This window comes from Centroberyx gerrardi, chromosome 3, assembly GCF_048128805.1.
Source record: "Centroberyx gerrardi isolate f3 chromosome 3, fCenGer3.hap1.cur.20231027, whole genome shotgun sequence".
NCBI lineage: Eukaryota > Metazoa > Chordata > Actinopteri > Beryciformes > Berycidae > Centroberyx > Centroberyx gerrardi.
In genome coordinates this window covers 30,319,752-30,390,580 of record NC_135999.1, presented here as the reverse complement: position 1 = coordinate 30,390,580, position 70,829 = coordinate 30,319,752, and the positions used below count along the sequence as shown (strand labels likewise).

The 70,829-nt window shown below is 42.4% G+C and overlaps 5 protein-coding genes across 5 annotated transcripts in view; 3 read left to right on the top strand and 2 right to left on the bottom strand.

Moving 5' to 3' along the window:
* The window catches only part of aplf (aprataxin and PNKP like factor), an 18,579-nt gene extending 18,132 nt beyond the window's left edge, over window positions 1-447 (bottom strand). The window contains exon 1 of the mRNA XM_071917070.2: window positions 336-447. Within this exon, the coding sequence (XP_071773171.2) occupies window positions 336-437 (102 nt within the window). The 5' untranslated portion in view covers window positions 438-447. The remainder of the gene's footprint in view (window positions 1-335) is intronic.
* Window positions 448-2,244: 1,797 nt separating this feature from the next.
* On the top strand, window positions 2,245-6,007 carry fbxo48 (F-box protein 48). The gene is made up of 3 exons (XM_071917078.2): window positions 2,245-2,295; window positions 3,830-4,171; window positions 5,586-6,007. The coding sequence occupies exons 2-3, from the start codon at window positions 3,869-3,871 to the stop codon at window positions 5,745-5,747; spliced, it is 465 nt and encodes a 154-aa protein (XP_071773179.2). The 5' UTR covers window positions 2,245-2,295; window positions 3,830-3,868; the 3' UTR covers window positions 5,748-6,007.
* A 4,835-nt stretch (window positions 6,008-10,842) lies between these two features.
* On the top strand, window positions 10,843-14,198 carry cnrip1a (cannabinoid receptor interacting protein 1a). The gene is made up of 3 exons (XM_071917080.1): window positions 10,843-11,021; window positions 12,732-12,876; window positions 14,034-14,198. The coding sequence occupies exons 1-3, from the start codon at window positions 10,843-10,845 to the stop codon at window positions 14,196-14,198; spliced, it is 489 nt and encodes a 162-aa protein (XP_071773181.1).
* A 3,983-nt stretch (window positions 14,199-18,181) lies between these two features.
* ppp3r1b (protein phosphatase 3 (formerly 2B), regulatory s1ubunit B, alpha isoform, b) lies at window positions 18,182-34,169 on the top strand. The gene is made up of 6 exons (XM_071917073.2): window positions 18,182-18,301; window positions 23,229-23,268; window positions 29,815-29,991; window positions 31,535-31,594; window positions 32,426-32,610; window positions 33,390-34,169. Exons 1-6 carry the CDS (start codon window positions 18,299-18,301, stop codon window positions 33,435-33,437), a joined length of 513 nt encoding a protein of 170 aa, XP_071773174.1. The 5' UTR covers window positions 18,182-18,298; the 3' UTR covers window positions 33,438-34,169.
* Window positions 34,170-47,531: 13,362 nt separating this feature from the next.
* Window positions 47,532-54,108, bottom strand: etaa1a (ETAA1 activator of ATR kinase a). The gene is made up of 7 exons (XM_071917046.2): window positions 53,997-54,108; window positions 52,187-52,318; window positions 51,656-51,720; window positions 50,920-51,032; window positions 49,525-50,357; window positions 48,697-49,332; window positions 47,532-47,713 (listed from the first exon to the last, which is right to left on the bottom strand). The coding sequence occupies exons 1-7, from the start codon at window positions 54,106-54,108 to the stop codon at window positions 47,532-47,534; spliced, it is 2,073 nt and encodes a 690-aa protein (XP_071773147.2).
* Between the last annotated feature and the right edge of the window lie 16,721 nt (window positions 54,109-70,829).

Sequence of the window (70,829 nt, the reverse complement as noted above, 5' to 3'; positions counted from 1 at the left end):
ACTCTGTCCTCTCTCCTTTTAGAACCACAGCTAACAACGTTCTCTTTTCTAAAGAGGAACTAAGGAACTTTTACTCTGAGGACATTTTAAATCAGACACTTTTTTACGCCGGTACTTTTACTTCTACTGAAGTAAAATATCAGCAAAGTAACAGTACTTATACTTGAGTAGGACATTCTAGTACTCTTTCTAACCTGACTATGCATGTGACTATCACATTTATTTTGGGGAGTGGGACATTTTAAAGAGACTCTGGCTCTGGTCTCTGCAGTTCCAGGTGACTGACATGTGGGCCGAGAACCTCAGCTTTATTCACCACAGCCATGTAAACTCACCCGCAGTAACGGCCCCCTGCCCAGCACCGTCTCCCCCTCCGGCAGGTGGATGGGACCCCCGCCGTCCACCGGGACCAGCTCAAACCCCCGGGACCCTGACATCCGGTCAGCAAGCTGGTCTGGAGTCAGGTCAGCAAGCTGGTCTGGAGTCAGGTCAGCAGGCTGGTCTGGAGTCAGCTCAGTGCAGCAGGCTGGTCTGGAGTCAGGTCAGCTCGGTGCAGCAGGCTGGTCTGGAGTCAGGTCAGCAGGCTGGTCTGGAGTCAGGTCAGGTCAGCAGGCTGGTCTGGAGTCAGGTCAGCTCGGTGCAGCAGGCTGGTCTGGAGTCAGGTCAGCTCGGTGCAGCAGGCTGGTCTGGAGTCAGGTCAGCTCGGTGCAGCAGGCTGCTTCAGGCTCTGTTTACAAAATAAAAGGTCACCTCAGGGGATTTTGAAAGCAAGAGAGGCTCAGTGGCAGAGTTAGCTCATGTTAAGTCTAAAATAAGTTTTCTGTTTCATTCAGCGGCGTTAGCTAAGGATGTTAGTTGCCAAGTTGAAACCAGCCAGCTCTTGAGAGAAACAGAAAGAACGCCAACACATAACTAGCTTGTCCTGCAAGTTCACATACATGATATCTTGTTCGCAGCAGTCAAGCTGTAGTTCTGCCTACCTGCTGCGGCGGAAAACCACACAGTTATTTGTTCTTCAGGACTAGAAGTCGACTAATGACAGAAAGTAAATCAGTAAACAACTTTAGCTGTCACTGTTCACCCCATGGAAGTGATAGAGTACTATAGCCTCGGCTCTCAGCTCGCATTCAAAACTTCCGGGATGCTGAGAGCATGCGCAGTAGATGTGCTACCGAAGCATGGCTAGTTGAATTTATGGCAACAAACCTCCTTGATGGCAACAAATTACTGACTATAATTTAAACACCCCGATAGACTGTTTTCTATATCTAATAGTTGAATGAAAGCAGCACATAAATGTGCACTGGATGTGCGGCATCTATACGCATAAGTCAGGTCACGATTGGACGAACTCCATTCAATAATCTCGCAGTTTAATGTGGTTGACGATAAATGTACATAATTCAAAATAAACCACTCAAGATCTTTAATAATCATTGGGAGCCAAGGTTACTTTTAAATTCGGCATATATAATCCACAAAACAATACTTTATTTCAATAGAATTTCAACGTTTTGAATACAGCACGTGTGTAACGTTATTTCTCCACCACGGTGTATTTTGGTGGGAGAAGACTTGGAGAATATCAGGCTAACTAGTTCTAAAAGCTTACATTTTATTGAAATTAAATGCTGCTTGGTGGATTATATGTATGCCGAATTGAGGAGGAGCTCCTATAACGATTCTGAATAGGCCTTGGGTCATATTTTATGGGGTATATGTACTTCATAAACAAGGCCACATTAAATTTACAGATTATTGAACGGAGTTTGGCAACACTCGCTCTCTACCCAAGAGAGCGGGATGTGTCGCGGCATGCCAGAGAGGCTGGTACAGAAGTCATACAAAAATCTTTACAAAAACTAAACATAAATCGATTGTTTTCCCAGATTCTCATTTTCAAATACAGCAAAGAGTTCTTGTAATACGGAACTAACGTTAGCATATGGTATTTTGCATGTTAGCTATATTTTGCAAATATAACCTTAACTAGAATCTCATACTATATAGTTTTCGCTCTCTTTTCACTTACTGATATGATAGCAGCAACAAAAACAACAACAAAAACGGTATACAAAACGAATAAATATAATGGAAGTATTTTAGCAGTTTACGAGTATCCAGAGGCTGTGTATTGATTGATTATGATAAGAGGGCGGTCTGTGTGTGTGAATGTTTTACGCATGCGCACCTCACTGAAAGCTGGGCTACGTCATGTCTGTATGTAAACAACCATTTGAACGAAGACATTTAAACGGTCAGCTGTCAGGAAGAAGCGAAGCAATCACAGTGAAGGTAGGTGGCGATCACGACGACGAATCCTGGTTTTATTCTGAAACGAACCAGTAGATCTTCCCTCTGAACATCAGCCAGAGAGAATATCTGGCATTAAAACCTAAAAACAGCTGAAGGTTTAGACTAGTCGCTGTTAGCTGTGCTGCTGCTAGCTAAACCAGACACGGTCTCGCCGACTCGTGTTAGCTGAACGTGACTCCGAGCTGCAGAATGAAATGTGCTTTTGTTCACACACACACACACACACACACACACACACACGCAGAAGAAATGAAAGCTTTTGGTTTATTCTTAACCCCCCACATGGAAAAACAAAAACAAAGAAAAACACGCAAAACAAAGAATCTGAATCCAAATTGACTGCTGTGGTTGTTTTGTGGATAATATAACGGCTTAGACATAGTTTAGGTAAATGTAACGTTGTCACGTTAGTACACATCATTTTGCTATGTTGTAGGCAGGGTTGTAGTGATGGTAAATCCACCTAAACTCAGTTTACCTAGTTTTTTATATGTAGAGTTGACCATCTTTAAGCATGACATAAATCTTTAGGACATAAATTCATTGTATACATAGCAAGAATTATAAAACTGATGAGAATAAGGTATTTAAAGGGGAAAGAGCGTACATGAATGCTTTCTGTGAAAATCTGACTTTTGTTTATATCGGTGGAAGTCATATTCTAACCAACCTTCTTATTTATCACAACATCACTGATTGCAGGGTAAGAGTTGTTTGTTTAGGTTTTGTATTGTACTTTGTACTTCCATTTTCACTTTCATTTAGGCAGCTAAATGACATACATTCAGCTGATGCTCTTGTCTGCAGTGAGGATAGCAGAAGAATAAGCTTCAATTGCTATAGATCACCAAAATTACAAAGCACCCAAAAATAAGGATTGTAAAAGTCAGGGCCTTATTACTTTCTTGTGACTGTAGAACAATCATATGACAGTAAAGTGCTTGTAAAATAACTAGAATAAGAACTAAGAAGAGAATATTATTTTTTTAATAGCATAAGCTGCTATTTCCTGTGGTGAGATGGTAGCTTATGTTTCTGTTGTTTAATATGCCACAGTTAACAGAACTATTACAGTCTACAGCAGTGGTTCTCAACTTGGGGTCCGGGGACCACCAGGGGTCCTTGAGGGGGTCCCCAGAAAATTGATAAATTGTTAAACTTCACCATTATTTCATAACAAGAAGTTAACACAATTAGAGAATGTAGAAGAATGACTGTTTTGATCATAGTTTCTCTGTTATCTCTCTGCCTACAATACAGATAGTCATGGAATTCTGGATCAAAATCATATCTGACAATAAAAATATTCTCAGATTTGGGTCTGAGAGACAAAATCTCAATGGGGGACTGTCTAAATGGGTGTCCATGGCTCTAATGTGGACTAAATTAGGGGTCCTTGATATGAAAAAGGTTGAGAATCTCTGGTCTACAGTCTGTGTGCCATATAGTCTCATATCAGATTATTTTGTATTTCGTCTAATGACTCTAATATAGATTTGCTCTCTCCTCCCAGGCAGCTGGTTCAGTCTCCTCACTGTTGGACTGAGTTATTATGCAGCATGAGTCCCAGCGGCCTGCGGCTGACGTGTTTCTCACCTGTGGAAGAACTTCCTCCCTGACGCCCACCGGCGAGACTCGCCTTCACAACTTTGCCGAAACGCTGCCGACAGAGATGAGCCTGAGGATCTTCGGCGAGCTGGACGCAGAGAGCCTGTGCAGCGCGGCGCGGACCTGCCGGCTGTGGCGCCACCTCATCCAGGAGAGCGAGCAGCTGTGGAGGAAGCTGTGCCTGCTGGTGAGAGCCGTCTGCCAGAGAGAGATCGACAGGGACAGGAGAGACGGCCTGTCCTGGAAGGTGAGGGACGCTTTACAGGAGAACACCAGTGACATACAGTTACAGCTCATTTACCTCTGTCTTTCTAGTTTACATTTCCCCACAGCACTGATGAAAGTCTGAAATTACTGAAATGTTTGCTTTGCTTTTAACCTCACAGTGTGTACTGGTGCACTTTTTCACTGTAATATGGAATAAATCTACCAAGCATAGATCTCAGAGCTATGATTGTTTTTGAGGCTCCTGGTCCTGCTTTTGTGTGCAGGTAATACTGACTGACTGGTTTTTCTTCCCTACGCACCAAATATAAACTTTTGGCTTTTGCTGGCAAGCTAAAGCCTCAGTCAGTGGTGGGGACATTCAGCTTAGCCAAGTACTCCTTGAAGAAGGTCTTTTGAGATCTAAGTGTGCGGATGTTCCATCTCTTTTTCTGGGGCCATTCAGCTTAAAAGCTTTATCATAACCTGCTTATCAGGCTGTTTTCATATTCAAACCAGACTTGGCAAACAGGCGGCCTACTGAAACACCATGCTCAGGCAGAGAAATCGAAGGACAAACAAAAACAGGAAGAGTGCATTGTTCTTCCAGCGCAAAACAAAAAGAAACATTTCACAGTGCGTTCACACTGTGAGCGACTTGGTCGACAGACTGTGGGCGGGGCCAGAGGCTCTGACTGCATCTATGTAGTGATCTACAACTACAAAGTTCTGAACAGGCAAATCAGGTATTTTTGCTGCTCAAAAATTTCATATGAATTACACTGGTATGGAAACAAGGAAGCATGCAAATCAGATTGTCTGTTGACGGGCGAGTTTCCCCGGTTGCTCTGCTCTGTAGGAAATGAATGGACTTCTGGTGACAGTTAGAGTTTTTGGCAACAGCAGATGGTGAAGGAGTGAAAGGAAAAATCACTTCCAAGTGCTTCACGTAGCATCTTTAGCAAAGAAAGGTAGTGAAGACAAGTATCGGAATTTGAAGCATCGGAACCAGTATCAGTACTGAATCATTTCCAGCGATACCCAGCTTTAATCTTGACTGAGAAGGGTTTAGGCCAGTGGTTCTCAACGTGGGATCTGGGGACCACCAGGGGTCCTTCAGGGGGTTCCAGGGGGTCCCCAGCAAACTGATGGATTGTTAAACTTCAGCATTATTTAATTCACAAGAAGTTAACACAATTAGAGAATGTAGAAGAATGACTGTTTTGATCATAGTTTCTCTGTTATCTCTCTGCCTACAATACAGAGAGTCATGGAGTTCTGGACAAAATCATATCTGACAATAAAAATATTCTCAGATTTGGGTCTGAGAGACAAAATCTCATCAAATGGGGCTCTGTGGCTCTAATGTGGACTACATTAGGGTCCTTGATATGGAAAAGGTTGAGAATCATTGGTTTAGGCTTGGCTCTGCTTTGTGTCTCGTCCCTCCGCTGCAGGTCACGCTGGTGAGGAACTACCAGAGGAGCTTCCTGAAGAGAGACTGGCTGGGAGGAAGATACAGCGCAGTGAGATCAGCAGAGGAGCTGAGCGGCAGGAAGATGCTGCCGCTGGACGCCGAGACCTGGGGAGAGATCCTGCAGGCCGAGCTGGACAGATAACAGCCGCTCTCTGGGTTTTATTCACACTTGAAGAATACATGTCTGATTTTTAATGCTAATATATTTTATACTTTTATTATGATAAATGATTGCAAGAAAGAAACATTTGTACATAGCTGCATTTTTTAAAAACTTTTTTAAAATGATGTAATGGAGAAACAGAAATGAATGGAATGAAATAGAATCATTAGAATTAATGGACAAAATCTGTGATGTAACTGGAGCCGTTTCATTTAATGATGTAAATACACCTGGTTTGAGGAGACATTTTGGTTTTACTGTGTTTATCATTAAGTGTACTGGACAACTCTCAACTTCAACTCCGCAAAGTGAACATTTGAGTTTAGGTTTTAATACACAGGATGAGACCAGACTGCACAGGTTTTCCAGTTCTAACGTCCACCAGCGGCCATGTTGGGAGGCCGGCCGCTGTTCCAATAAGGCAGAGAAGAAATAATTTTCTACACTTCCAAAAACCAGTTATTTTAACTCACTATAACTCAACAAGAAATCTGACTCAACTTTAGAGGAAGAAATGTCTGAGTGATTGCTAGCAGACAAACATCTGCTGCTTTCATTAGCAAAAGAAGCATCAGTGATTTGTTTACACAGCTGTTGTTTACCTAGCGTTACCTAGCCTAGCTAGCTGCATAGCAAGATGGCTAACTAAGTCAGCTAGCATGACGTTAGCATGACGTTAGCATGATGCTGCAGCCGGCGTTTTTTTCGTCAGAGCGGAGCGCTTTCAAAAGTTGAGAAATGTTCAACTTTTCAGAAAAGCACCGGGTGACGTGAAGTGTTTTTTTCCCAGCCGACCAATCACGATGACAGAGACGCTGGCCGTTTCCCATAGCAACAACAAATATGCAGAAAGTGAAAGTGCCGGTGGAGAAATTGTAATAAGTGAATTTCCGTTACCGCAACAGGGATCATAAGGCAGTATGGATTATACTGGACATGTATTGGAAATATCTGGTAAGCCTTTGCTTGTTCCACAGCACTGTGTTGTCTGACAGAAGAGCTAACCAGCTGGTTACTGAGCTGCAGCTGCTCAGCTAACGTCAGGTGACGTTATCATCATCCGCTTTTTATTTCTTCTCACAAAAAGCGCTCCAGGCAGCGCTTTTTCCACACAAAAAAACGCTATATGTGAACACGGCTGCGTTCACACAGCGTTTTTATGTGTGGAAACACTAGAACTAACAATAGGCTACTACTGGTGTGAGACAGAGGAGGCTAATCGTGTCCAACATGACACAGTGGTTTACAGTCATTAGACCAAGGCAGCAACATTAGTCAATAATATACTGATGTTTAAAATGAGACACATTGCACCTTTTAATCTTGTATTTTGTCTTACATCCAGACTCAAGGGGGGCTTTTACGTTACCTTGAAGCTTGCCCCGCCCCCTTTGTGACGTCACATCCATGAAGTTATGTGATTGTGATTTTGATAATGTGCTTTCACTGCTAGGGCTTAGTAATAATAATGTTGACTCACTCATGTTAGATCAAGAAATCTGCACAATAAAGCTCAGGTGTCTCACAGTAGCTGAGGTCCCAAACTGCCTGAGTTCACCCAGTTTAAAAACAAAATGATGAAATGATGATATGGCACCTTTAATGTTCTGAAGGCCAGATCTCAGGTCTGTCAGCGGATCCGGGCCTGTGTATGAGCCTCGCATCACATCATGTACTGCAAATCATAGACCTTTACAGTGTTTGGTCCTGAGATTAATAAAACTTCTGAACCTTGCTGAAAGTATTTTGGCATCAGATGGATGATTCAGCGACGCATCAGGATTATCTTCGCTCCAGTAATTAACAGGAAGGGGCAGGAAGGTTCAGCTATTTTGGGGGTTTCTCCCGTTTAGAGCTGCGGACGTCACAGCATCAAGCACGACAGAGTTAACCACAACAAGCCCGGAAATTAGGTGCTTTGGGCTTCAAAATAAAAGGTTGGCTCGACACTTGGTCCTGGAGGCCCCACACTAAAGCCTTTTCTTTGGGAAAGTTCAGTTTCATAAGCTACCAGCTACTTCACGTTGGAAGAAGATGAAGCAGCAGAGCTACTCTCAAAACAAATGCAATAATGTCAAAATAAACAGGATGAAAAAATACAGTTCCCGGCTTATTTTCTCTTACAGCCAAATATAAGTGCTAGGTGCAACTATTCCTCAAAATGATAAAAAGTAAACTACCATAAGGCTCAGTCCTTCCCGCAGTGACCCGGGTTCGAATCCAGCCCGCAGTCCTTTGCTGCATGTCCTCCCCTCTCTCTCTCCCATACCTTCCTGTCTCTCTCTAACTATCTCCCTGTCAAATAAAGCATGAAAATGCCAAAAAAATAAAAATCTTAAAAGTAAGCTACTAAAATTCTTAACCCTCCTGCTATCTTCAAATTTACTAACATCTTTTATCCTTGGGGTCAATTTGACCCTAGCAATTTAAACCTCCAGAAAATGATTATAATTAAAATTGTTACCCAAGTTTATGTGTCAGGTACTTTATGTTTCTTTGTTGACTACCTAAATAGCCCTTTAAATAAAACAAAGGGCTATTCCTGGGGTCAATTTGACCCCAGGAAAAACAAACATTTACAAGGATTTTATTTGTAAAACAGAACATCGTCATCATCAGAACATCAGTAAGGAACACATAACAGTTCTTTATTTACAAAAAACACCTATAAAAAGAACATTTGAGCATTGTGTCAGGGATTGTTCTATGCTACTGTAAGTGCTATGTATGTGAATATGTATGTGTGAGATAGTAAAAAACAAAGTTACGTAGTCACCAAAATGAGTTTGACAGAATACAAACAGACAGAATATGAACAGCATATTATTTTTCCTACAGGCCACCAGAAGGTACAGTCCAGCCTTTTGTCTGCACTACTGTGCACATGATGTGCAGAGAGTGTGTGCGTGCTCCTTGCAGATGTATTTCTTGCATTTCACACAGGTGTTGCTGGTCTTGGAGTCATTTCTGTTGGGACAGACCTGGCACCTGCCACGTTTCCTGCCTACAGTTTGAACCACTGGAGGAGTTGGGGTGTGTCTTCGTTTGGATGTCCTTCACAACAGTTGCAGCAGCTGTTGATGCTCTTGGAAGGCACCGTCTCCTCTTGATATGAGGTTTCACCAGCGCGTAACCCAGCTGCTCCAGGAAAATCCTCCTTCGACTCAGTTTTCCGCTGTTCCAGTCCTTGTTTATTTCGTTCCATATTACAAAGGCATTGTAGGCGCTCACATCAATGATGTTGAAGAAAATGACAAGGGGCCAACGGGCAGTCATGTGTTGGCAGCTGTATGTGGCTGTGACCTTGTCCAGGTTATCAACCCCTCCCTTTGTCTCGTTGTAGTCCAAGACCATTTGTGGTTTTCTGTCTTCTCTGGTGCTCAGGACAGCATCTGTGTGCATGGTGCTCATCAGCAGGACATTTTTCCATTTCTTGGGGCAATAGGAGACGACAGTGGCTCTGTCAGTGAAGGCAAACATTGAAGATGTTACCTTCCTGTTCCGGAAGCTCCGGCTTGTTTTTTCTCACTGTCCCCAACATGGTAACCTTCCTTTTCAGCAGTTCCTCACCCAGGGCATACGATGTGAAAAAATTATCACATGTAATGTTATGACCATTCAGTCCTTCAGCCATGTCTAGTACCACCCTCATGCCCTGAAGGCCACCCTAACCCTTTTTTCAGGTGCTTCCCCAGGGGATTTATTTTGATACCGTATTTGGCCGGTTTGCTTGGTATGTATTGTCTGAAGGGACAGCGCCCACGAAATGCAACCAGACATTCATCCACAGTCATGTGGGGGCCTGGATTGTAAAGAAAGCGTAATCGCTGAACCCACTTGTCCCATACATCCCGTATTGCTGCGAGTTTGCCACGCTCTCGTCGGCCCTGCCTTGTTTCTCTGTCATCAAAGCGTATGACACGGGAGAAAACATGGAATGTCTTTAGAGACATGCTGGAAATATTGCCCTTCCAGTGTCAGCATTCCAAAGGCTTGCTGTTGCTTTGCCTTTTGTCTTGTACACTCCTGCCAAAATGAGCAACCCAATGTAGGCTTGCAAGTGGGTCACATCCAAGTCTTTCCAGCTGTCCCCATTCACGTGCCTCCCCTCTAAGTTTGTCATCTCAAGTATATCCTTTTCGAATGATGGTGTTACGAAGAGCTCAAATGCTGATTTTATGTCTTGGACATGGCTGACAGCATATCTGGTGTGGCCTGGAACCATTTTGATGACATTAGCAGCACTAAGTCGACCCTGTCGAACAGGTATGGTTATGTTAGGTTAGGGCCCTAAAGCAGAGGGAAGTTTTTTGAAGATTATAAAATTGCATGTTATAGTGACCTCAATATCATCCAAAACAACCAAAACAAATGTGTGTAAAATGTTGATATTTCTTATATGTTTTATACAGCTAAAACAGCCTGGGGTCAAATTGACCCCAAAGAACACCGACGCGTGCAAAATGTGTACAGGACATTGAAAACATATCATCATGTTAATTTTATGTTTACCCAGTTGTCCCCATTAAATTAGGAAAAGTCATTAAATATGAAGCAAAAAAAATGATGTCAATAATTTATTTAGAGACGTTAAACATTGAATGGGGTCAAATTGACCCCAAAGAAGACTATCCCAATTTGAATTTAGTTGAACTACAACCAAGCTACTGCAAAATGTAGTTAAACTAGCCTACTAGTTTAATTACATGTAAGTTAGTGAATCTATTCCCCAACACTGCTTTTTGGAACGATTGTGCCACTGCTTTGGGTTAAAATTGACTTTCACAGTAGTATTAGACATGTCTCCAAGTTGACTTTAAAGTTTACAACAATTGTATTTAAATTTACTACAGATTCCTCGCTAAATATATTCTTCATTTCCACTATGGTAGGCTACTCTATATTACCAAAATAAACACGTGCGCCAGCAAGGCTTTTATTTTGAAAGCGACAACCGGAAGTCATACTGTTTCCTTCTGGCTAGCTTGACCCTGGTCCTCTCCTCAGCATCACCGCATCATCCGCTCTCTCCTCGGTTTAAAACGGGACCAAAACCGGACAAAAACCCGGAATAATGGACGACGTGCCGCCGATCATCAACATCTCCATCTCCCTGAAGATCCAGCCGAACGACGGCCCGGTGTTCTTCAAGGTGGACGGCACCCGGTTCGGCCAGAGCCGGACGATAAAGCTGCTCACTGGCTCCAAATACAAGATCGAGGTGGTGGTGAAGCCTGGCGTCGCCGAGGCCACGTAAGGAGAAATGCAATTAAAAATCATTAATTCTCATATTTGGATCATTATAGTGTTAACGTTAGATGTTAAAGTTCCTCTGCAGCAGAAGGGGTGAACATGTTGTAGTGTGTTGGGTCAAAGATATTCTCTCATTTGTTAGAATTAATTCCTCGCAATATAAACGAAGGCTAATATGTCTATAGGGATATTATCAATGAAATCCCCTTCCATAATAGGACATTTGGACGTAAATAAATTGAAAATAAATCGGTAAAGCTGGTGCATGTTGTCTCGTGGCCTTCCTCCTGCAGGCCTGCACCCGATATCTGCTTTAATAAATAATGCCTGGATACTGGACAATGTATTTTTCATTACAGCTGGTGACAGGAGGCGTCGTTTGCCTGACAATGCACAGTAATGTAGGCTGTGTAGGTGAAATTAATTAAAGTGTAGTCAGTGTGCTTGTTGAGCTCAGGTGGGTGTGGGTGGGTCCAGGATCCACAGCTTCATAACCTGGTTAAATAAAAAAGAACAAAACAAATCAATAAAACGGAATGTGTTATGGAGTGCTTTGGTTGTCAAAGTGGGGTCTGGAGACTCCCAGGGGTCCCTGGAGAGGATACAGGCGGTCCCCAGCAAAATGAGGAATAGTCTCACTATCAGAGAAAGTGTAAGAATGAGGTTGAATGAGGTCAGGGTGAATTGTAATCACAGGTTTCACTCTCACCTCATACAGACAGTATAGGTTAACAAATTCAATACTAAATCATCAACAACTAAACTCTTCCCATATGGGTTGGTGAGACAAAACTGTATCAAAACATTAGGGAAAACTGAGAACCTGGTGAGAGAGACTGTTCCTCAACCAGAGGACCCAGGTTCCTGCTGAAGTGTCCTTGAGCTCCAGCTCCAGACCCTGACCTCTGACCTCTGACCTCCCTGTGGAGGAGGGGAGGAGGAGAGAGAAGAGGATAGCGGCTTTGCAGTATTGTGTCCCATATCTCCAGTCAACATGTCTGGCTCCATCATGGAGGAACAGTGGAGAACAGTCTGTTAGTTAATAAAGTGTAAATCTGTAGCAAGCAGCTAGAACCAGAGAGCAGCTGAGTCAGCTTGTTGTGGTGTGGCTGTAGATCCATTCAGTAACGTTCTCAGTAAAAGTGAATAGTGTGATAAGGTGGATTTGGTTACTGTGACACAGTAAACTGTCTTGTCTTTAGCCCTAGTCTCTACTCCAAAACACTCTGAGTTGTAGCTTGAGAAGAGTCAGCTCAGTTAACCTGAACAAACTGTTAGCTAGCTAACTAGCCAGCAAACACACTGATGTTAATGTGAACATGCTAACGCTAGCTGCTGCTAGATACGTTAGCTAGTGTGCTAATCAGATGTGTTAACAACAAGACAGTGATGTTAGCTGACCAGATACTATGGTTAGCTAGCTAACAAGCTGACATTATCTAAACACTAAATCAATCAGATGGATCAGTGATGAAATGATCAGTTCAGTCAGAAACAGACAGAAATTAACCGTCTGTTCAATTCTGTTGAGACGGACAGAAACACAGTCAGCTGTTCAGAGCTGAGGACCTCCAACATGGCCGCCGGGGGGGAAGGTACGTCACCTGAAGCCTCAACTTGCCACAGGGGTCAATAAAATATCATGTTACCTCCTCCTGCTCTTCCTCCTCCTCCTCTCCCTCCTCCTCCTCCTCCTCCTCTTCCTCACAGCAACATGAACATCGGAGGTATCATCTTCCCTCTGGAGCAGCAGTCTAAGGACCAGGATGCGGTGGTTTATCACGGTCAGTACGACACGGAGGGCGTCCCGCACACCAAGAGCGGAGACAGACAGCCTGTCCAAGTCAGTATAGAGGTCAGTAACACTGGAAGCAGGGTTAGATCCATAAGACTGGCATGACGTTTTAAATAGTGTACAAGTGCAAAACCTGATTCAACTTCTTTGTTCAAAACAATAAAGCAACATTTTCTGTGGTTGCTTTTTCTGTGTTCTAATAAGCTGTCAAACAACTGCCTGATCGTTATAATTTAATTATCTGGACGTCACAAAATGCTAACAAGCCAGCAAACTTCCGTGCAAACTTCTGGTCAAGAGAGGAGTCATGTTGCATTTTGAGACTTAAAGAAAAAGGTCCATATTCTCCTCTTTCCAGTGTTTTATTCTGTGTCTTGAGGTCCATTCAGAGCTGTGTGTGTGGTGTCATGAACCAAAAACACTCTCAATCCATTTCTCCACGTTCATTTTCCAGCATCTCTCTGAGCCTTACCAAGGACAGGCTGTTTCTGTCGCCGTGTCTTTAAGGCTCATTAATATTAACGACCCTCTGTTCCGATTGGCTAACCGTTTCGAGAGTGAAACGTGAGACGCCGCGGCCCGGCAGCTACAGGTAGGGAAAACTCTCCGGTAATAAACAATGACAACCGCTCAACCGCTTTGAAAAAAACACTTTGTTAGTCTATTATTTCTTACAAAAATGATAATGAGCGAACCTTTGTGACGCCACAAAGTTACGGAAGTCCAAACGGCTCGTTTAGAGGCTCGCTTTTCTAATATGGATTGTGTGGATTTAGTTGGCGACCGTGCGTTTTGATACTTTCACCATGTTTAGATAGACCATCCAACTCCTTTATCATCACAGAGGCAAGGGGAGTCCTGCTTTACACCATGTGGGACCTTTAATGATCTTGCTGTTGTTTGACAGCCATGGAAAGGTAACAACAAATTATTTACACCATTACATTAGAACATAGGAAAAGCAACCACAGAAAATGTTGATTTATTGTTTTGCTCACAGAAGTTGAATAGGATTTCACATTTGTACCGCACTTTGGAGCTGCATCATCACCATTCTTATCTATTGATTTATCACTTTTCTGATATATGGGGCTGAAATGAGCCTTTTTTAAATATCGGATATCAGCCAGTCTTCCACCTCCGTCACAGTATTTAGTAATCAGGATTATCATGTCGGCTGTATTCATCACAACCCCCCTGTGTCTCTGTGTGCCCAGTTTCCCAAGGCGGGGCAGTTTGAGACGGTCTGGCAGGTGAAGTACTACAACTACTACAAGCGGGAGCACTGCCAGTTCGGGAACAAATTCAGCGACATCGACTACGAGTGCAAACCCAACGAGACGCGCAGCCTGATGTGGATCAACAAGGAGGCGTTCAACTGAGGAGCGGCGTCCGGCAGCTCATCCGCACAGCAGACGCCCAGCACAGGAGATGAGCTGGACCAGGACTACCTAAGAACATCAGCTTAAAACAGGAAAGCCTCGTCCTAGAGGCGAGCATCAAGTCAGCAAGCTCCGGTATTTGTATCAAAACTATTGTATCAAAAACGGTGGGAGAACAGCTGTTTGCTATGCTGGTCTTTACAGGGGGTTAAAGGGGGATTTTAAAGCTGCACTAGGCAACTTCGCAACACGTCGGCGGGTCCAACTGGCGAGCGAGAGGTTTGAAAAATTGGAACTTCATTACCCAGAAGTCTTGTGATGTGGCGTCAGTAAAGCGGTCTGTTCTGTGCTGCTTTACACCAAAGGAAACCAAAGAGACGAGAGAGGAAAAGATCTGATGTTGGTGAGTCCAGGTTTCTCTGCTGCTGGTTAGGAGACAGATTGGATTTCACTCTTTTTTGGGTGGAGAAGATTTCCTCTCAGTGACCAGACTTCAAGAATTCAATTTGGGTAAATATGGTAAATTTACAGCGTCTTAATTGCACTGTTGTGATTTAGGCTGAGAAGACGGCTGCAGTTTCAAAAACTTGCCTAGTGCAGCTTTAATGGGTGTGGTAGAGGGGGGTGGGGGTGGGGGGTGTTAGGGAAAAGAAGCCTCCAGGTTAAGCAATACTCATTGATAACTAAATCTATCTCAACATCAGGCGACCGTGACTGAACACACCAGCTAGCTCGTGTCAGTTGAAGACCAGGATGGACGACACCTGTGGATGGAAGAGTATTTAACCTTATTTATTAATGCTGTGTGTGTGTGTGTGTGTGTGTGTGTGTGTGTGTGTGAGAGAGAGAGAGAGAGAGAGAGTATGAGTGTGTGTGTACATCATCGTAATAGTTTTGACCTTCCTTATGTGTTAGTTATTGTGTTACTTAAAGGAAAAATCCTCCCTAAAACACTTTAACACTATTAAAAACAGTTATTGCTGATGTACTTTTCATTCCTGGCTCCATTCAGTAGTTTGTTGTGTTTTTCACACATCACAAAATAACTCCTGGAATGATCTGAACATCACAGACTGATGATAACAGTGTTGGAGGATGTGAGGAGGAGCCTCAGTCTGCAGCTCAGTGTTCAGCTGCAGCTGCAGCTCTGTCTGACTCTGTGTGTCGCATTCATTCTTTCTCTGTTTTCTCTTGAAGTGCATGGCTGGATTCATTTTGCCAAATATGTTTCTCTTTTGTTTGTTACGCAGATGTAAAGATATCACAATGCCTAAACCGTCATGTTTTGTTATATATTGAAGTGAGGAGTATAAAGTGTCTATGTGAATAAACCTGTATACCAATACTGCTGGAGCAGAGCGTTGGAAGCTGCTTGAGATGATGTGGAGGGAGGGAATGAAAAGGTTTGGCACGGGATGTCCTGAACACCAAGTCAAGTCCATGTCATTAATTTCAAGTCTCAAGTCTAAATGTAGAACAGCAAGTCAAGTCAGAACAAATCAAGAGTCCAGTATCAATTTAATATCTTAAAGAAAACTAAATATCTAGGACTTTTCAATGCAATATGGTTTTAATAGGATAGAAACTTGGTAAGAGCATCATGAGTTTGATTTCTATAATCAGTTTCAACTTCAATAAATTCAATCATTCCATACAAATTCAGAAAACAGAATTTAAATTCAGTCGTCTGCTGGAACAAATCTCATCACTTTCAATCTTCACAAACACAAGATCTCAAGTCAAGACTTTAGAAACCTTTTCAAGTCATCAAAGTACAAGTCAGAGTCAAGTCCCAAGTCACCAGAACCCAGGTCAAGTCAAGTCTCAAGTCTTCTCTTCATGCATCAAGTCAAGTCTCAAGCAATTACAATTGGGACTCGAGTCAAAGTCATGTGACTCGAGTCTCCAGCTCTGATAACCGGTGAAGTTCAGTGTTGTGGGTGTGTGAAGGCTGAAGGAGGATTTCTCTGGAACAGATGTCTGTTTATATTCATGAAACAAAAACAGACAGATCCTCCAGGTGAATATTTGTCCCTCCAGTTCAGACACAAAGAAAATGACTGAAGGAGAAGAGGGAATATCAGCTGAACTCACACAGTTCAGCAAGCAGATTTAGTTCATTAAATATAATTTTATATAAGAGCTAATCACTACGAAACCAAAGCCCTTAATTTTATCCCTGAAATGTCCTTAATTTCTCATTACATAAACATGAATTATCCATTCAAAATAACAGCTTTAAAAAAGTAAGGATAGTATCATGGGTTTATAAGGGATTTATTCATGGGTTGATTCACAGAGACTCTAGAAATTAAGGGATTTTTCATGCCTTTTGTGCAGGTTTAGAGGTTATTAATGAGTTATTAAGGGAAAGTTCCTGTCTCACTGAATTTTTCATTAAATTAGTAAGGAGTTAAAATTAAGGGGGTGTTTAAGGAGGTTTTGATGGGGTCTCCATTAATAAGTCCCTTAGGGGAATAAGGGATTACTGGTTCGTAGAGTAATACATGGACATCTATACATTAACATGTGACTTCATGAAACTAGGGATAACAAAAATACACAGTACTAATCATAAGAAAGTAGAAGGAGATTTATCAATTATCAGTGGAGTTTATAAGGAGAAAACAGTCAGGTGTCTCAACTGAAATGACAGATTTAATGTCATTACACACATAAATAACTGTCTGCATTTAGACCAAACCAACACTGACATGACTTCAGATGAGTCGTCTCACTCTGCCTGCTCAGTATCAGAGGAAACTGCTACATTCAAGTTCTCATCCATATAATTGATTTCTATGTAATTGACGCAGCTTCACATTTGCATAAAGTTACAGGAGGATAAAGTCTAGCTGGTGAAGTCAAGTCTGTACTGAAGGATGTAGCAGAGTCAAACCCAGTTTCCCCACCTTTTAAACTAATATAAATCATTATAATGTACGTTTGAATACATTATAGTGAGTGATTTAGTGATAAATAAAAAGGAGGATGAACTGTGCCCTTCAATCAGTGATCATCCTGGGTCAAAGATGAACCAAGATGAACAAAAATCCATTACGTTTTCAGAAAAAAATATCACTTTCCCCTTAGAAGACTCTATCCTCATATAACTAACATCAGTTTGGTACTACTTACTGTCATGTATACCATAAATTTACCTCTTAAACATTTATGTCAGCCCAGACAGGTGGGAAAACTATTTTGCAAGTAAAATATGAAGGTAAACGTGTGATCTTTTCAGGAAAAGAGAAGATACTGATGTTATTTTTTGTTGATATTAGTGATTCATGATGTTTCCCCACTTCGACACTCCATCACCAGCTAGAGATTCAGGCTGAACATGAATAAGAAAATAAAGAGAGAGAGACAGAAAGAGAGAGAGAGAGAGACAGAGAAAGAGGGAGAGACAGAACCAGGATGTACTGTACAGTTCGCACCAAAGATCGCCTATGTTTGAGATAATGAACCATTCACTAGTAAAAAACAAACAGAAAAACAAAACAAAAACTGGACTATGACTTTGGGTCTGCTAAAGTGGGCGTTAACCCTCTGCATTGGCATCGCCGTTTCAGGAAGTAAAAGTATTGGGATTTAGATATAAAAATACAAATATTTACATTTACTATTGAATAGGATAGGTCTATATTAGACATGGAAAATTAGCTATTATGGTGAAAAAGTCATTTTATTGTCCATTGTGAGTTTTAATCTTAAGTGACTTTTGCATTCATTTTAAGTCGCTCTGCAAAGTAGCAGCAGCAAAATGCCTAAGAGCGCATGCGTGAGGGTTAACGCCCATTTTTTTGCCGACCGGGAGGTGGGCCAGTTTTTTCCTTAAACTACTGAGTGATTCATCCTCTGAATAGACGACCTTTGGTTTGCCCCTCCCCCTGCCCCCCTCTCTCTCTCTGTTACTCCACAGCAGCTCAAGCTCTCTCTCCCTCTCTGCGGCTCTGCTAGCTGCTGCAGTGAATCCATCCGTCGTGAGAAACGAAGTGAGACGGGCTGCTGTTAGCTCCAGTCAGTCAGCCACAAACCCGAACACCGACCGGTCCAGACGGCTCTCTCTCTCCAGCAGGTGAAACCCGGCCGACAGGATGGTAAGGACAGTCTGTTCTTTATTACTGTAATGTCAAACCAACATTTGTATACAGTGTCTCTCTCCATTCGCCTGTATACATAGCACTCCAGGCTATCTGAAGCTAGCTAGCACCATAGTCAATCCCGAGGTAAAAGGCGTATCTAGTTTTTGCCGTCAATGACAATATTGACTCATCGTTTGACTTTTATTTTTCTACCAACTGACACATGTGGACATATCAAGACGGCTTCATTTGTACAGAATAAACCCGCTAAACGGCTTGCTAGCTGTTAGCCCAGGAGTAATGGCGCTAAACTAGCTGTTGCGGGGAAAGTGAAATACTGTGGTTTAGCTAGCTAGCTAGAGCTGGGTCAATCTGTCCACAAATAGGCAGAGTAATCACGGAAATTCGGCAATTTTGACTTCAAAATAAAGGCTTAAAATTTGTTGGTTTTGAAAAAAGAACAATTAAAGGTTGTGGTGTAGATTTGAGTTAAAAGTGCGTCAAAATATGAATGTGGGGCACCGCTGAGTGTTAAAATAGACGTTTATAAGGTAGCAGACATCCTTTCTCAATTGTTTGGAATAGCTATGTTTAGTGTGTGTATGTGAGATTGAGTCTTGTGTTTTTCGGCAGCTGTATCTATACAGTATATAGCACTTTGCATTTAGGTCTACAGATCCAACTGAAAAACAATATTCTTTACTAACACTTTGGCACTACGCACAACGTAAACAGTAACTTGACAACAAACTGTTTGTTCGCCAGCAGGAGTTTTATTTTGGAAAATGGTATCCGGAAGTCATATTGTATTGCGGCGGGCTTGACAGGTTCTTCACCACACTGAAGCTCACTCCTCGGTTGGTGTTTAAATTAGAATTAGTGTCAACTGCTGCCGACCAGATTTCAGTGTACAGCCGGAGGGGAAGAGGCGAGCTGTAGGTTTCAGCTGGAGACTCACTGGCTTTCATCTACGTTACATCTACTGAAGTAACGTTAGCAAGTGACATGTAGCTCAGTGCTAAATCTAAATGAAAACGAGGGTAAACTGTGACATCCAGTTGATCAATACAAGGCAAACAACCACCAACATACACAAAAACAATTATACTCTCAGAAAAGCATTGAAGCATGATTTGTGCTTTTTTCCCCTTTAAAAGACCATATGTGTGTATAACTTGCATCAGCCTGATAGTACTTCCTATCAAGTAAACTGAAATTATGTCATAAATATTTATGTCGACCTAAAAACAGGGTCAAACTCTTCTGCAAATAAAGAGATAAGTTGCGAAGTTGAGTTGGTTTTACCCTTCACCAATCGCTGGATATAACAGGTTTATTTTTAGGTCAAATTCATGAATTAGTTATTCTTGCATGCTTGGTGTAAAAGAAGCCAAAATTGAAAGATGGACTAGCCAGCCATTCTGGCCTGCTCAGTTCCCTACTTGCTCCCTGCTTAGCTGTCTACACTTATACTGAAGATGGTTAGATTTTAAGTAGCCAGAAAATACAATGTGCACCAATGTGTTGTGCAAATAATGTATTAACACATATACTGTATATTTTAACAGTCTCTTTCAGCAGCTGGCCAGTTTCAGTGGCATCATCATCAACTCACTGCATGATTGATAGATGCAGCTTTATTGAGAATAAATGCCATTTTTACCCCAAATAAACTGCAACTCAAAACTTCTGCCCAATGCAACATTTTTGGTCTGTAATTATAAAAGGAAGAGATAACGAAGTACTTGGATCTTCAACATGCAGGTATATCTTACATCTAATTAACAAGCAATGCTAAAGGAACACAGTGAATCTATCACTACACTTTGACCCCAGGAACTAAATCGTTTTTTTTTGTTGTTTTTTTAAACAAATCATGAAAAGAGCTGGTGGTCCACTGTATTGTTTGCATTTTAGCAGGCAGCGAAAACTACGGTTCGACCAATACGGGTTTTTGAAGGCCAATATGTAAATATTTGTGGATTGAAGATGCAACCATTCTGCCAATATTTAGTGTCTTTAAATTTGGCGATTTTCATGCCCAGAAACTTTCAAAAATACGTATTCAGTACAAGTATTCAGTGTTTCCCCCAGATTTTCCTTCTCATCAGGGTGAAAAGCCTCTGAAACAGCATTCAGAGCATCATGGGACACTAAAACTCTCCACTGAATCCCAGACTGATGAAATTCTGTTAGTGACAGCAGCTCTTTAAGACTGGGTGAGGCAGGTTCCACTGCAGGTTGTCTGTTGAGTAAAATCAGATGACCGGCTGATATCCAGTTTTTATTAAAAGGCCAGTATCGGCCCGATGTATCGCTCTACACCTGTCCAGCAGGTGATGAAGCCAAACCTTTAGCGACTGTCTCACCAAACCAGCATTATCCTGCTGTGGAGTCACAGATGCGACCTTACACACAGGTAGATGCTGTAATCCTAAACCCTCAATCCACTTTAACTTAATGCTGTGTGGTGTGTAGTCCCAAGTCAGAAAGAAATTAAACCTGCCTTAAGCAGCTGGCCGCACAGGAAGTGATGCGTTTTACGTTTCCAGTTTGTTTGGAATCAACAGAAGAAGAAGAACTGGGTAGTTGGCATGAGCGGTGATAGCCACCATGACTGAACAGACAGAGAGAAGAGAAACTCAAACTACATCAACAGGAAATCCAAGGAAAAAGACGTCACAGTGATGCCCACACTGTTTGTTTGTGTGGGAGACGGGGTGGTAGTTATTGATTACTTGTTATTGACATTTCATTCAGTGAATAATTGATATTTTTTCAGGTTCTTAAGTCTCTCAATCTAGTATAAACAGCACTACAACATTAGCCGACTTCCGTCTGATTATGGAGATTATATTTCAGATTGTATCTCCATTCAGACGCACCGCGACTCGGAGGACAGATGAGCTGCATCATAGGTGCAGTGAATTATGGTTATTGTAGTTCTCTAACATGCTCTCGACACTTGGCAGAATTAAATCTTGATTGTTTGAAAACTACATCAGCAAGAATCGCCAGCTTCATGCATTATGGCACCCAGAATGAAGCCAAACAAAACTCTACTTGGCGGGCTGTTAATTTATCTGGTGGACCAAATATTAACACTGTATGGGAAACACTGAAGTATAGTTTATTGTGCTTAATATGAAAAGGGAACAGCATTTAGTCTTGCCCATGTGCCTCTGTGATGATAACCAAGGTGATATTGGGCTGTGTGTCAGGCAACAAGTTGGAACAAATCTTTATGTTCAGTTTTCCACCAATTGAGGAGTCAAGGAATCTCCCAAGTGGTTGCACAGCAGTCAGAGAAACCTCTTGAGTCAACATGGATCAAACACAACAGAATGATCCAATTAGGAACAAACCTGACTTGATGACCTGACGGCCCGTCTGGGACTGTCATCTCACAGGAAGTGGCGTGCGTTCAAGAACCAAACCGCATGAGTCTCTCCAGCGTTATGAATGTAAAGCTGTGCTGCAGCCTGATGCTTGTTGTTGTTGCATTCATCTGTGGTATTTGATTTAGTTTGAATATTTATTAAAGGGGTATTATGAGTTTTGTCAAGCTCGTACCATTGACTAGTAGAATTACAACAGCTTATCTCCTGCTTTACAAGTCTCTGGCACAGACACACGCCTCCTGTCCCCTTGAGCTACGGTGGCCTGTAATTGACAAAAGTAATTACTTGAAGACGTGTTTGCTAACTAATTAGAGCAGAGATCCAACAGAAACGTCTAATGAAGAGCTAATATATCACCATGCTAGTCCATGAAATGAAATGTCTTCGTTGTTTGTTTTTTTGGCTTGAGAATCAGGCAGCTGGCCAAGTAATCATTGAGTCATTAGTATTGATCAACAACCCGCAGATATATTATGGTAATTTTGTGCTATGGGGCTGTAAAAACCTGACTTATTGCAAGTCAATTAAGTGATTGAGAGTTAATTCAGCATTCCCTGCCAGTCAAGGGTTAGGGAGGCCCAAAGGAAAGCTGCCGCCTCTTTCTAGCAGCCTGGTTCAATTTCTTCAAGTCCCTCAGAGATGCGGCGGGGCGAGGTGAGGCGGGGTATCGGCCTAATTTCCCACTCTGGCAGAATCCAGTTCATTCTGTTGTTCTCATGCATAATGGAGAGCGCCACTTCTCTGGGACAAACAGACGGCAACAATAGGACACAGAATGGATCAAATCTTTTTTACTCTGCAGTGGTTTTCATTTTCATTTCGCAGTAGTTGTGTATGAGAGGTTTTTTGTCTCTTACCCCCAACCCACCCCCACCCTCTGTCAAGGGATTTACCCATCATCCTTGAGACTTGGGGTGCGATCATGCTCGTTTAGGTTCACACTGCCCGAATACAAGCAAACAAGGGCTTGTAAACAAAAGTCACATGACTCACAAGTAGCTCATTTATTGGACAGAATTTTGGTCACCTGACATCCTGCCAAGTTAGAGATTTTGGTATCGGTGAACAAATCTGATTCCAGTTCTTGTAGCTTTTGTTAACATGATGGATTTGTCTGTGCTCCATAATTTACCATCTCTGGTGTTCAAACCAGTTAAGAACACATGAAGAAATGGCTGAGTATGAGTGTCTCCTTCTACCCATAATCCCTTGTGTTTTGGGGTGGTTTCCTGTAGTTGGATGGATTACGTTCCGAACCACACCGCAGCTCTCCTGTTAGAGGACTGAGACTCTCGGTGCCGTTATTTGGTGCCACCAGAGTTCAAAGGTCATTGCTCTCACCTGGGCAAACCAACAGAAGGAGGAAACGCTGCAGTTTGAACAAACCGCTCCAGACACGCTTGATGTGAACGCAGCCTCAGAGCGCTGGAGTTTGCTCTTCTGATGTTAGTTGATGTCATGCATTTGGTTTTAATCAGATGTCTTACTGTGGAACATTGGTTTGATTGTGATTCTTACTGTCTTCTCCCCTCTCCTTCCAGGGAAACGAAGCCAGTTATCCCTTGGAGATGTGCTCGCACTGTGAGTATGACGGGTGGCGGTCTGTGTAAATGTCACTTCACCACATGACATTAGATGAAGCACTGTCAACGATTACGTTACAGACGTGGATCCTAATTGGCTGTAAACACTGAATAACACTGAACACTTTATATTATAAAGCTGGCATGTCAAAAGTTTATCAGCAGTGTTTCATTGATGTTTCTGTCTTTAAAGGAGTTTAAAGGCTCGTTTCCTGCTTTCCCTTACCGTTTTACATCACTGTAGATTGTTTTACAGCTTTTATCACGTCGGGCGATATTTGCTATTTTTCCTTTTGTCTTAGTTGTTTTTCAGAGTATATATTTTAAAGCAAATGCTTGCTCCCAGTAAAGAAGAGGACAGCAATTTAAAGCTGTGTAAAATGTAGCTTTAATTTCTGTGTCATTTCATTGACTTTAGCTGCCATAAGTGTCTTGCTTTTATTTGTATGTTGGCTTGAATGGGTTCTGATTGACAGAAGGCGGTTCCTTATGTAATTGTGGAGAACGTTGGCTGTTGGTTGAAAGTTTTCGTTTGGAGAGGAAAAAGTGGAAATTGGAAACGTTGTGCACCGGAAATGTTAGCTCTAGCTTGCTCTGTTTGCAACCAGAAAGCGGAAGTGAGACGCATTAATATGAAGCGGTGAACAGAACTTCTTTCAAAATGTTAAAGTTTATAGTCTGATATTAGCGTGCAACTTTGGAAAACGCTCACTTGTAATTCTTGGCTTCTCATTCACAGTGATGGATTATCTTTACTGACTGAATTTGAAGCCTCTAGTTGTTTTCTAGGCCGCCTGGAAGTGAATGGGAGTTAATGAGCTCGAGAGATATGGCAAAACTGATTTAAAAATGTTTTTAATTGTGGCGTTTGCATGTAAAAACATTTAAAAAATGAGCAAAAAACTGAAATCACACCTGAATTCCCGAATTTCCCCAAGGGGATTAATAAAGTGATATCTTATCTGAATGGTCCTATCTGGAGAAACGGCCGGCATGGAGGCGAGGCGTTGAGTTCACACAGTCTGGGACACCTAACAGATAAACAACTGGCAAGAAGGGAATCGATATGGCGGTGAGCGGTGATGGATATGTACATCACCACATGCTATACCACATTCTTCAGACCGCTGCCCCCACCAGCAGCAGTGTGACCCAGACTCCCAACGCTCGGAGGCTAAAAATGCCTCATCGCTTCGTAAAGGTCAGTTTCAGGGAGAGCCTCCTTTATTTTTAGTCGGAGCAATATGCCATTTTTAATTAGTTTGTCGCCTCGCTGTGTCCAACCCCCTCACCCCGGACCCAAGGAGAAAAGCTGCCCACTTAATTATAAATTAAGGATTGAAATGTCTGGACCTACTTTTTGGGAGCTCCCTCCTCTGGAAGGCGGGGTGTGAGCTGAACCCGGGTCTCCAAATGACGCCACCCTTGCTGGTATCGGGTGTGTTTGCTGAGCGGGTGGGCGGTCGGGGGCCCGCCTCCTAACGAGCTGTGAAGCAAGGTGTCACAGACTGCGGGAAGCTTCGGTGGGGCGGTGCCCCCAAGATTTACGACCTCAGCTCTGTCGTCGCACCCCTCCAAACCCGGGACCCGCTGCTCCTGAGTCCCATTTAATCCCAGAAAGGAACCCAGCCTCGCCTTGAACTTTGCAGCCTGGAAAGTTAATACCAAATCTTTGGTTTTCCAGTCTCTTTGAGAGAGACCAGGCCCTGATGTGCGACTTTGGCAAGGGTTCAAGCAGGCGTCTCGGCTTACTGGAGTTGACTTTGGGGTCCTGCCGTGTACAAGGACCTGCCACTTGACGCCAGCTTCACACCAGCAGCTCTCAGGCAGCTGGACCTTCAAACCTACTGGCTCCACCCTCAGCACCAAACCACCAGACCACTCCAGTGTTCACAGAGAGGATTCTGGGTTGTCCACCTGTAGGACAATCAAGAACAGAGAGACATGAGCAGGTGGGCTCAGTCTGGCCAGCTGTACTGTATTTCTCTAGCCAGCCAACGATGGACTTCCCCTAGACTGGGATATTTATGGGAAACCCCCCCCCCTCCCACCTCACCACCACTACCACCCCACAACTCCCTACCCTACTTTGCTCCCAGGAGGGTGTGGGCCAGCTGCTTTCCCTGTCAAGAAAGCCCACAGCCTTCAGTCAGAGCCAGGCTGGACTCACCCGCCCAGCGTCACCGAGACCTGTTTATTTACATTTTGGACACTGAGCTGATGTTCTTATCCAGAGCTGCTTACAGTGAGTGAGCAGGTTGGACTTTAATGTCTTGCCCAAAGACACTTCTACAGGATACATGTCTCTAACCATCAGGCCGTCCTGCCTCTCATCCTACCTGTCAGGGTATTTCCCACTATAACATATAGCGTCTGCCATTTGGTGGATGATGTTGTCCAAAGTGCCTGACACAGGGTATCTGTGGTTCCATAAGAAGTCCATAAGAAAACCTTTTAAAAGTTATGTAAATTTAAGGCCTTTAAAAAGTATTAAAATGTCTTAAATACAGTTGTTAGAAGTCCCCTGTACCTCTCAGTGGAGTAGTATTACAGATGAAAATGAGTGGTTTGCTGAGTTTGACTGTTCCTGTTTCATAGATAAATAGATAAGATGTTTTAGGTTGTCCAGCACCCAAGAGATCACCAGTTTCCCCCTATTTGGACTCCTGCAAACTAGTCCCAAAGCTTACACAAATGGCACACGAGCCAAAAATACATTTCATTGTGTACGTCGCATCATTGTCTTGTGAACCTCAGTGGGTAGAGCAAGGCACTAACACTGACAGGGTTATGGGTTCAAATCCCACTGCAGCCAGAAATACCAAAACCACCTGCGCCTATGGTACTCTAAGGCACTTTGGGTAAAAGGACCCACTAAATGATATGTCAGACAGCAGCCAGGTTGAGAGCAGATTTCTGCCACCTGTGGAGGCGACTGCAGAGCTTTGGTGTTCCTCAGCGGGTGCTGCCTGTTCAGAGGGATCAGCACTGTGGCCGGGCAGCATGCTGGAGGTGTTGTGTTTCCAGGCAGTAAATTAAAGAGAGGAGGCCGTCCAGTCAGAGGGAACTCATCGGACCCCCTCATGTAAAATGGCAGCAGGAACTCTCTGCACCGCCATGTTAACCGCCCCTTGTCCAGCGTGGGGTCTGCAGCTCGTGCTTCTGATTGTCGGCAAATGTGTGAAGCAGAGTTTCAGCTATCCAAAGTGAAGATAATTTAGCATTGAGCAGCTAGAGTGACGTGTGATATAGTTATGCCTGCTGCACTGCAGTGCTTGATACCACTGTTCAGTTATGAATGGGCAGTTTCTGACTTGTTGTGACTTGTCATGTAACATAACATCTGCCGTTTAGTGGGCGCTTTCATCCAAAGGTGAATGCCTCGGTAGGAATCAAACCCCAAACCCTGACAGCGTTGGTGCCTTGCTCTGCCCATCGAGCTACATAGGCTGACTTGTCACTCGACTCATGGCTTGTATGAGTGAAACTCCCCTCGAACTGGTTGATTTCATGCCAGTGGTTCTGCATGCAGAGTGGTGAGCAGTTCAAAGAATGATTTTCCCTTTTCAAATGTCACTTGATTGTTTATCAGCAGAGGCCTAGAGGCTTTAAACTATTCAGTATTTCACAAGACAAAAGCATAAATTAGAGAAAAATCAAAAAATGTTGTGGAGGCAGATGAAGGTCGGTGATCTCCTGCTATAAAAGCTAGGAATGGAAACCATCGTACGGCTAGTGGCTCTGCGCTTAGTGAACGGTGTTCCTGTCACCAACTGCAGCCTTCAAATATACCAGCACCCCCCTCCCCCCCTCCTCTTCAGTGTGTTAGCTGGGTTTCCTGGTTGCTAGGGGTTTCCCAAGGGGGTCGGCAGTGCGGGCCTGTGGTGTGTGTGTGTGTGTGAGGGAGAGAGATGAGTGGTAGTGGGTGGGGGTTTGCTCTGCTTCGTTGCTAAGAATATTTCTCTCTTCCTCCTCTGTTGGAGCCGTCCTGACAGACTGAACAGGGACACAGCGGACAGCATATTACCCACGTCTGGCTATGCAACTGAATTATTTTGATGGATTCAGGCTTTGAGGTGCTGCAGCAGGATTCTCATATCTGCCAAGGAGCTAAAGAGGGTGAAATATTATTGACAGCAACCGATATCGTGACTCATTCAGCCTCCTCTATGAGATTTTTGTTATAGTCTGCCAGCCATTACATGCAGATCAAATTTCTGTATTTTGCTTCATCCGCTGCCTGCCTTTCTCATCTGCCCTGTTCCACGCAGTGCGTCTAGAAATGTGTGTGTTTGCCCTTTTGTTGTGACTGTCTGGCGGTAAACCACAGGCCTGGCAGGGAGAGATGTTGAATCTCACAGCTCTGTGCTGAGCGATGCCTCACCCTGCCAACGCTGTACTCCACATCCCAACACAACGTCTTCACCAGCCAGCCTACAGCCCCGTTGCAAATGTGGTTATTTGGTTGTGTCAGCAGCGCTGCTGCCAGTCTGGGGTCCTGCTAGGTTGAAAAGGGAAGAGAAATTGGCCAGAAGTTTGCTGGTTTGAATCCCTGGACCATCTGGGAAAGTGTTGATGGTTGTCTTTCCTGACTCAACAACTTCCATCACAGTCTGCATGAGCACTGAACGCCGACTGCTGTGGTGGAGTCGGTTAGTGGCCGACGGTAGAAGACTGTGGTTGTACTGGGCAGTTCCCAGTGGTCAGCAGTAGTAGACTGTGGTTGTACTGGGCAGTTCCCAGTGGTCAGCAGTAGTAGACTGTGGTTGTACTGGGCAGTTCCCAGTGGTCAGCAGTAGTAGACTGTGGTTGTACTGGGCAGTTCCCAGTGGTCAGCAGTAGTAGACTGTGGTTGTACTCGGCAGTTCCCAGTGGTCAGCAGTAGTAGACTGTGGTTGTACTGGCAGCTCTCAGGTGGGAATGTGTGGAGCCCTTCCTCCCCCTGCCAACTGTTTCCCTGCCCGTTGCTGAAAATGAGAATGTGTCCATGGTCAACTTGCCTGGTTAAATATGGGTTAAGAACCGTGTCTCCACATCTATCTGTTATGTTGCTGTTCAGAACTGGGCACTCCTTTGTGTCGTGGTCCATCTAGTGGCCGTTCTCTGCCACAACACCAGTCAGAGGCCTACATGGAAGCCTGGTACTGCAGTGCAACAGGAACTAGTGCTCAGACGTGTTTCAGGAAAAGTCCCGGGTTTGAAGTATCGGTCAAATAAAGCTCACAGTCCTTGAGTTTGACTTGAACTGAAAGATATAGGCGAGGATGCGATGACCGCTGCTGTTCATTGATAACTGTAAGTCCATTGAGGTTTCTATGGTATCTGCAAATGATGTAGTGTTGGATAAATCTCAGTGAAATCATATAATACCATTCCTTGTCCCAGTTGAAATGTGGCTTGTAAATGTCTGCATAGAAAGCATGGTGCATATCATACACAACTGTGAGCAACATATAGGCCTAAAACAACATTTAGTTAGAGGCACGAAGGGGCAGTGCAGAAAACAGTGGAGGAAAACTGGAAAAGTGGAAAGTTTACTCCTAGTTTGACAGCTGATTTGAAACAAATCAAGGCTGTTGGTTTCAATTGCTGGATTAATTGTTAAAAGATTATCATTGTGAAATCTTAATTACGTTTTATTTCAACCATTTGGCAGCCAGTTCATGCAAGATCAGCAGCCGTTTATGGGTGTCATTGTTTCTTGAACAGCACCCATTGTTGTTATGGGCTGGTAACACTACGCTTAATAGAAGCCAAAATACTGCAAACAGAGCTTTTACAGGACCGGAAAATGTAGAAATGTATGTAAAATAATTCCCAGGGCTTAAAAAAGTATGGCAAAATGGCTAAATCATGTCAAAACTTCTGGAAAAAGATCTGTAAATTCCCCACCATAGTGTCAGTTGCTTGTCACTGAGAGTCTCAAATGAAAATTTAAGTCAAATGAAAAGTGAGATTTCCAGTTATTTCAGAAGATGCTGTACATTATCTCCAGGGTGCCAGTAACCTAGACCGGAACTGTAATACACAGTAAGGCTGCCTGCGCCCCGCCCCCTCTGCGTCCCGCTGAGTAATGTTCATCCGCAGAGTGATTAGTGTTGAAAGAGGTGTCACATGACCCGGTGTTAGGGCTTAGAGCCGGACACCAGCAGGTCCAGCAGCGCGAGGTCCAGCTTCACTGCTGCAGCAGGGACCCGCAACTCCGGACAGCCATGGCCAGCAGGTACAAGAAATCAGGTAAGTTTCAGTTTTGGAAGGGGGAATGGTTCCAAAGAGGCAGTGCAGAGGCAGGATGTGGCAGATAGAAAGGGACGCCAGGCATTGTGGGTATTGTGCGTACGTACCGTCTGTGGTGGAAGAGGCTCTCAAACTCCGTCTTTATTTGCCCAAAACAATTAGCTCTCCTGTTATGCTGAAACTTGGACTGTGTTTGTTTCTACACACCCGTCCCCCTCTCTCTTTCTGTGTGTATAACTCTCTCTCTCTCTCTCTCTCTCTCTTTCTCACACTCTCTCTCTCCCTCTCTCCCTCTCTCCTATTCCAGTTGATGCTGATGAGATTAAGAGGCTAGGAAAGAGATTTAAGAAACTCGACCTAGATAACTCCGGCTCCCTGAGTGTGGAGGAGTTTATGTCATTACCAGAACTCCAGCAGAATCCCCTCGTGCAGCGAGTTATAGATATATTCGACACCGACGGAAACGGAGAAGTCGACTTCAAAGGTAGGACCTCTATAAAAGAGGTTTTCTTCCTTATTGACTCGGATGTCTTGTGATCTTGAATGTTACCCGGGGAGTTTTCTCCACCTCATACTTGTCACAAAGTTTTTACAATTGTCCCTAAAATTACCTGTTAGCGTTACAGCTAGCTCAAGCTTCAGCACCAAGATGAAAGACTTTGAAAGACAGACAGATCTGTTTCATACTTACATATTTTTAATGTGTGTATACAGCAGCATGGAGCATTTTATCATTGTGTGAACTGTTATTCCTGCTCTAACAGCACATGAGAACAGTACTGCAGCGCACAGAGAATCCACAAACAGCACTAACAAACCATTTTAGGGAAACCAAAGGAAACTGATTGTACTACTGGACAATCAGGAGACCTGTTGACAGTGAATAGGTGACTGACCTTTAGGATTTCTGTCGCTTAAATGTCCAAGTTGGCTGATGGTTGTGCTGCCAGCTGCAGATCTGGAAATGTAACCCTGATCTCCAGAAAATCATTCAGGATCAGGGTTCCCACACTTGTTTTACAATTAAATTCCAAAACTTTTAAACTCATATAAAATTGTTATGACTACAACTGCAGTGAAATGTATAAAGCAACTTTTACAAATGCTGACATTGGGAATTTATTTTGAGCCTCACAGCAACCGCTTTGCAGTCTGACCAGTTGCATTTGAGCCTAGACTCATTTTTGTTAAATTTTTCCAAATTACTCCTCTAATTTTTTACTTTACAAATATAATAAACTTAGTATCATTATTTAAAATGTCATGACTTTTCCAAGAGTTTAATGAAATAAAGTTTCAAACATTTTTCCAGGCCTGGAAACCACATTTTCAAATTCCATAACTTTTAAGGATTCTTATGACTGTGGAAACTAGGGCTGAATGATTTTGAAAAAATATCTAATTGCGATTATTTTGACTGATATTGCAATTGCGATATGATTTGCGATATTAGAGGGAATGATCATTTTTACATAATTATTCTCATTTTCATTGAAAAATGTATTAAGATGATTATGGTGTGATTTTTGCGGGGATCTGTACCAAACAAAGATGTTTTCTTAAGTCTGTAGAATATGATGTGTAGGCCAGGACATCTCTGCAGCACGACAATATTTAATTTAAAATGGTATTTTGACACACATTTCGACTTTAACAAATATTGCGCCTCCTGCGATTTGAAAATTGCAGCAGGCCATATTGCGATTTAGATAAAATTTCGATTAATTGTTCAGCCCTAGTGGAAACCTTGCAGGATACTGTCAGTCACCTTTTCTATCTGTACCAGTTCATTTTCTATGGAAATGTAAACTGGTGTATCTTCAAACTCTTCTCTCCTGTTTGCTGAGATGGCAGACAGGCTGGTCAGGCTTGCAGTCATTTACGTAACTAAAATGCTAAATTGTTTCCGTCGTGATTTGTTGCAGCTTTGGTCATTTTCTTTCTGCAGACTGCATTTATTTGTACCAAACTGTTTTTATTTCTCTTGCAGTTTTAAATGATGATGTGTTTTTCTTCTCCTTTGGCAGAATTCATCGAAGGAGTCTCCCAGTTCAGTGTCAAAGGTGACAAGGAGCAGAAGTTGCGTTGTAAGTATCAGACATACAACAATTATCTCCACATCTCGAGTGCCCGTTTTATCAGTGTTAAACTTGGTCAAAGTTATGGACTGAGTGTATTAAATGCCATGGTGCTGTCGTTGCAAAACATAATTTTTTCAGGTGTGAAGGCAAGCATGGCTGTTTTGTTGTTGCATTTTTCTGAAATACTACAATGAGGTTTTAACAGGTTTAATCAGCCAAATGGTCACTAAACACACTCAACATACAAATGACTGTCTAAACTTTAAATTCAACTAAGGAAAAACAAAACGCCAAAATTGTGGTATGAGCTATTCCCACAACAGTACAGTTAAATACAGTACTTAGGCTTGGTACATCACATTTTCCGTTGCGATGTTGATTTATCTTTTTCTCTCTTCCTCTCTCTCGTTGATGATGATTTATATGAATCAGTGTTTTTAATGTGTTTTTAAAATGATGGACTCTTGGAAGATTATCCCTGGCGCTAAAAGAGATCCAAAGAAAATCAAATTCAACACCATGCATGCATACCATAACACAAACTCTCTGCTGACAGTCCTGAGCCTGTCAGACGTTATAAACCTTTTATCCACAAGGGGGCAGCAAATCCTGTAGTCTGGAGTGACTCTGGGTATTGAAAAATGGCTACTGTAGAGGAGTGTCTTATCAATTACTTTTACAAATTCTCAATCACCACTAAAAGAAAAAAAAAAAAATGAAGATGTATGTGTGTCCTTTACATGCTGTTGTGTCAGCGTTTAAAACTCTGTGTTGTTGACGCTCATCGGTCAAACCTGAACACTGACACCATCCTCCATGTTGTGTCTTGGACCTCAGTTGCCTTCAGGATCTACGACATGGACAAAGACGGCTACATATCCAACGGAGAGCTCTTTCAGGTCCTCAAGATGATGGTGGGCAACAACCTGAAGGACACGCAGCTGCAGCAGATCGTCGACAAAACCATCATCAACGCAGACAAAGACGGAGACGGGAGGATATCCTTCGAGGAGTTCTGTGCAGTAAGTTTGGGGAATTAAGCTTCCTTGTTCCAGCCAATCAGCTTCAGCTGCGTTGAAGTAACAGCCTCTGTCATGGGGTCGATGCTTTTATTGCAAGCGATTTACAATGAGTGCAAATATTCTTGACATGGGTGATCTCAGTGGGCATCAAACACTCTGAACTATACAAGACATTGTACTGGATTATCATGGAATTTAGAGAGGTGTATTCCAGGGAAAGTAGGGAATTTGATAAATTCTCTGGGGAAGTCGGGCAATATTAGGGTCAGTAGAATATATTTTCCAACTTGTTTCACATTCATTGCATCAGATGATTTTCAGCCCAACTGGAGTAGAAACCAGACTGAAAAACAACATTTTTTGTTGGTGAAGCGCTCCAACTTACATATGGATAGTCATGGAAAAGTCCTGGAAGTTTACATCAGAACCACAGTGGGAAAAATACTCTGCTGTATAGGAAGTGATGCGTTTTACGTTTCCGGTTTGTTGGGAATAAACAGCAGAAGAAGAACTGGGTAGTTAGCATGAGCAGCGATAGCCACCATGGCTGAACAGACAGAGAAAAGAGCGCCTGTGCAAGGCAAAAACATTACAATGTTGAGCGCTTGGCACCAAAGATCAAGACAAAATTTAAAAAAACTGTAAAATAGAAAAAATGAAAATACTGTAGATTGCTCCTTTAATCTTGTTCTTTCTTGCCCTGGATAAGACTTGGAACAGTTAAATGTCTAAAATGTGAACATGAAGAAGTGACGTTTGGTTTCTCTCGTCTCCTGCAGGTGGTCGGTGGATTAGACATTCACAAAAAGATGGTGGTGGACGTGTGACGGCTTCCCGCTTCTCTTCTCCATTTTACTGAGGATCTGCTCAAAGACGTCGTCCAGCAAAACGCTCTGTCTATTTTCAACGGAAGTATTTTCTCTGTGAAAATGCCCCCCCTTCCCCTCTCCCCCGCCCCGCCCCATCCCGCCCCACCCCGCCCCGCCCCGCCCCGAGTCTCTGAAGCCAAACCTTACCAAGTGTTATTGAACAGGACTCTCAGTAACCCGGCGTAGCACTTTAAAAGCTGACGGACAGCTTTTTAACGTGGAGCGAGCATTTCAGTTTGGTGGAGGAAAGGAGGAAGGGTAGTGTGTGTGTCTGTGTGTGTGTGTGTGTGTGTGTGTGTGTGTGTGTGTGTGTATGTGTATTTTTGTGTTGGATTTCAAGGTATTTGGGTTTTTTTTATATTTATTTTGGTCTCTTCGGTTTTTTTTTTTAAGATAAAAGAAAGTATATCTTAGGGGACGTGTGTATTTAGCTGTGATGTAACTTGATGTACTTGATTTCACCACACAGAGCATGAAGTGCCAACCAGAACATATTGATGACGAAACATTGAATTCACAATCTATATCTGCTCAAATCGGAGAGAAAAGCGTCTGTTTTTAGGAGTGCTACCTGCATTATTCAATCACATTTAATTTCCAGGAGTATTGCATCGTTTTTCTTCTGCTTACACAACGAACAGCTTCATTTTACATCGTGTTTGACAAAATTTTGGGAAACAAAGGTGTGAGGGAGGAGGGGGGGGGGGGGGGGGGGTATGCACTATACATGTTTTTACTGTCAGGGACTTGGCTGCTGTCATATTGCTTTCTGAGTCGGCGCCTACAGTGTATTAGAGAGAAATCTAGTCAACTCCTGCACACACACACACACACACACACACACACAGGTTTATGGTTTGCTTCAAGTCTTTTTGGAGCGCCAGGTTGCTCCTGGGAAACGTTCGGCCTATAGAGAGCCTCACACAACCAACTGAAACACATTAAATCAAGCTTGGTGAAAAAAACCATCTGAAAATGTTGATACCCGGTGTTGCTGCTGTAGGTGTCGCTTTGCGTTTCATTTTTTCTGTTCATTTAAAGAAAACGTAAAACGGTCGAAATGCAGAAATGCAGATATTTCCGTGCTGTCGTTTACGAGCTTGATGACGCATCAGAACCTGCAGGCGGCGCTGTAGAGCCACTGGTTTTAGCTGTGGCGGTACCTGGAGGGAGGTCGGGCGGAGATGTGAGGCAACATCTGTAACAACAGGGTTCCTACACAGATGAGAAGAATTTGGTCATTTCCAGGTCTTGATAAGTTTGGAAGAGTTTGGAAAAGTTTGGGAAAAATGTCCATCCTCTGTGGTTTTAGACCCCCAACATCTCACATGTTCTGATGTCGGTCGGCGTGAAGAATAACCTTCATCTGCAGAGACGACTATCTGTGTCTTGCCCCTTTGTACACCAAACTTTTAAAATCAAATCAAGAAAAAGAACGTCATTCTGGAATTGAAGCTGTGTAGGAACCCTGTCAGCTGCAGGACTTCAGGCTGCAAACCGGTCTCCAGGTTGAGGTGGGAAGAAGCTGAAGTTTTCCTCTTTCCGACCATTTTCATCTTTTCGCCTGAGCTTTTCATGGGAAGAAGGGAACGGGGTGGAGAACGACAGAAAAAGGCCAAAGTTACACCTCTGGAATCCACGTGTTGGGTGCTTTTACCCGGCCGAGCGTTCAGTTTTTGGCGGTCGCTGTTTCAGTGCTGCAGGACAAAGACTTTAAACCAAACCTGAAGTCTGGTGATGTGTCTGCGTGATGTGGAGGCTCTTCTCTTCTCTTCTCTTCTCTTCTCTTCTTCTCCCCGTTCCTTAGTGCATCATGTTTTTTTTTTTTTTTAAAGCTCCTCGTTTACCGGCCTGGTCTCACGAAATTTGAGTGAAATGAGCACGATGTCATCTTAACTGCTTAAAATGCTCTGTGCACGAAAAGAGAGAGAAAAGCGTTTCCAAAACTCTGTGATGGTGTTGGTTGGAAGTTTTATTTGGCCTGCTGGTTCGCCATGAAGTAACCGCTGAAAATACTGTTTCACAGGATGGAAAAATTATGGGAATTTCGTATAAAAATACAAGAAAATACATAAGTTACATAGGTGTGGAAAATTGGTTAACAAGGTGAGTCATTTTTCATTTTGACTTTAATCCTAATTTTAACCAAAGTCGTTTAACCGTTGAAAATGGCGTCCGATTCGTGATGCAGGAACACCGACAATCTGCGTTTCAGTTTGTGCTCTTTTCACAAATATTTGTGAGACTGTGTTGTGTTTACATGTGAAAAGTAACGTTAATATATATATATATATAACGACACGATGAAAATTACATATACATGGATGTTGCCAAAAAAAAAGAAGGGTAAATGTTGACTAAGAACTACTCGCTGCACCAAGCTGTCGTCCAGCTGCATCTTCTGGGTCGAGTGTCACTGTGACTCCAGAGTCGACTGCCAGCCGCTTCAGGGGGAAAATCTGCTTTCGTTTCTTCGCTTTCTCTTAAGTTGATTTTTTTTTGTACAGATTATTTGTTATAAACATTTAGTGTCAATGCTTCCTGCTTAGTTTATTTCAGGTCAATGCTAAAATGTCTTCTATTGGGTGAAAGGGATGTCAGCGGTGGTTTAGAGTGGAGGCGTCATGGATCCAGTCTTAGGTTTTTACTCCTGTTTTCCATCTGCATGCTGCGTCTCTGCTGTGGGAACCACTGAAACTTCATACATGGAAATGAGAAATAAACTATTTGAAAGTTGTTACAGAAGGTGTGGAGGTGTGGCTGTGTAGACCAGGTCTGTCTCTTTCTACAGAACTGCAATGGATAGAACTGTCACTCATTCAAATCAGTGTTCCTGGATGCTCAGAGCGGCGGCCATTTTTATGTGAAGTATGAACCGACTTACAAGACATGAAAATAGACTGAAAACTTACATTGAACACGTTAGTGAACAGATCCTGCTTTTAAGACAACAAAGTGCTGTGGGTCTATCGTCATTTTGCATTTCTATTCTTGGTTTACTCTAAAATTAGCATTTAAAAAAAGTAGATCCGGTCTCCCAAACAGGAACTATCTCCCCTAAATGGTATCCCTCCGCTGTGTTCTCTTCTATCAATAAAAATGCTATTTGGTGAAATTCTGTTGGATCTGATGTTGAATCTGTTCACCAATGTGTTCAATGTCAGTTTCCATTCAAATGAATGGGAAGTAAAAATCTGAACGCTACAAACTGGTCCAGCTGCATCTGATCCTGGTGAGTAGATTATATTCTGGTTTTCATAATAACCCCCATGTTAAAACTGAGTGGAATATTGCTTTAAAGCTACAATCTACAATCTGAAGTATCTTTACCTCAGGAGCCGAGTGCTTTTCCACTTTGACTGAGAAATGAAGCCAAACAGTAAAATCACCCATTTTTAAAATATTTTTAGAAAGGAAGGAAAAAGTCGAGCAAACATCCAAAACAAATCATTACATCAGAAGAGGGAGTCCTGCAGCCCTGTAAAATAATAATAAACCTTTATTCATGAAGCCTAGAACTCATCACAACAGATTACAACATGCTTCACATGAAAATAGGACATAAGAGCGGTATGAACTATTAAAAGTATTAAAAGATTCAAAAATTAAAAAATAAATATTAGTGCTGAAACGATCAGTCGATTGGCAGAAAATTAATCGATTATAATTTCATCAGGTTTTAGTCATTTATCAAGTAAAAATACCAAACATTTTTGGGTTACAGCTTCACAGATGTGAAGATTTGCAGCTTTTCTCAGTTTCTCCAGACTGAGGAAGACATTTTAAGATGCCACTTTCTCAGTGATTAATCGAAAAAATAATTGATAGATTAATCGATAATGAAAATAATCGTAAGTCAAAGTTTAGGACGAGACAACAAAACCAGTCAAACCAACATGATGAGCCTTAATTGGCAGAAGTGTGCTGCTCTGGTCCCAGCAGCAGGTGTCAGTGTAACTTAACATGAAGGGTAACTGAGGAGCTACATGTGTTCACTGTTAACCCCCCCCCCCCCCCCACACACACACACACACACACACACACCTCCGTCGGTACAGTGAGCAGCTTCCTGTGGAGTTTCCATGTTTCCCTCTCCCTCCTGTCAGAAGCTTCAGCGTCTGAGTTTGGGACTTTAAATAATATAATCATGTCTGTCTGAGTTCATATATTTTCACACAGCTGTAAGGAAGCTGAAGGTTTTCTCTTTGTTGTTGTTAGACCGATATATGATGCCGATATTGATCTTTTATTAAATATCAGATATCAGTCAGTCAGTGTCGTCCGGCTCTGATGTGATGGAGGTTCCTCCCGACCACAGACAAAAAAAAACTGACATGACATTTTCTTTGGACATTTCTTTATTCATTTAATTGTTCAATAATGTTTTTTGTAAATTAACTCTTCATTTAAAAGCAGCAATGTCTCCCAGAGTTTCTCTACCAGTGAACAGGTGTGGTGTCTCTCTGCCTTAAAGAGCTGCTGACACTAAAAGAATTTCATCAGTCTGGTTTCAGTGGAGAGTTTTAGTGTCCCATGATGCTCTGAATGCTGTTTCACTGCTATGTTGTAATGATGACACAATAAAGTATAAAAATAAAAAAAGTATAAATGCTGTTTCAGAGGCTTTTCCACCATGACAAGAAGAAAATTCAGGGATTTTTGCCATAAAAATGGTCAAATTTAAAGATAGTTATTCAGTATTGGCAAAGAAATTATTGGCCATCGGCCTTCAAAACCCGTATCAGTTGAACCCGAGTTGAAACATCAGGAACTGGACTGTGAACCTGAAGAGGAAGGCAGAGGAATAGATGATGAGAAATGTTTTGTTTTTCCTTTTGATCTTTTTCACCCTTGGCAGCTGTTTAGCCCCAATGAAACAATGTTTAATCATTTCATTCAGTGTCATTTTCACCTTGATAAAAAAGAGCGCTTTGCATAGATCCAAGATTAAAAAACAACAACAAATAAGAGCTTTTTTAATTCTTTTCGTCACGCAGGATAATGTTTGAATGTTTTTGTGTGACTGTACAGAGACATGAACAGCTTCAAGGGAAAGTTCACATGAAGTTTCACAGTTCAGAGACCGGACAAAACCTACAGTATCACTTTTTTCCCATGATGCATTTCAGACCTGATGGGAGCCACGTTCTCCAACATGGCGATCGCCTCAATAAGCCATTTAAAACGTTAACTGACAGTTTCAAAGCACGACACCGATTATAATCCAAGGTTTCTCCATAACCACAAGTTCCCAGCTCAGACTTGACAGGAAATCCTAAAACCTGAATCCTTTCCTAACAGGATTTCAGTAACTGGATTAAATCTGAAAATTGGCTTTAAAACGGATAAACCAGATTCTGAGCGTTCAGATTGGGTAATCCAATATTATCTTTAATCAAGTTTAAATGTTTGTGTGTTTTTCAGAACTCAAAGTCAGATCAGCAGCTTTCAGGATGATCTTGATCCACTGAAGGATTCAGAGACAGAAGAAGCTTCATATAGAACCAAGACACTGAAGTCTGAACATCATTAATATAGATTAACAATATGATTTAATGTTTACATTTTATTAAATGAACAAAGTCTCATACCAGCTGCTGACCTGCTGCTCTGCTCTCATTGAATTAATGAAAGAAAACAGTTTGCAGAGAAATGGGAAGTTTTTCCTCCAATGAGAATTTTGTCTTTCAGTTTTTATGCATCATAAACTTGTGCAGATAAGTGAATAAAAGTAACACACAAACTGTCTTTTACTCTTCCATCCTGTTCCCTCGTGTCTTTTTGCTCTAACAAGCTGCTGTAACATCATCTGTCCAGCAGGTGGCGTGACAGAGGTTTATTTAAAGACTGGCAGTCTGGATTCTGTAATCCTGATCTTGTGTATCTGGATCAGAAGAATCCTGTGTGATAATTGAGTTACAATCATCCAGATCAGTCTGATCCTGGTTGTTATAAATCTGTGACTGTGATCCAGATGAAAGGTTTTGGGCAGACGATCAGCTGAAACCTTCCTGCTCTGATCTGCGGTCGGAAAGTTGGAAACTCGACTTCCTGCAAGGAGAAAAGTGACGATCGGTCGCCAGGTCGGAGGTCAGAGCGGGAAACTCAGATTTGTAAACCTGGAGGTTTCCTTGCTGCTGTCTGACGTCACGACAACACGACCGCCGCTCTGAACTCTACTCAGCTTCACTGTTAACATCTTTAAAATCCTAAAAATACATCAAGTTCAATTTTCAGCATCTCATGAATTGATCAAAACAGCTGTTTGGTAAACGGTTGAACATGAACTTGAAAAGTTACGTTGCGCTTACAGTTGCTAACATTCTATGCTAACTGGCTGCGAAATATCACTGACGCAACATTAGCTGTTGCGTGGAAAACAGTATTTCATGTTGGGCAAAGAAAATCATGCAGTCGGCCATGTTTCTCCTGTTTCTTTCTTTTTTTTTTTGCATGTCTCTGCCAGCTGGGAATTTCCCACTTCCAACTTTTAACAGTTTCTATTTATTTGAAAAAATACATTAAAAAGGAAATAAGAGAAGAATCGATCAAACTAATGGCAGAAATAACACTCCATAATATCACTGGAGACGTCTTCACTAATATACAGACAAACAGCAGAAGCTTCTGTTTCTGTGTTCTAGGTCAAAGGTCGTGACGAGCACTATGAAACCAAACCCTTTAATTTAATCCCTGAAATGTTCTTAATTTCTCATTACATAAACATTAATTATCCATTAAAAATAACAGCTTTAAAGTTGTTAGTATCATGGGTTTATAAGGGATTTATTCATGGATTGATTCACAGAGACTCTAACTCTAACTTTTCATTAAATTAGAAAGCAAGGAGTTAAAAGTTAAGAGGTGTTTAAGGAGGTTTTGATGGGGTCTCATCCATTAATAACTCCCTTAACTCATTTGAAGGGGATTTTGCATGAATTAAGGGTGAAATAATGTAAATGTAAGGGTATTTTAAGGGATTACTGGTTCGTAAAGGAGAGTTTAGCAGTGAAATTATACCTGTAGCTGCTGTTCAATCACACAGTCCACTGCTGGAACAACAGCTGGTTTTACTGGAGCAGGAGATAAACTTTGAAGTGTTTTATGCTGGTGTGATATTTATGTGATTGTTTTTTTGTCTTTATCTGTGACTGTCCTCCAGACTTCACTCTGTTCTCTGGGTGAAGAGTCAGGAAAGCTTCACTGCATCCTTCGTTCATTCATAACGTCCCAATGTAAAGGGAAATATCACTGGATTTGGTTTCTAGTTAAATCAGATGTAATCAAATTGTCTTATTTTACAGATCATATACAGTGTGTTTTTGTCCTGTGTGTGTGTGCGTGTGTGTGTGTGAGATTCCCCTCCCTAGATAAGTGTCAGGCAGCCTGAACGCTCCTAATTGAGCTGCAGCAGAATGCGGCCAGTTGTGCCCGTCGCTGCCAATTAAAAGTCCCATTTGTTTCCCCGCTGCACACATGGAGCTCGAACCCGCCGCTTCCCATGGAACCTGCTCATCTGTTTGTGATTTGGACTTCAGCAACTCTCCAGATTTATTTTCGCCCGGGCCGACATGAAAGCCCTGGGCCGGCCTGCTTCTAAAATGTCTTTCTGGCTCTCTAAATAATCCGGGCATAATGGCTAAAACTACATAAACACAATTACTAGGAATATGGATTTTCACACAGCATCCTGAGCGTAAACAGAGGAGCGCCGGCCTCGCTCCCTGGCGCAGGCTCAGCTGTGCGGGAACAAAGTGCAGCTCATGTATCAGTTTTATGTTGGGAGTGTTTGGGAGAAGAGAGACGGAGCAGGATACACAACATTTTCCCTTACAAGGTTAAACCTGAAGCAACTGACCAGAAACTCTGCTCTCCTCCAGGCAGAAGAGTGGGATAAAGGGAAATAACCAGTGGTGGAAAGAGTACTATAATGTCCTACTCCAGTAGAAATGCTGTTACTTTGCTCATATTTGACTTAAGCAGAAGTAAAAGTTCTGGTGTAAAAATCTCCTTCAGTAAAAGTAAAAAGTGTCTTATTTAAAATGTCCTCAGAGTAAAAGTTCCTGAGTTCCTCTTTAGAACAGAGAACGTTGTTAGCTGTGATCTTTTCCATGTGATTCTAAAAGGAGAGAGGACAGAGTTCAAACTAGATTCTTTTCACTGGAAACATTAGAAATGACAAAATAAAGTGCAGAAACAAAGTAAAGTCAGATTCCTCTTCTCAATGTGAATGGATCCACAGTTTGTCAGTTTACGTTGATCCAGTTTCTGTTGCTGATGGAGAGACACAACATCTGTACAATACTGCAGTAAAAATGTACTGAAGTAAAAGTCAAATTACTGATTTTAAAAAAAAGTACACAAAAAAGCTACTTATTAATGTTACCACTTAGTAATGTGAGTAAATGTAAATACTGTGGTTACTCTGAAATAGTAGGCTACATGCAAGAATTGATTAAAATGAGTTTTTACATCCATGGTGTCAGGAAAGACGCTATTAATTCACTAGACTGGGACACTGGGCTAAATAAATACTTAAAGGAACATTCTGGTTATTTTCAGCCTGGCCTTATTGTCCTACTTCTTGCCATCATGCTGATTGTGTAAAAAAAATTTTGTAATTTATTTCACTGTAGAGTTTTTCGTACCTATGGGATGAGCACTTCATAGTCTGCACTTTACCCAGACAAGTACATTATGTACTACTTACAGTGTGTTCATGGTGCTCAGTGGTGAGTTTATAGTTCCCTTGTACTACTTAACAGTATATTCATCTCCAAGGTATCACTGTAATATTCCTATAATTTTGCTATAGTATTCTTATTGGGACTTATAGTGTATTTGCTGTGCTCAGTAGTGAGTTATAGTGACATTATTGTACTTCATGGTATTTGTATTGACTATAATATTCCTATAATATTAGTGTGTTGGGATACTCAGTAGTGAGTTTGCAGTGACCTTATTGTACTTTTGGTAACTTTTTTGATCTCCTATGGTTTCACTATAATAATAATAATTTTTATTGTTATAGCACCATTCATACATAGAATGCAACTCAAAGTGCTTTACATAAAATAAATAGATTAAAACAATTACAAGCAAAAGAAACAAAAGATATTCCTATAATAAAATTCCCGTAATATTCCAATAGAGTGTTTGTGGTACTCAATAGTGAGTTATAGTGACCTTATAGTAATTCATGTTTTTTTTTTGTTTTTTTTTATCTCCATAGATATCACTATAGTATTCCTATGGGATGTTATTTATAACTCAGAGTTTTTGTAGTTTTAGTTTTTAGATATTTGTATAATATCCTGCTAAAATTGAAGTTAGTTCCTTTCCTGTAGTTCCTTAGCTCCTGTTAGCTGCTCAGTCTGTCAGCAGACGACCTCGTCTCTCTCCGGACGTCAGGAAAAAGCCGTTAAAGTGCAGGCAGTGTGGATGTGGTGTGAGCTGCTGCACTCCAACCTGTCCCAGTATCACTATCCTCTGTGATTGGGACGGGAATAATTAATGGAGCAGAGTGAGGCGGGGAGGAGGAGGAGGGGGGGGGGGGGGGGGGGGGGGGGGGGGATGCAGGTCATCCAGAGTTCAATGCAATTCTCAGATAACTTCATTTCACCTGCAGCAATTGTTGGTGGCTGCAGCAGGGAAGAGGATCCGCCGTAAACACTTTCAGCACATGGTGTTGTAGGTGTCAGGTGGGCCATGAAACTGCTCTCTTCCCCAGGCGGGTCATGTATACAGGCGCTTATGGAAAGACATGAACACCACGAGGGCCTGGGGGGTGGGGGGGGGGGACACTGACGTACTGCAGGCAGAGTAGGAGCCTGAATGCAACTCTGTTTTCCCTCAATTCACTGGCAAGTTTGAAACAAAAGCTCTAACTTTACATGAGAAGTTTGCAGGTCTGAGAGAGAGGCGAGTTATCTGTCAGTGTGAAACAGTGAGAGTGAAGAGCAAGCAAGCAAAACATAACACAGCAGTCTAATCTGTTGTTTAAATTCATGTGTTGAAGCAGTTTAAACCAAGAGAGAGGCTCCATGTCTTTAAAGGGGAAGACAAACCACAACATGTTCTTCAGCTTTGGTAAAACTGCTCCTGAAAACAGAGCGAGTAAAACTACGTAGATTAGAGCTTTAGTTCTACAAACGTTTCTCAGAGGCAGGAATAATCTGATTGGTTGAGTTAAACCTCAGTGGGCGGAGCCAAAGAACATTAGACTGAAGCCCAGTGAAAAAGACAAGAGGTAAGAGAGGAGGAAGCTAATATTATGAAGCCTAGCGCTCTGAAAAAATACAATCTATCCATACTAAGTTATCTAGGTTAGCTAGTTAGCTAGCTGACCTTCAAGTTCAAACTAGCCATACTAGCCTATAGCTAGCTAGGTAAGCTAGTTAGCTAGCTGCTGACCTTCAACATCATGATATCAAGGTCATGAAGGCATGAAAAAAGAAGACATTGACATTTATATTTTTATTTATTATTTTGACCAGACTTCCTTCTCTGCCATTCAAGTTTGCCAGTTAGCTAACTTGCACTCCAAAAAAACTGTGGTTCATTGGCTCCTCCCACTGAGGTTTAACTCAACCAATCAGATTATTTCTGTCTCCACATGTTCTACATGTTTGTAGAACTAAAACTCTCCTAAAAATACAGTATATGTATATATACAGTATGTAAAAGACAGTATATATTTATGAGGCAGAAATAAGAATTCAAACAGTTTCCTCTCCTAATAGAGAGCTTCATGTCCCTCACTGAGTCCCCCACCCACCGCTTTGACACTCAGTACTTTCATTGCCAAAATGGGCTACTGTATAATTAAAAATACTACTTCCACTTGGCAAAAAAGTTCAGTCAAATGTCCTTTACAAATGGAGTAAACCTAATCCTGGAATAAGGCTGAGACGGTGGCAGTGTGATTAAACCGAGGCAGATTGCATCTCTGTGCCACTGATTTGCAGCAATGTCCCGGGACTACAGTTACACACCTGTCTGGTGATAACGGGGCTCGGTTTACCCGCCGGGCCGGTATCTCCGCCATCAGACAGCTGCCAGACTACTAATGAAGACCTACTAATGAGACCTGACGAGCCCGGCCGGGCGGCCTGGCTGCACCGGGCCAGGTGACTCCCACCGGGCGTCAGGTGACACCCAGAGATACTCTGATAAAACTAACAATACACAACATCTTCATACAAACAAATGTCCGTTTTGCTCCGTTCTGTCTGATTGATATCAAACCACAGTGATCCAACCTGTATCCACTACATGAAAGACTTTACATGTCTGTTCTAAACACCTGTATCTGGTCGCTCTTTCCTGCTGCACAGGAAGTGATGCATTTTTCTGGTTTGTTTGGAATCAACAGAAGAAGAAGAACTGGGTTAGCATGAGCAGTGATAGCCACCATGGCTGAACAGTTATATCAACAAGAGAAACTCTTGTTGATATAACTTCCATCAGCTTAATATCACTCACTACAAAACCACTTTGTTTTATTGATTTATTTATGCTTTATTTTCTTATCCTTTGAGTGACGTCAGTGTGTCACACCTGTTGAAAGTGATTCACCTGACAGCCAATCAGCGCTGTGGGACCTAGGTTTAAAAACACATATTAAACTGAGAAACAGGCGGCAGAGGTGGGGACTCGAGTCACATGACTTGGACTAGAGTCACAGTTTTAATTGCTTGAGACTTGACTTGAAGCATGAAGAGAAGACTTGAGACTTGACTTGACCTGGGTTCTGGTGACTTGGGACTTGACTCTGACTTGTACTTTGATGACTTGAAAAGGTTTCTAAAGTCTCGACAAAAGATCTTGTGTTTGTGTAAATGACTTAGATTGAAAGTGATGAGATTTGTCCCAGCAGACGACTGAATTTAAATTCTGTTTTCTGAATTTGTATGGAATGATTGAATTTATTGAAGTTGAAACTGATTATAAAAATCAAACTCATGATGTTTTTATCCTATTAAAACCATATTGCATTGAAAAGTCCTAGATATTTAGTTTTCTTTAAGATATTAAATTGATACTGGACTCTTGATTTGTTCTGACTTGACTTAATAATCTACACTCAGACTTGGGACTTGTGCCTCAAGACTTGAGACTGGCTTGGGACTCGAGCAAAGTTGACTTGGTCACACCTCTGACAAGCGGTCATGTGAATAGTGGAATTTGGGATTATTTGCACTCAGCTCATTCCAGAACCTTGCTGTAGAAAATGCTGTAGAGTCACATAAAGTACGATTTTAGCCATGCAGCCTGATCATCAATTGTCACTCAAGAAAAAAATACAATAAAATAAACTTGTATCCTCTTTCCTCCTAAAACTCTCTGTCAGTATGGGGTTTATTTTGTTATTTGCCAACGAAAGCACTTTGAATGCAGGACAAGTCGTATTCCGGATTGCAGAACTCTGAGCTTATGAAGAGCACCTGAAGGCAGCATGAAGAGGTGGTAAACTGCTGATAGAAAGGTGGAGGTGGTTTCACCCTCCGCTCATCCTCTTCCTCAGCTGATCCTCCTGCTTCCTGCTGGTTTTCTTGGAAGGTGAATCCCAGTCTGTCTGGTTTGGCTGCAGGAAAAGTCACTCTGTGGGTAAACCGCCTCCACTCTGCAGCTCCCTGGAGCGTTTAGGTTCTGGTTCTATTATCTGACCGACATGTAATGATGAAATGATTCATGCAACCCAGACTAACCTCAGACTGAGAGACGATACCTGACTGACTGTAGCAGGGAGGATACACACTGCCCGTCAAAAGTCTGGGGCCTCCACATTATTCTTTATTTTTACTGTTTTCCACATTTTAGAATAACAGTACAGACATTAAAACTATGAAATAAAACAAATAGAATTATGCAGCGACCAAAAAAGTGTTAAACAAATCAAAACTCTCTTATATTTTAGATTCTTTGCCTTGATGGAAAGGCAAAGGCTTTGGAAAGAAATTCATACATAGGATCAACTTCACTATTTATATTTGTCTAAGAAACTAATTTCAAGCATTTAAGCAGAAGCCTTTAGATTAAAATGGCTTTTAGAGAATGAGAAACACAGAACATTCAGTCAGGTGTCCAAACTTTTGACGGACGATGCGTATTTAAAATCGCTGATCAGATGACTCCATATGAAACCAGTAACCTACTATAATAATAATGCTAATAATAATAATGTTAGGACCACCCATACACATCAGGGGGTTAATAATAAAACCCAAAACAATAATAATATTAACAATAATCTTTATTTCTAAAGCACCTTTCAAAGCAGTCAGACAAAGTGCTTTACAGGAAATAAAACGATAAAAATCAATAAACAAAAATGCCAGACAAACTGTTAATAGTCTGATTAGAAAATAGAAAATGAGTAAAAGCAGCTGAGTCTCATATTCATGATCCAAAAGAGAAAAAGCTTCCAGAGATGTGGAAATAAATCTGTTCAGCCTGCTGGAGGATCTGGAAGCTTCATTCATGTGCAGAAGAGTGAAGTGAGATATCTGCCTCTTGGGAAAAAAAGTGCAAAATAAAACATTGCTGGTAATATTTTTTCCTAAATGGATATATCAAATTTTGGAAAGGAACTCTTCAAATGTCTTAACGCAATTAGGGATTAAAAAATAAATACAAGAAATCAACAACAGTTTGATTACAAAAAATATGGGGAAAAAACAAAACAAAAAATATATATTACAGTATTCATGTGGATGGTTTATTTATATTTATTTTAACAGATACCAGCCCTACCGTCTGTTATATTGTATCACAGCATTTTTGCTGATGTTAGCAGTTCTACCAATTTGATGAAACTGATAAACTGTAAAACTTCAGAGATTTCTACAACTAAAAAAAACATAATCACAACTTTATAGTGATTTTAATGCAAGTACAGAGTTTTATATGATGGATAGCAGTGATGAAACATCACAAGCTGGGCCTTGATAAGAGCTGGAGCACACAGTCACTGTCCGGACTCTGCCTGGCTCAAGCTAAAGGCCTGATCCAACTCTGCAGGTTTGTTGCTCTGAGTCCGGTTCGGCTCCTTCATGTCGGCGGCCGGAGGTTCAGGTTGGTTTGCATCCGCTGTCGTCTCCTCTCCATCGCCTGCTGCTTCTTCAGCTTGATCTCTGCCGCCGAGCATTTCCCCCCCGCTGCCATGGAAACGCAGGCAGGAGGTAAAGGGGCTGCAGCAGGTTTCTGGGAGATTGTCCCATTGGTCAAATTACCTGTCAGGTGATGAGAGCAGAGACACCAAAATCATCCATGTGTCCCCATGCTAACACTTTAGCATACGCCATGTTGAGTGATAGTAGCTCCATGCTAACACTTTAGCATACGCTATGTTGAGTGATAGTAGCCACTAGCTTTATCCTAAGTAAGAAAACAGACATTTTAGTAACAAAAAGTTGTTTGTGGTTTTTATTATATGGCCTATACATTAATAAAAATGAAATATCATTAAGTCAATCTAGCCAATACTTATTTTTTAAACTATTTCAGGTGAGAAACCACATATGAGCAGTGATTTTTAGCCATACAGTCTCCCATCGCCCACCACCTTCACTTCCTATGGAAACAGGGAAAGTAGTCCCTGATGGTTCAAAACAGTTTGTTATTTTTGTGACATATCTTGTAAATTTTAACTTTAACAAGACTTGGGCGTGTAACATTTAAGTTACACGCCCAAGTAAACATTTAAGTTTACATTTAGCTTTAAAGCTGCTAGGTCTTGTTTTCTCACGTTGAGATAATGCTAGTGGCCTACAAATCTGATTCCATTCCCTGTAACTTTATCTAACATGATGGACTTGTCTGTCTCTTCTTCTGTGGTGTTCATACCAGTGAAGAACACATGAAGAAGTAGCTGAATAAGAGCATCAGTCCAGACTTTATTTTGTTCTGCTAGGCTTTCCAAGTATGAGGAACTGCTGTGTCAACATTCGTCCCCTTATACCCATAACACCTTGTGTTTTTGGGTCATTTCCTGTAGTTGGTTAGATTACGTTCTCACTCCTAATGAACCGCACCGCAGTTCTCTCGTTAGAGGACTGAGACTCGCATTCTCAGGCACCTTGGTGCCGTTATTTTGTGCCACACAAATTTGAATGGCATCATTCTTATCTGACCAAAAACAACCAACCTAAAGCAAAAAACTCTGCCGAACTCAAACAAACCACTCCGAACATGCTCAGTGTGATCGTATCCTTACCTTTGTTGGTCACTGTGGCCAGTGGGTTGTTTGGCCTCTTGAAGGTAAACTGACTCTGATGTTCGACAGGTGGCGGTGCAGCAGCTGACTGGATCCCACTCCTTTGCGGATAGGTTGAGCCGTTTGTTCTAGAAGTGCTCTTGGCTTGCATGTATCTGTACGAGTCCTTCCCAGTATCGCTCTGTAAACTCGCTGTACAGTTAGATCCATAAGTCCCAGCAAACAAATTCCCAGCTGGTCTACTTGAACCCGAGGGTAGAGATGTGGGTGTTGGTTTTTTGGGAAACGACTGCGTACAAGTGCCTCCTCTTCCAAAAGCAGACTGTGGATTGGTTGGAAGATGTTTCAGCTGTTGGTTCCTGTCGTCCCAGGCTCTGGTGGAAGGAGCCGGCGCCGCTCTCTGGTTGACTGTCTGCCCGACCGGCGGCGTCTGTTTGGTGGGAAGGATCTCCATGCTCTGGGCTCGGCTCTCCAGGTCTTCGCACATTTCGCACATCAGGTCGTCATCCTCCTGGTCATCCCAAACCGAGTCCGACGAGAAGAAGGAGTCCAAGTCTTCATCCAGGAAGTCGTTGTTCCTGAGCGGGGCAGGGACGGCGGGTTCCTCCCTGTGCTCAGTAGGTTTATGGTTAGAAACTGCCTCAGGTGCAGAGGGTTTCATTAGGTAACTTTTAGTAGTTTTCGTAGCTGATGCGTTTGAGCTAGCAGAAGCAGACGTGTTGTATTTTGCACATGAGTTAGCGACAGAAGTCTTTTGATGAAACTGTGATTCCTGTGGATTTGACTTGACGACGCTTGAATGACGTGTTTGCCAGTTAAGTTGAGAACCAGTCTCCATGGGAAGGCCTTTGCTGGATGAAACCCGACTCTGCGGTGCGTCCGCAGCTACGCCGCGATCCGAGGCAGACTTCAAGTTTGTTGATGCGTCTGTCAGAATCCTTTTGACTGGGAAATCAGGATTAGCTTCCAGTTTGAAGGTCATTCTGTGTTTCCCATTCTCCTTCTCCACTTTAGAGACAGCTGATTGGCCATCTCCGTTTTCTGGTTGACATCTTACAACTCGATTGTTAGGAATATTCACTGCCTTACCCCTCTGATACTGTATTTCACAGGAGTCTCTCTGGGTTGAACAGTGCTTTGGAACGGCAAAGTTCTGTGGATTTTGGGTCATCTCAAAGATTAAAGAGTCATTTAGCAAATCGTCGTTTTCCCAGTCGTCCTCAAAAGCGTCGTCCACTGAAGTGCCTTTGGTGCGTGTCGTGGAAACACTCGAGGTGCGACGATGCGAGGGACCGGAATCTTTCCCAGAAACCTCTCTGGAGAATACAGTGGGAGCAGGTTTTACTTCTGCAGATGGAGCGATCGAAATCTGACTTAAATTTCCATTTAGATGTTGGGTCGGCCCATCGAACAAAAAATCCAAATCATCCTCCATATGGTGATCCAGGGGCAACTGGACCTGGGAATCTCTCACAGTCGCTGCATTTACAGCTGGCTGAGAGGTTTCGGGAATCAAAGGCGGGGTTTCGAAATCCAAGATGTCCCCTGAAAGAAGCTCCAGACTTTGCTGGTGGATATCTTCAGCTTCGTCTTCATCTTGCCGAAACATGTTGAAGTCAAACTGTTTGGCCAGCTTCAACAGGTCGTCGACTCCGTTTGGCCTGTGGTAAAATAAAACAAGTAGCTTTTTGAAAATATGTAGATTGGATACTTTCAAATTTTGAATTTTAGTCTGTTTTCTTTACAAAGAGTTTACAATAATGTGGGGAAAGAAAATCTACATTTGTTGCCAATTTTCTTCTTCCAGTTACTGAAAAACAGCATGTTAGCATTTCTAGCATTTCTCCCTGAAACTAATGGGAACTTTTATCTGCACGCTAACCAACTAGCTTGCTATTAGCAATACCCAAACATTAGAATGAGGATTGGCAATGATGCTGGCATGTTGCTTTTGGTTAGTTTAATTGCAAATATAGAATGTAGTTGCCTGGTTAAGAGATTAAAGCTAAAATGTTTAAGGTCAATTAAAATCCACAAAAAAGAATAAAAGGCTAAAAGACTGTCTTTCAGTCCTACCAAGAAAAAAAGGCTGAGAAACTGAAGCTCAGTCTGGGGTCAAAATGTCTACATACCATAAGCTCTGTCCCAAATAGTTTCATCATCAGAGCTTCATGACGGAAAGTGAAAACAGAGTTGGACTGTGTTGTCGGTCTGTTTAAATACCTTGGGGATTTTTTCTTGGGCCGGGGGTGCTGGACGTCTGGAGTGCAGGGAATAGTGGCGCTGTCTCCGATCCACTGCTGTAAGGTCGGCTCCACCACCTTGGGCCTGCCGTGCTTTAGAAACACACGTGACGACACGACAGTAAAACAACTACATGGCGTTTACTACATGGTTGTAAATCCCTTAATGACTGGGTGGCCGTTGCTTTTCATGACTACACTTGTCCATTCAAAACCACTTTCTGATCGGAGCTGTGAGTAGGAACACAATAATGCAGGAAAAAGAGTCAAAACAGTCATGTCCCATTAAAAATTATTATGTGTGATCCCACCAGAATCCTGAAATCTTAAAAGTACAGTACTGTACTGTGTGATGTTATGGGACCAGACATCCAGCATGCATTTAAATCTCAATTTAAATTCCTCCCTTCACATGCAGTAAATAAAGTTTATTATTATTTGTTAATTTAATTGTTCAATAATGTGTTTTCCATATTGGTTGAACCACGACAGTGAATAAAAAGCTACATGTATATTTTACAACTCCGTGATCACCAACATTGTAAGCAAGGAGGTCACGGGTCAGAGCCCTGTTTACTATTAGTTGCTTGCAATGTAATGTAGTAAAATATGAGTAAGTGTGTGCAGATTCAAATTTGCCTTGGTTCATATAATTGTGAACAAATATAAACTGTCAATCTCAGAAGTGTTCTGTCAACCATGCAGTTGTCACCAACCTTAGGAGCGATCCTGCTGACGATCTCTGAAATGTCCACAACACCGGTGTTGGTGTGTTTTTTGCCTCTTTTACCTGGAAGGAAACACAGAGTCACCACGCTGTACACATCCAACATATTGTTAAAGCTACAATATACAACTTTTTGTCTTTAGACAGCAAGTGCATTGTTAGTCCCGCCCTGTTAAAATTTGATTTAGTTTGAGTGGTTAAATTGAATCCTTTTACACAGGCCATTTCGGACTAATCCCAGTCAACACAAAACTGGACTTAGTCTTTATTGGCTCAACTTAACCCCCCAATAAATTCCCTACTAACTAAACTACATCATGAAGAACATTACTCTAACCCTGAGAAAACAAAATCATGAAAACCTGAATAACACAGGACCTGACAAAATGACAAAATGATGACACTTTAACATCTGAATGATAAACTTCCGTTTTCTAAAATGAATAGGCCTGTATGGTGTTGTGGAAACAAACTCTTCAAAACCACGTTCAGCATCATGAGACGACAGCTGGGGGTTTACCAGGTCTGTTGGGTGAAGGAGAGGTGGCATCCCAAATGATGTCCTGCTGAAACTCGGACTCGTTTTGCGGCGACTCTCCGGTGAAACCTCCAACATATCTGGACCTCGGCACTCGGGTCGGGGTCTTGAAATCTGGAAGTGAAGAAACGCACACCAACTGATTCTGACTGTGCGTTCACACTGCGAGCAACAAGTCAGCACAAGTCCATTAATTTCCCACAGAGCTGAGCGACCTGGGAAACTTCAACAATCAGATTTCTGCACTTCCTTGTTTCTCTACTGATGTGATTTAGTTTCATGAACAATATTTTTGCCTGACAAGAGCAAAATGGAGTTGATTCCAGCCATTGAAAGCTTCAGTTCTCTACAACTTTTATTTGAAAGACGACAGGAATAAACGTCTCAAAAATGAAGCTTGGAGAACAGCTGCATCATTAAAGCAGCTCACCAGCAATCTGAGATAGATCGCATTTTGAAAGTAACTATTTCAACCCGGTTAGCAGTCAAACAGCCCTGAACATCAGCATCAGAATCACAGTACAAAGATACACGGCAGACAGTTGACTGTACATATCATTCTACACAGGCAGCATTCAGACGTTCTGTGTGGTTGCAGCTGTAGACAATTCAGGGAGAAATTTCTCCACACAAAATGACTTCAGGGGCTGACTGCTTGTACCACTTTTCTTCAATTTATATCAATGGCCGTTTTCCCCACAGCAGATTTCTGTACCATAACACAGAGGTGCGGTGTGGAATATCTGACATGGGCCTACATGCCCAAATTCAAAGTCATAAATCAAGGCTGAACTGTCTGCTTCCCTTGAGCTCATCCTGCCTTATTTCCACAGAAGATCAACTGGTTAATTTGACTGAAGGAACTCACGGTAAATTTAAGCATAAAAAGATAGGATATTCATGTAAGTGAAATCCTCTTTTCTCTTGCTCCCTGCCCCTCCACAGGGAGGTCAGAGGTCAGGGTCTGGAGCTGGTGGGGGTTCAGCCACTTGCTCAAGGACACTTCAGCAGGGCAGACAGTGGACCTGAGGACACTGGCACTGAATCAGCTGTATGGAGATGTACTGGTGGATCTCTGGTGGATCATTTAGCTTAAAGAAATAGTTCTGTGAATTTATAATAACCTTCATGTGCATTTCTGCTAATGATCAATACTAACTACAGCTGCTTGTTATCAGCCCCAATATGTTCCGTTATCATATGGAGAGGAAGTCACGACAAACTCCATTCAAAAATCTGGCAGGTTAATGTTGCCTTGCTTATGGGCATAACTACACAACTTCTGAAACATAACTTATGACGTTTTATGAATCAGTACCATCGTCTGTTAAATTCGGCATATGTATCATCCACCAAGCAGTACTTTATTTCAATAAAATCTCAACTTTTATATTTGGTTCACACTGCTCGCTACCGCCATCCACGGTGTATTTTGGTGGAAGACGACTGTACAATAAATAGGTGAACACATCATAAAAGTTTATATCTTACCGAAATAAGCGCTTCTTAGTGAATTTTAAGTATGCCGAATTAAACAGTGAACCCTGATGATTCACAAAAGGTCTTAAGTCCTGTTCTACGATGTATGTTCCATCGCCAACATGCAAGGCCGCATGAAATTACCAGATATTTGAATGTAGTTTGGAGTACCGTTCTCTCCATACAAGAGAGCGGAACGTTATCAGGGCGTATAACGTTACCCAACAGACTGGGAAGCCAGGTAAATTAAACACATTTGGCGACTTAAAATATGAGCTAAACGAGCAATCGGACAGTAACGTCACTGACCTGCCTGGTGGGACTTGGGAGACTCGACAACAGCAGCCGGTGTCGGTGTTTGCTGAGTTTGTCTGAAACTCCGACTGAGCCGGTTTGCTTTTGGTTTTGAAGGACTTGTCGGACATTGTTGGAGCTGTGTGTCTGTCAGACGAGACGGAGGGTTTAACTTTCTCCGGACTTCGTTCATATTCGCCGGTGTTTCTCCACTACTCGTCTGTTAACGATGTACCAGTGCACAGTTTCTCTGTATCACTGGATTGTGCTATTTACACTGTATTTTGTTATAACTCGGGCCAGTCTGCGGAGTTTTGAACGTCCCGCCATGTTGTTATTCCCAGAGTTCCATTCGAGGGCATGTTGAAGAGCAACAAAGCTGCACGAATGCTGCGCAGCATTCACAAACCAGACCGCTGTTCCAAAACAGATATATTTCACATACAGTATATAGAGAGCCTAAGTCCCTCCCCTTCCGCTGTCCCCCATGGGACCTTATTTCGGAAAAAATATGTACGGTAGTCAACGGCGAGAGACAAATAATTGTTTGATCCCGTTTGAATTGTGCCATGACTTACACATATGATGTTTTGTCAATTTAAAAGATAATTTTGCAAGTCAAGAAAGTCGCAGTTTGTTGTAAAACAGTACAGTAACGTTTAGTTTTGTGTGAAACCGCTCAGTGAACTACATCTCTCGTCTCGCACAATATACGTCACCAACACCAACATGGAACGAAACATAGGAAACACACAGGCATCGCGTTAACGTTAGCCCCCACTGTACTAAAACTATCCTAAACCAGTTTAAATCCATTCTTACTGTCTACCTTCCAGGTTGTGTATAATACTCCTGCTATCTGAGAGGGACTTAGCTTCAGCGGCTCTGGGTAGCTTGTGGAGAGAGGAAGTTACGTCACTTGCGCGACTTTTGGGTGTGTAGTCTTTCTAATTACGTATTTTTACAGTCTTATAGTTCAACAGTTTTACCACAAACTGCGACTTTCTTGACTTGCAAAATTATCATTTAAATTGACAAAACATCATATGTGTAATTCATGGCACAATTCAAACGGGATCAAACAATTATTTGTCTTTCGCCGTTGACTACCGTACATATTTTTTCCGAAATAAGGTCCCATGGTGGTCCACCGGAAGGGGAGGGACTTAGGCTCTCTATTCACATATTTCAGAGATGTTTAAAAAATAAACAAAATGGACCAAAAACTATTTGAAATATATACAATATTCAAATAAATACAGTCTTCCTACTTCATGTGCTGATGACAATATAAACTACTGCAAGTATATCCAAAATATATTTTGGCCAGTCAAAATAGGCCTATATTTTGAATGAATGACATCTACATGAAAAAAATATTTTTTTTGTAAATTTAGAAACAAATTCAAAGGTGATTGTGCTTTTCAAAATCAGAGATTGTAGTTTTAGTTCAGAAATAATCTGATTGGTTGAAATAAACCTCAGTGGGCGGAGCCAAAGAACCACAGTTTTTCAGTGAAAAAGACAAGAGGTAAGAGAGGAGGAAGCTAATATTATGAAGCCTAGCGCTCTGCTGCTAACTGAAAAAATACAATCTATCCATACTAAGTTATCTAGTTAGCTAGTTAGCTAGCTCACCTTCAAGTTCAAACTAGCCATACTAGCCTAGCGCTATCTAGGTAAGCTAGTTAGCTAGCTGCTGACCTTCTACATCATGAATGAATAAATGAAATAAGTTATATATTTTAATTTATATTTTACCTCAATTCCTTCTTTGCCATTCAAGTTTGCCAGTTAGCTAACTTGCTAACTGTGGTTCTTTGGCTCCGCCCACTGAGGTTTAACTCAACCAATCAGATTATTTCTGTCTCCAGAGCCGCTCTGCCTCTGAGAAACGTTTGAAGAACTAAAACTACAATTTGCCACAAATTCACACAAATATGTCTGCAATACAAATCATTACAGAACATAGATATTAACAGTTATTGCCAGTGATAGTTGCAATTACAGCTGCAGTTACAATTAGAATCATCATAAATATCCATCACACATGCAAAGCAACAGAAAACCCCTGTTCATTTTATATCTCAGAGATATTACACATCAAATAATCAGATATGTGATGTGTTTAAAAGAGAGAGAGAGGGAGAGAGAGAGTGTGTGTGTGTGTGTGTGTGTGTGTGTGTGTGTGTGTTGGGGCGGCTGAGGCAGCAGAGGCAGTTGGCTGGTTGCAGTGGATGTAGCAGCTGACAGAAGCAGCAGGGGTTGTTTGTGAAGCTGTCAGTGAGATCTCCCTCCGCCGCCTCGCTGTTTCCCCAAAGGAAGGATTAGTGCATCAAAAACCTGCTGGGCCTGCAGTATATATAGACATTAATGTGCATATTGAAGCTGCTGCAGAAAACAAGTTTCATGTCAAAATGAGATACACGCCGTTTGAAAACACCCACTTGGGCAAAGTGATAGATAGGAGATAACTGATGATAACACTCTTATAGAGCGGATGCTTGATATATTAGAGATATTGAATGAAGCTGAAATTAAATGAAACTTTATTAATCCCTGTGGGGAAACCAGGTCGCTGCAGCAGCAGAGGATTCAGCAGGGAAAAGGAAAATAGAATATAAGCACACAAATTAAAAACAAAAAATGTAAAAACAAAACAAAACAATAGAAATACTGAAATAATAAAAGTAACAAAACAGTTATGTAACTTGCTGCCCACAATTTTAACACGTTAAGCAGACTAGTGTAAGACTAGTAAGACTTTAAAGCTCCATATTATTAAGTTTTCATGATTTTGTTTTCAAATCTCCTCTGTCTCAGGATTAGAATAAAGTTCTTCATGATGTTCTGCAGATAAATGTAGTTTAGTTCAAAGTTAAACTGAATGAGTTAAACTGAATGAATGCGAAGACTAAGTCGTCACAATACTGGCTCCTGATTGGCCGACAGCAGCGGCTCCTCTAATTCAAATGAGGTAAACCTGCTGAGTCGAGGCTTTCCAGTTCAGATGCTGCAAACTGGAACCAATCAGGAGCGAGTCCAGCTGTGATGCGTTTCCGAGTTAGTCTGAAACTGACTGGAAGAAGGGATGAATGTTTGAAAATGCAATAACTTTAAATTCAACCACTCAAAAAAAAACTGTCTTCATTAAACATCTTTAATCATATATGTATATAAATCAAGTAGAATTTGAAATCCAATAATACAGTTCCTTTAAGACAATTTTAACACATTAAGTACAGTGTGATGAACTTCAGGCAAGGATCTTTTTGGAAACAAACTCATAATATATTCTAGATGAAGACTGCAAAATCCAAGCGTCGTTCCCCCTCGCCCGCTGCGGACCGAGGTGAAAGCAGAGCGATTCATCAGCGTCCCGCCGGCCGACACACCGCCCCTCCACCCCACCGCCCCTCCACCCCTCCGCCCCACCACCACTCCACCCCTCCACCCCTCCGCCCCACCGCCCCTCCACCCCACCGCCCCTCCACCCCTCCGCCCCACCGCCCCTCCACCCCTCCACCCCTCACCCCTCCGCCCCTCCACCCCACCGCCCCTCCGCCCCTCGCCCCTCTACCCCTCCGCCTGGCTGCTGGCCAAACACAGATATGCACCATATTTCATGGCCTGTGCCTCCGAATAGAATCCCCCGCTGTTCTAAAGAAAACATTGTGTTTCGATGCACTGGAAGAGGAATCCGTTGCCGCGCTGTCAGGAAGGAAAAGGTAGCTACCTGGTTTTTGCATTACAGCGGCACGGGGGCTAAATGACTTTCTTCCCCCGGCAGACAGTGTCCTGCTTTGAAATGCGATCCGGACGCCGGTGGAGAGAGGGCCTCACCGCTTTCAGGCCGGCGGATCATAGCGCAGTGTCAGATGCTGCTCTCTAATCTCACCAATCTATCACTGTCTGCTTAGATGTGCCACAGAGCCTTCAGGGTGCTAACTACAGTATGAACCCTGATCTACAAGCTGCTGTAATCAAACCCCAACTCACAAACCACTGTGCAGCTACTGGGGGAGTCTGGACACTGACAAGCATTTTCTGTGGGGTGGGAACACACCGTATACTTCTTTTTATATACTTAAAGGGGCAATAAGTAAGGTTTTTACTGCCAAAATGACCTTAATATATCTTATCTGTTGATAGCGTTGCTGATCAATACGAGTGACTCAGTGATTACTTGGCCAGCTGCTGAGAAAACTCATTTTCCTGCCTGTACTCTGTTGGAGCAAAAACTCAGAGTGCAGAGAGTTTCAGGACAGAGCTACAGTATGGTGCCGGCGTTGATGTTTCAGCTACGAAAGCGAAAAATCGTCCTTCTCAAACCAACAAAACTAATGACAAAGCAGATTTATTGATGTATCAGCTCTTCAGTAGACGGTTCTGTTTTTATCTCTGCTCAAATCAGCCAGCTTACTCCTCTACAGTGTGAAAACGTGACTAGCCGTAGCTCAAGGGGACAGGAGGAATTCCTATTGGTCGCTGATTCACGTCGATAAAAGTCATAAATTACTTCATGCCCCTTTAAGATATGACACAGTTGTTTTCTTTAAAGTGGTATTTCACCGATAATTCACCACAACACTGTGACTCTCTGTAACTAAATGATGTTGCGCAAGACTGTTTGTAGTTGTGGAAAATGTGTGAGACAGTCCAGAACATTTCTCTACTTTTTTTGGTGAAGTGTCCCTTTAATGTCTGTCTTAATAAATGTCTTCATGACTGAACTGCTGTCCTCTGTCCTCTGTCACTGATGGTTCTCAGCCTGTTTGGATCACAGCCTGTAAAACACCGTGACGCCTCGTGACTTCCTGTTGGAGCAGGATTGTGAACTTTGACACCAAATCATGATTGTACTTCCATTTCTCAGGGTATTTTACTTGATTAATATATTGAAAGAAGCCTGAAGGCTGCATATATGAATCATTTCACAAGAGAAAGGATTTTATGACAAAGCTTACAAACATGGTAATACATTTGTGTAACAAACATGTTTACCTCCTATAAATCATATTGAAACCCCCAGAATCCTCTCCTGCCCCCTGCGTCCTGAGCCCAGGCTGACAACTATATTCTCCAGTTGTGGAAGTCATTGTACGATGTTTGAGTTTATTATTGTTAACTGCACTGTCTGGTATTATTTTCTATCCAGTGTATACAATGGCGTAGTCTTGGTTCAGTCTCCTTAAGAGCCTTCATCTCATTAAGCACATCAAGCTAATCATCTCTGCTAAGCAGATTTACTCGGAGTAGCTGCGTTCGGTTTATTTTTGTTTCCCCTGGAAAGTTTTTTCACCTCCAAGAAGCTGTCAGAGTTTCAGCTCTGATCCTGCTGCTGCCTGACAGGGAGAGAAAATGGTCATTCAGCAGGTATTTAAGGAAGGACAGGACGCTTCACTGGAAATGTTGCTATTAGACTGTAGTGTGTGTGGTTTGCTGCCTTTGAGTCCATTGGAATTTCACTATAATGGAAAAAATATCTGCTTTGTGACATTTATACGGAAACATTTTGCCTCAAATAGTGTCATCCGAAAAAAACCTACTAGGATTCAAAGGGACGGAGCATGAAGATGTCTAATTCAAACCAGCGAGCGGAGACACGGCTTGGTTACAGACAGACAAAGACCAACGAGGAAAGTCTTCTCACCAGAGAGTGTGAAGCATTTTTCACAGACAAAAATGTAAGCGTGTGGAACACGGGTGTCGAGTCTGACTGGGAAAACAGGCCACATGAAGCAGACAGACAGACAAGCAGGCAGACATGACATCATGTGCCGCATCCAGCGTCTTCCCTCTGAACCACAGTCGCTCCCAACACAGAACATTTCCTCTATCACCGTCCATCGGTGAAGCCTGAAGAGGAATCTCATCACCGCTCTTCAGCCAAGTCTCCAGAGCCGTGAGGAGTCCAGAGTCCGCAGTTTACTGCACAACGCACTTCAGATCTAATGTTCCACCAGTTCCCCTTTAGATTTCCACTTCAACACCCACTTTAATGTGTGCAAACGACTCCAGTTACTGTTTCATTACCGGCCTATAAATTCTATGATAAGTGGCTCCGTCAGATCCATTTGAACACTGTCCAAGAAGTCACCCACAAAGTGCCCACTTACCCCGCTTCAATGTATAGTATGCGTGTGTTTGGCCTGGACTTAATGCTGCATTTACTGCCACTGACTGGCCCATTGTAATCTATGTCAGATGGCTTCCAAGCGTTTTGTTTTGTCTGAAGTACAAAGGGGAAACAGAGCAGGACTCGGTTGAGTTTGTGCCATGAGGCAACAAGCTGAAACCATCATGTCCCGAGGTGCCAGCGGCTCCCACACCAGGCTGGAGCTGGGCTGCAGGCGATGTTTGCGTGCCCAGGAATCACCTTATTGTGGTGAGCGATTGAATTTCACAAGAATTGGTCCCATCGTTGCGGGCACGGAGAGCCGGAGCTCGTCCCCGATGGCTCCGGGTTTACACGGCACAAAACATCCATGTGATGAAACGATGAGGAGCGTGGAACCGTTTCAGACAGCAGAGTCGAACGCTGCGGATTTTGAAAGGAGAAATTTTTAAGAACTCATTGCTTCGACTAATAAATTCAAACATATACCAAGCTAATCTGTTTTCACTCCAAAGCAAAATATCCACAGGAATGCATTCGTTAGTAGATTATAGCTGCTGCAGGCTCAGCTGTCAGTGCACTGGGCCTGTGACAAACAGCATCTCCATGTATTTGAACATGCAATGGAGCAATGAAGCCAGTGGTCCAAAAAGTTCATACTTCACAAATCTTGCTTCCCAGGATTGCCAATACTATTTGGCTCATGTCAGTTAAATCTACTTCTGTGGCGACGCTGGCCAAAACTTCTCTTCAGAGGCTCCAGGGGCTCGGTGTCTGTTTAACAGCGCTGCTCTCTTCCAGCCTAATTTTCCCCTTGTTCCCCGGACACTTTTCATGTAGTCAAGAGCGGCCCGCTCGCTGTTCCAAAAGCAAGGGTTGTTTGGATTTATGGAGAAGCTTTACTAGACTGCTGGGAACCGGAGTGCAATCACTGCGCTGCAATGAAATCCTGAGATTATTCTGCCTCGGCCATAACTGGCTTCGTTTTGACCGAGCATGTCCAGACTCGAGATATTCAAAACAATTCGAGGAAATTTCTGTCACATATCATTCTTGCCTCACAGAGTCAAAAATGCTGTTTCCTCCATCTGCACAGCTTTTATAGACAAACTTCCTTAGACCCTTGAGAGGCGGAGGTAAAGTGTGCGGCCGCAGAGAGAGGTAAAAACTTAATGGAAATTAACTTCTCGTCCTCTCAGGACAGGAGAGGACAGTGTTTGTTTAAAGGGTCGCTTCCAGCTTGGCTTTTTAGATCTGCGTTGCAGCTTTCATATTGAAGACAGACTGTCTGCATTTACCAGTAAACAGAATCGGATGTGACTGTCCCTTGTGCAGAACACACCGACCACAGCCATGTTTCATTTAGCCACAAACAACATTCCCACCTGGCAGAAGGGACTGAAGTGAGACAGAGGCAAAGCTCACAAGAGAATTTATCTGGGCAACAAGGATTTGCCATGGAATCACTGTAAGGCTGCTGATGTGTCTTCTTGAGCAATGTTGGCCTACAGTTTTGCCCCAAGAAGTTGCTCAGTGCATCCCAGCCTCCATAACTGTTCTCTAGTCCACCTGCAGCTCGATGTGGAGCCACAGGCAGCCACAGACAGTAACACTGCCTGGGTTGGAGGTTCAGTTCCCGCTGGGACTGGCCGAGCTGAAAATGTCTGAGTTCATGAAGCTCTCTCCCTGCGTTCACACTGTGAGCGACTTGTTGATGTGTGGCTCTGTTCTGACTGATTGTGGGCGGGGCCAGAGGCTCTGGATGTATCTGTGTGTTGGTATGAAGCTACAAGTTTATGAACAAGTTTATGTAGTATTGCTTTTCATAATGTTACGTCGTTTTCACGAGTTACGATGGATCAGCTGTTCTCCAAGCATCTTTTTTGAGACTTTTATTCCTGTCATCTTTAAAATAAAAGTTGTAGAGAACTGGGAAGCTTTGAATGTGTGGAATCAGCTTCTCCTCCATTTTGTAGGCAGAACTGTTGTCCATGAAACTAAATCACATCAGTGGGGAAACAAGAAAGCGCTGAAATCTGACTGGTAAAAGTTCAGTCATGGTGACGAGCTTGTTGATCGTCCAAACATCAGCTGAGTTCCTCTGGCGGCTCTGGAGGAGAGTAAGGGCCTGAAGCTGACCTGCTGATCCTGCTGCTCTCAGTGTGAACTCATGGTCCGGAGATTTGAATGAAATATACCAGATGCTAAATAATGTTATGGATGGGACCGGCTTGCTGCTCTTTCAATGTGGCTCCAACACCCCAATCAGAGAGGGGTGCAGGGGTGTAGTGTGGAGGGGGGTGGGTGTGGGGTGGGGGTTCCTATTTCCTCCAGGGGACAGGTTGACCCCCCCCCCCCCCCCCTCCTGTTTATGTCTGCTCCTGTGTCTCCACGCTCTGCCGCTGTGATGGATGGCCACAGGGAGGCCGCTTATTGGAAAAGGAGTTGATTTACCGAGGAGCGGGGCAGTCGAGTTGCCCCCCCTCCCTCCCTCACACCCCCCCACCCCACTGCTAGCATGCCTGGTGATGTCATCAACCAAGGTCATCTGCCCTCCACCTCACCCTCACCCCACTCCAACACACACAAACACACATAACCTTCACTGCTTCTTTGTTGTGGTCACCTCCACTGAAGTCCACTGATGCAGGGCTGCTGGACGGGGTGTGTGTGTGTGTGTGTGTGTGTGTGTGTGTGTGTGTGTGTGTGGGAGTGTGTGGGTGGGGGAGGCGGGCGATGTGCCTTTGATCAGCGGGACGGGCCGGAGCACATGTGCTTTTAGCTTAATTACCCAGATTCTGCTGCTTGTTTATCTGTGCAGCACTTTATTATATACAATGTGAATGTTCCCCTCATATCGTTTCTCTTCCTCTATAAATCGACTGTTTCTCCTCTGGAGAGACGGACATCTGATCTCTCTCACGGTCTCCCAGACGAACGGCGCGCTGCAGGCACTTTGTTCAGATGAAAGCCGGACTGAATATATAGAAAATAAATTACTATAGTGAAAGCTGAAATCCAGACTTTAATGTGACTGAGTGATTATTTACATAATAATATGAAGTAAGGTTCAACCGATATGGCTTTTTCAAGGCCGATACTGATACCGATATTTTTAGACTGAAGTCGCCAATAGCCAATATTTTGTGTCAATAGCAAATATTCTTAAATTTGACCACTTTTTTCATCAAAAATTACAATAATTCAGTGTTTCCTCCAGAACTGTACCCATTAAACAGCATTTACACCATCATGGGACACTAAAACTCTCCACTGAAACCCAGTCTAATGAAATCCTTTTAGTGTTTTCCAGAGGTGGACAACACTGACTGGCTGATATCTGATATTTAATAAAAGATCAATAACGGCATCATATATCAACAAACTGATATATCGGTCTAGAACATATGAACATACATTTTGTGTGGTTAATAACATTTGTGTCATTGCTGGTACGTGTTTGTTAATTCTTCTTCGGCTGGCATCTTGAAGGTGGATTTGTGTTTATTGACAAACACCAAATGGCCGGTTTAGGCCCCGCCCCCCCGCTAACAAGCTGAGCTAATTGAGCTGATTCTGAAGGTAAATTAGTCAGCTCCGGGCTAATGCTCTCAGTCTCATTAACCTGATTAATACGAGTCCCCTCCCAGACACAGATGACTTGTCAGTCCGAGTCGTTAGTCGCTCCGCAGCAGGAGAAATGACTCGAGCTGAGAGGCTGCAGACACGTGAGAAATCGCTGATGATTTCCAAACTGCCAGCGGCCGTTTCTGAGATCTTTCATTCTTTGGTTTGGACTGTGGCGTCTCTTTCTTTTTATTTTATTTTTTTTTTACTTTCGTATGTTGGCAGTGTCTTTTTTGTGTGTTGCTATTTGTTTTTAACAAAAGCCCATCTAAGAACAAACATTGCAAATTAGCTTATGCTATAAATGTTATGAAATGTGACATCAGACTATTTTTTAAATGTTCTGTGTCTATGTATCTGTCTCTATTCAAATAAACACTGAATGAATACTTTGTAAACTGTTATTCAGTCAAACCTGTCTCATAGTAGACAGAGTTCTGCTACACCACAGTAGTGAAATGCTTAAAACAGAGTTTATAACATTATGAACACTAGGCTTTGTAACACCCTGCATGAGCCAATGTAATCTTTTAACTCATCTCTTAAAACACATTTTAGGCTTTTAAATAACAGGTCTTTATGCATTTATTCCCTCATGTAGGCCTATCTAACTGCTTTTTTTTTTCTTTTTCAATTTGATTTTAAATTTTAAAAAAAATAAAATAAACGACTGACATTTTTATTATTTTTTTATTTCATCATTTTGTTATTTTTTATGTCACTAGCTTTTATTGTTTTGTTGTCTGTAAACACTTTATAACTCCATGTTGAAACCATTCTGCTGTCTTTAAATTGTCTGCATGTCTCCAGGTAAACAGATGATGATTGTTCCCTGAAACGAGCGGGACTTCCTGTCCGCCGAGTCGATGTGTCCCGTTGGGGTAAACTGACCCCCCTCCTACCTCCCCCCCTCCTCCCACTCCACTTCCTCTCTAAGGTAACCATGATCCTCCCCTCCCTGGTGTTCCTGGATCCTCTGTCCGACACCAAATACCTTCCCCTCTTGCCCCGCACAAGGGGGAACACATTTAATCCGTCCTGAAGCAAGCATTTAATTAAAGGCGATAAATTATCCAACTTTCATTTGAGTTCGCCTGCATCCCACAGGCGCGACAAAAACCCAGAGAGCGTCAGGCGGTGGAGGGAAAGGAGAGGAGGAGGAGGAGGAGGAGGAGGAGGAGAGTGAGATCATGGCGGCTGTTGTTTTAAAGTAGAGTATTGATGGGCCGAGTCACAGGCCCAGACCTGGAGGAGGAACCTGGTGGGGCAGATTAATGTCTGCTTGGAATTTGGGTCTGCGCAGGCTGACGTTCGTTATGCGAGTCCAAATTAGGAGCCGCTTTGTTTAGTTAAACCTTTTACCTCTGCCTGCAGCCAGGGAGGGTCGCATTTATCACCGTCTGTATCTGTTGCATTCCTTCCTGCTGAGCGAAGGCAGAGCTTCACACCAAAAGACCATCTGATGCAGACAGACACTAACACACTGTACACACACCAACACCGCCTGTATTTACAGTACGTCAAACATGAACAGCACACACACTCAAAAACTCTTCTCTTGATAAGCATAACATGAATTATACACATAAAAACACACACATCTCTCTCCCACTACCGCCTTTTGCTCATGAGGTGGAAGCCTTCAAATCTCAGCCTCCAGCCTTGAACCTCCACCTTTAGCCTTTAGTCTCCAACCTTCATCCTCCAATCTGCAGCCTCCAGCTTCCAACCTCCAGCCTTTAGCCTCCAACCTCCAGCCTTTAGCCTCCAACCTCCAGCCTTTAGCCTCCAACCTCAAGCCTTTAGCCTCCAACCTTCATCCTCCAATCTGCTAACCCTAACCCTTCATCCTCCAATCTGCAGCCTCCAGCTTCCAACCTCCAGCCTTTAGCCTCCAACCGTCAGCCTTTAACCTCCAGCCTTTAGCCTCCAACCTCCAGCCTTTAGCCTTTAGCCTCCAACCTCCAGCCTTTAGCCTCCAACCTCCAGCCTTTAGCCTCCAACCTTCATGTCTTTAGCCTCCAGCCTTTAGCCTCCAGCCTTCAGCCTCCAACCTTTAGCAACACAGCCTTTAGCGTCCAGCCTCCTGCCTTCAGCCTTTTGCCTCCAACCTCGAGCCTTTAGACTTTAGCATCCACCTTTAGCCTCCAGCCTCCAACCTTCAGCCTTTAGCCTCCAGCCTTTAGCCTTTAGCTTCCAGCCTCCGACTTTCAACCAAGTCTCCAGCCTTTACCCGTCAACCTTCATCATCAAGCCTTTAGCCTTTAGCCTCCAGCCTCCAGATTCCAGTCATCAGCTTCCAGCCTTCCACTCTCAGCAATCAGCCTCCAACCTCTTGCCTTGTGCCTCCAGTTTCCAGTCATCAGCCTCCAGCCTTTAACTTTCAGCCCTCAACCATCCAACCATCCAACTGTCCACCTTCAGCTGAGCAGGAAAGCAGTCGGGAAGGAAAGCAGCTCCAAACTGATTCATTACTCTCCTTATGATGTTCTTTCCACTGCAAACCTCCAGAGGTGGATCATGAGCGCATTACCAGTACACACCTGATGGAAGGAGCATGCATACTGTACACACACACACACACACACACACACACACACACACATGAACACACACAAACATACACATATATTCATGCGTGTATGCACACACAGATACATACACATATGTACACACACAAGCAGACAAACTCACACAGACATGCATACGTGCTCAGACACAGAGACACACACATACATGAACACAAACACACACACACACACACACACTACACAGGCCCCTTTCACACTGCAGGCCTTCATGCTCAATTCTGAATTGCTGTTTATACTGTATCTGAGTTTTTTGGATGACTGTTCATTTCTATTCTAGGATGTAACCCAAATCTGATATACACCAATATGAGCTGACAGCGATGTGCAGAGTGACAACAACAAAAGACGTCACATCTGTTTCTGTTTCCAACACGTTTCAGTTACAGTATCAGCCTTCGAGTTTTGACTGAATTGAGGCGTCTCTCCCTTCTTGTCTTTCTCTCCATCGTTGTGTCTGGTCGTCCTCCATGCTAACACTCAGCCAAGCTGCTGTGGATGACAACATCATGACAACTGTCTCAGGTGAATGACGTAAGACTTCAGGTAGTGGCAACGCTAACAAATTCTGATTTGAGCGTTCAAATACAAATAAGTCTCATGTCAGTCTCACGCCTCAGGATCTGATTTTATAGCTCATATCCATGTGATCCAGATGGGAATTGAAAAAAATGCGACTTCATGCAGCTTTTTGCTGTTCACACCGATTAGAAAACATCAGATCTGAGTCAAGAGGGAGAGACAAAATCAGAATTGGGACTCTTCCAGCTGCAGTGTGAACACAGCCACACATGTACAGCATGCACACACACACACACACACACACTCACACACACACACCGGATATTATAGTACATTTACTTCCCATGCATTGTGTAAGCTATCACCTCCATCCAAACAGCTCCTGTCTGTTCTACACTAAGGACCCTAAGCAGAGCTCCTTCCCTTCTGTGTTTGTGTATAACAGACTCACACAAGCTGCATGATGACTCACCTTTCACTACAGCTCACATCCTCTGAATCTGAAATATTTTCACTTGAAAATCAGTTTAAAACCAGCGGGTAGTGGGACGATGAAAGTCCATGCATTGTGTTAACTGCCTGTATCTCTGTTCCTCCACACTGTTGCATCAGGAGAGGATTACGACTGAAACAAGAGAAAAAAAGTGATGCTGGTTATTTTGACTTGAGTTTGTCACATAAACGGATTATAATGCACATCAGATATTGCGTATGACAGATCTGGAAACACAGACAGAGAGTGACAGACTTGGCTCTACATGTTGGCTGCAGTTGAGGATTTGTGATCCAGAATCAGATATCTGCTATTTGAAAACAGTGACAGCTTCTCTTACAACGTGATTTGACTGTAAAAAGAGTCCAGATGATGGAACTTTTTAAAGGTTTGTTGGTAAATTGAATTGAAGTCGTCGCTTGACAAAATGACGACACTTTTACAGACTGGATCCTCCAGATTTTGGAGATTTTGAATGATGAACTCAGTGTAATGATGTGGCTGTGTTGCCACATCCAATTTGGAATTGGATGGGAATGAAAAAGAATAGATTTATATTATAGCAATACATGTGTAACCTGCTAAATTTGCATTATAATGTATTTCAATGTAGCACCAAATGTAAAGTTAAATTTAATTTAACTTAAAATGAACTTAACTTAAATTTAGCAGCATGCAGATTTGAATCTGATATCAAACAAACTGATTTGATTTTTTCCCCCCCAAAATTGATATATTGCATTTTGGGATAGAACTCCTCAGTGATCAGGTATCAGTCATGGAGGGAGAGGACGACCTTTGACCCCAGTGGAAACACACTGAAGGGTTCAGCAGCCTGACAGATAAATGCTCCTGTCACCCACAACGTCATCCATGTTTACTCAGCTTAGAGTGGATTCAGTGTGTGTGTGTGTGTGTGTATGTGTGTGTGTGTGTGTGTCTAACATGGTGGGCGGTGACTACAGATGATAGATGGACATGAAGGCCCTGAACACTCCAACTGCACTGGATTTTATAGTTTTAATTGCTATGATTTATTACGTATCTAGTATATACTATTATTTACTACTAATAAGTAATAATAATATGATAGTAGTACACTGTAAAAACTCATAGTGCAATTTAGTGAAATCAACTCATCTTTATCCATTAACACAATGCATATACAGTAGATGTGTTTGTCAATTTCAACTTAAAAGCGCTAGTTATGAGCTTCATGACTTAAAATCATGAGTTCACATCTTGTGACTTAAAATTATGAGTTGAAAGAACACCTTATAAAGCATTCACTAAACTCAACACTGTTAGTTTATTAGCAGACTTCCCAGTATGCATTGCATTCAGTTTAACTCTCCAGAAACTCTAATTCTTCTGGTTTGAATGAAGTTACAGGATAGAGACTTGTTATGTATGTATATTTGGTGAATCATAGATCAATTTCTGATTAAAAAAAAAACAACCCATGATAAAATCTACTATCTATCTTATCTATGTATCTGGGAATTCACAGTCAAGTAAGTTTCTCTCTTATGCACATGGCAAGTACAATCCACTACAAGTAAGTGTATTGCAGCTGCATACTATATGCTGAGCTGTGTATTAATCATGTGATACAAGAGGAACTGGAACTTAAACCTAGCAAACCTTGTGAAAAAATAAATAACACTGGATTTCACTTCATCAATTAATGCATTCAACTTGGAAACACGAATCAGCATGACTAGACATTTGTTGATTGAACTTATTGTCTTAAGTTCACTCAGTTAGCTTTTCTACATTAGAACAACTAACTAATGAACTATTCAGCACTACTTCAGTCAACTCACAATTTTAAGGCAGCAAGGAAACTTATGTTTTTAAGTTGAACTGCCTTAATATTTTTTGCAGTGTAGTAGTGGTAGTGATAGCTGTGGTGGAAGTTGTAGGAGTTTTGGTAAAAGGAGCAGCTGTAAATTTTACAATATGACAAATTAACCAAATAAAACTTTTAATTTTAAATGTCTGTATTCCTTCCATAAAGCAGCTGATGAAAGAGCCAGTGTGCTCAACCTTCCTTTGATAAATTCATAAGTTAAATCAAGATGAAGCAAGATTTCACTGAACTGAAACAAACTGAAGTCACTCCTGTTCACTTCAGCCTGACAGTTAATCCCATTCAATTCTGTCGTGTCCTTTAATGTTTCCATGATCTGTGGTCGTACGCTGTGGTACCAGTCCAGCACCCTGCGACCCGCCTGCTGACCCTAACCATGGTGGTGGGGGTGGGATGGGGTGGGGTGGGGGTGTAGTTCATCCATCAGTGTGTGTCTCCTGCAGGTCAGAGCCACTGATGCACACATTGTTTCAGGGTGAACGCTCCTCTATCTGCACACCAACACTGCTGCTCACAGAGGAGGAGGAGGGGTGGGAGTAGTATTAGTAGCAGTAGTATTAGTAGCAGTAGTATTAGTAGTGGTAGTAGGAGTAGTAGTAGATTCTGTATTTGATTCTGATCTTATCTTTTTCTTCTGTTTCTATATTGGTTTTTTTTTTATATTACTGTTTTTATTGGTTTATATTGTCTTTTATTCTTCTCTGTCTTTTAACAAAGTACACAAGAAACCACTAAGCTAAATTCCTTGTATGTGCAAATATACTTCTGATTCTGATAGCAGTAGTTGGAACAGTAGTAATAGTAACAGCAATAGTAGTAGCAGAAGTAGTAGCAGTAGTAGTAGTAGTAGTACTAGTGATATTAGTAATATTAGTAATAGTAGTAGTAGTGGTAAAAATCAGTAGTTTTCATGTATTGTTTCATATTGTGGGTGTTGTACCTGTGATAAATTAGATTTGATTGACTTGCTGCAGTGTCTCCACTAGGTTCAGACTCTCTCCCTCTCTCTCTCTCTCTGTCTCTCTCTCTCTCTCTCTCTGTCTCTCTCTCTCTCTCTCTCTGTCTCTCTCTCTCTCTCTCTCTCTCTCTCTCTCTCTCTCTCTCTCTCTCTCTCTGTCTCTCTCTCTCTCTCTCTCTATCTCTCAGATGTCTGGCAGATTTGTGACAAATAATTTCATAGTCTAGCTGCAGACTTATGACATTTGATATAACATTTTGAGGTCATTTGCCTATCAGGTTGTATCTGCTGTGTAGCTCCGCACCAACATTGATTGTGAACTTCTCTCAGCTCATGTGTTTGGCATCAGAAGCAGCGCGGTCCCCAAAGCTCTGTGTGCTTCGACATGTTGTTTTTTTTACGTCCCTTTCTGCATTTTTAAGTGTGTGCTGTTGATCATCGGACGGGCAGAAATCAGCCCGACTCCTCATCACACGTTTAGCTGGAAAAACAGACAGATGAAGGCAGTTTCCAGTATCCCCTAAAGAGGGCAGTCAAACATGGGAGTTGCTGCTCTCTTCATCTGTCACTCAGGAATTCGGGGGAACCTCAGGGAGAGCGGGGAGATTTTCTTTAAGTGTCGTGTTTTCTGCTTCAAAAAAACATATCCAATTGGTCGGAAAAATGTTCCAGG

What these genes read in the sequence shown, in the direction of transcription:
- fbxo48 (XM_071917078.2), top strand. Translation starts at nt 3,869, where the DNA reads ATGCAGCATGAGTCCCAGCGGCCTGCGGCTGACGTGTTTCTCACCTGT. An exon ending in GAGACGGCCTGTCCTGGAAG is followed by an intron (nt 4,172 to 5,585) that starts GTGAGGGACGCT and finishes CCTCCGCTGCAG; the next exon opens with GTCACGCTGGTGAGGAACTA.
- cnrip1a (XM_071917080.1), top strand. Translation starts at nt 10,843, where the DNA reads ATGGACGACGTGCCGCCGATCATCAACATCTCCATCTCCCTGAAGATC. An exon ending in CCTGGCGTCGCCGAGGCCAC is followed by an intron (nt 11,022 to 12,731) that starts GTAAGGAGAAAT and finishes TCTTCCTCACAG; the next exon opens with CAACATGAACATCGGAGGTA. An exon ending in CTGTCCAAGTCAGTATAGAG is followed by an intron (nt 12,877 to 14,033) that starts GTCAGTAACACT and finishes CTGTGTGCCCAG; the next exon opens with TTTCCCAAGGCGGGGCAGTT.
- ppp3r1b (XM_071917073.2), top strand. An exon ending in CGGAGAAGTCGACTTCAAAG is followed by an intron (nt 29,992 to 31,534) that starts GTAGGACCTCTA and finishes CTCCTTTGGCAG; the next exon opens with AATTCATCGAAGGAGTCTCC. An exon ending in CCTTCGAGGAGTTCTGTGCA is followed by an intron (nt 32,611 to 33,389) that starts GTAAGTTTGGGG and finishes CGTCTCCTGCAG; the next exon opens with GTGGTCGGTGGATTAGACAT.
- etaa1a (XM_071917046.2), bottom strand. Translation starts at nt 54,108, where the DNA reads ATGTCCGACAAGTCCTTCAAAACCAAAAGCAAACCGGCTCAGTCGGAG. An exon ending in AGTCTCCCAAGTCCCACCAG is followed by an intron (nt 52,319 to 53,996) that starts GCAGGTCAGTGA and finishes CTTCACTTCCAG; the next exon opens with ATTTCAAGACCCCGACCCGA. An exon ending in TCCTTCACCCAACAGACCTG is followed by an intron (nt 51,721 to 52,186) that starts GTAAACCCCCAG and finishes CAGGTAAAAGAG; the next exon opens with GCAAAAAACACACCAACACC.